The sequence below is a fragment of the Haemaphysalis longicornis genome, unplaced genomic scaffold, assembly GCF_048455015.1.
Source record: "Haemaphysalis longicornis isolate Haplotype H1 unplaced genomic scaffold, Haemaphysalis longicornis Haplotype H1 scaffold_1, whole genome shotgun sequence".
Taxonomy (NCBI): domain Eukaryota; kingdom Metazoa; phylum Arthropoda; class Arachnida; order Ixodida; family Ixodidae; genus Haemaphysalis; species Haemaphysalis longicornis.
Window position 1 is genome coordinate 310,791,700 of NW_027526203.1, and position 60,948 is coordinate 310,852,647.

Sequence of the window (60,948 nt, forward strand, 5' to 3'; positions counted from 1 at the left end):
TAAATAATCACCCTGTCCCTAATGCCCCCACCTTCAAATATCGGGCCTCATAATACCTAGAGACGGATCTGGCTTGCAAGCCATACCACACTTTCAGCGCACACTCAACCAGCTCATGTACATCATCTGCCGCGTCTCCAATCGTCGCGTCGGACTTCGCGAACACGACACCCTACGCATGGTCCAAGCCATTCTCATAAGCAGGATAGCGTACGGCACGCCATACCTGGCCCTCAGACCACAAGAAATACGGAAACTCGACGCCACCATACGCCAGGCCTACAAGTCCGCTACGGGGCTCCCAATCAGCACGGCAACCAAGAAACTTTTGCAGCTAGGGGTCCATAACACCTGGGAAGAAATACAAGAGCCCCACAACGCATCTCAGATACACCGACTACAGATCACGCCCACGGGAACACTTCTCCGTCTACACTACAACGTCCCACCACGACAAGATGAGAAGATTCGAATCCCAGCAGACATTCGACAACACATCCGCGTAGCCCCCCTACCTCGATATAGGCACCCGGTTTTCAACAAACAACGGCACGCGGCACGAGCTCGATTAATTCATAAGGACAATCACCATTAGCCATGCACTCGATACACAGATACATCGCCCTACCCTCATTAGAAAACGCATGCAGCCTGTGCCGTTAACACGCAAGGCACAGAACTGGCAGCAGCCACTTCCATAGAGACTGCTGAGGAGTGAGTGTGCCATCGCCCTTGCTGCAACAATAGGCGAGGAATTTATTACTGTTATAACCGATTCACAGACCGCCTGCAGAAACTTTTTAATTGGCTGCATGTCTCAACCCGCACTGTAACTTCTTCGTCAAGTGAAAAGACTACTTCTTCGAAGGGAACGAGGCCACCAGTTCTTCGAAAGGAACGAGGCGGCACACGCCGCTGCCCGTGCTCATACACAAAGTTACCTCAAAGGGAGAAAACAACGACCGAACTGCCTCAAAGCCAGCACCACTGCACACATACACCGAAATCTTATCCCACTACAAAAACGTCCGCCGTCGCTTCCCGCCACCTCATTCACAATTAACGCGCGACGAAGAAACCACTTTCCAGCGCCTACAAATCAATTCGTATCCCCATAACACCCTACTGAACGCTATGTACCCAACTCAATACCCTGCCATTTGTAACTTCTGCCCTGTTTCTGGCACCCTATACCACGTTCTATGGCAGTGCCAACGGACCCCCATTCTAACCCCAAATCCCAACCCTAGCTATAAGCAGTGGGTGGAGCAGCTCACCAGCTGCGTGCTCTCGGACCAGGGCCGACTGGTAGAACGGGCCCGGATGGCCAGCCAGCTCAAAGGCATCTTGGAATAAGGATGCCTCTCACATGGTGGAGGCCCTAAGAACATCCTCCTGCTCATTACTACAATAAATGTTTCTCTCTCTCTCTCTCTCTCTCTCTCTCTCTCTCTCTCTCTCTCTCTCTCTCTCTCTCTCTCTCTCTCTCTCTCTCTCTCTCTCTCTCTCTCTCTCTCTCACTCTCTCTCTCTCTCTCTCTCTCTCTCTCTCTCTCTCTCTCTCTCTCTCTCTCTCTCTCTGCCCACATTTCTGTTGACAAAACATTCACTCGCAACGGCGCTTAGATCTCTCCTGTGACGAACGTTCACCGTGCCCGTGAATAAGCATATAAGATCAAAGCCCAAAAAGAGAAAAACAAAGAGCGAAGACACGCTTTGTTTGACGAACAAATCGCAAAAACCCTCGGCACGGGAAGGGAAGCAGTAAATATATTCGTAGACACTTTAAGGCAGTTTACGTGGATGAATACCGAAGCATTACAAATTATTGAAAGCCATATCTTCTGTATGTCTGTTGTAATCATATTATTTTCTGTTCCAACAATATCTTCGTAATCAAAGCGGTATATGTCTCGCCTTTAATCTTAGAGTCGTGACGGTTGCGGTGGTATCGGCACTGTGGGGTTTTAGATGAAGCAAGCGCCTGCCTCTTTACTCGCCATGCGGCATTTTTGTGTCCCTATGCATCTTCTTCTGAGGCGCACTTCCGTTGGCTACCACGTTTCATTGTGGCCGCTGAGGTAGACGCTTAAGAATACATCGCAGTAGAGACACCACCGACAGCAAAAACGTGTTCAGGGCTGTGATTGGGTCCTCTGATTGCCATCGTAATGAGAACAAAAGAGGCGGTCTCCTCAAAAAGAAGACTGTTTCTTTGCGGACCACTGCCGCCCTATCTCTGTGGCTTCTAGCATACGTAAACTTTTCGAACACGCTGCATCTAATTTTATTGTTTCGTTTTTAGAAGCCAGAAATATTCTAACACCTTTCCAGCACAGATTCAGAAAACGCTTATCTACGCTTTCCCGGCTCGTAGCCACTATTCACAAACTCAGGCAGGTCTTCACTTTATAAGACTGAACATATCGACGTAATTTTTTCGGATTTTACAAAAACCTTCGACCGTGTACCGCACAGCCAACTGGCCTCAAAGCTTCAGAAAATAGGTGCATCAATAACAATCATAAAATCGATCCAGTCTTATCTGTCTAACCACAAACAGTTCGTTAAAATAAGGAACTTCTTTTCCAGCACTCTCCCTGTAACTTAATCTGTTTCTCAGGGCAGTGTACTTAGACCTGTACTATTTTTAATTTACATTACTGATATTACTGACTGATTCTACCGATGCATCATCGATTGGTTTAAGTTGTTTAATGATGACTGCGTACTCTTCGAACGTATTTCTTCCTCTCGTGACCGCTTATCCGCCAAATTAACCTCGACACCATCGCTGAATGGCCTAAGAAATTGCCCGTTAAATTGAACTGCGACCAATCTAACTGCTCCGAGTAACTAACAAAACACATCCATTGACGTCTTATTACAACCCTAAAAACCACACGCTGAGAAAGGTAGGCGAATACGAATATCTAGGAGTTACTTAACTAGCCGACGGACTTGGTGTTATCACATTAACAAAATATGTGCATCAGCCTTTAGAAAACTCGGAGTTCCTAAACGCCGCACCTTCCCATGTTAAAGGGACAGTGCAACACATCCGATGACGCTTTTACTCTTTTCTTCGCGTCTGGAAGCGCTGTGAAAGCTATAGGTCTCTTCGATTTGGCCTGCACTTTCTGCATGAGTTCAGAATTAGTTCACCCAGTTCAGCCCAGGCGCCGCCACTGCAGAACCGGTATAGCAGTTTTGTAGTCTGCTTCTGTACCTCCTCCCTGGAAAGGGCAGGGAAAGCCATGACCTCATCCTGCACTCTCTGCACCTTCGGTAAATCGAAGAGAAAAGTGCAGGCGCCGCGTTCTGCACTCGAAAATCGAACAGGCGACTGCTGCACTGCCTGAATGAGTGCAGCGAGTGCAGCCAAATCAGACACCTTATATTTCTAGCCAGCACGGAGCGGTGCTGCGTGATTTGCTCGTCGCAGAAGATACGCTTTCTGTTTCCGCTTTGATTTTGTGCCTTTTTTTTCAAGGGATCTATCGAATGCGTTATTTGCTGCAACTTCAGATAAGCTGGCCATTAGCCTTTACACCGCTGTAATGACGTAATAACAGCGGTCGAAGAACGCCAAGACCGCGAAAGAGATAAACGTCTTTTGAAAACGTTTCTAAGTTATCTGATGGGAATACAGCAGTTTTTTGGGTGAGGTACTTTCGACCCCCTAGTCTAAATACTGGATATGCTGGTTGGCTGCGTACTGCAAGCATTTAAGATTAAAAAAAAAAAAAAAACCTGATAAGCGTCCCTTTGAAGTTACTTGCTTATAACTCTATTGTTAGACCTTCAAATAGAGTATGCAAGCGCAGAATGAGACCATTTTTTTCTAAAAAAAGATATTAATAAACTTGAAATGGGGCAAACAACACGTCCGGTTTATTATTAACAGTTATCACAGCCGCGCTTCACGATCGCTTCTTGTGGCTAACAATATAATGACACTAGAAAACGGGAGACAGCTTGCGCGGCTTAAGTTTCTGTTCTGACTTAACTCTCGTTAATTAACCGTTAATTCATGACTTTACATACAGTTCCGCTTATCTCGTTGGACTAGAAGCATCGACAAGCTCAATCTTACCCTGATGTTTGCTCGCACTACAATATTCAAGAATTCCTTCTTTCTCGGCACAATCGAAGATTGGAGCAGGTTGCCCTCAGGTGTGTTTTCCGCTCATGATATGAGTGATTTTGGAAACCGTGTTCTTATTCTCTGTTCATATTTAAATACATGCACAGCACCGCTCCTATTTTTTGCGTACTGCTCTTTTTCTTTCCTTGTGTATTCTTTGTCTGTTGTCTTTTATAATTTTTTCGCGCTTGTTTGCCGTTTTCCAGACATGTTTTAGATTACCTCGTTTGATGATGCCGTGTTAGTGTACTTACGATTTTGTATATGCATATCCCCACCTGCTCCGTCTTCGGACTGTAGTATGTACTAAAGAAAAGAATAAAAATATTTCCATAGCATGGTTTTGTTCTTCCGTCTCTTCTATGAGTGAAAGGTTCGGCCAATCGCCCTCGATAGCTCTCTAGTACATAAGCTATTCGTTACCTTGTCATCCTAAACAGGCGACGAAAAGGTTTCAATTTGCCGCCGCTTCTGGCTTCTTCCCCTCGCGAACCAGCACCGAGTGTTTCGTCCTCCACACCGCAGCTGGCGCCGCCGTTCCAAATTTGCTGTAACGTCCAAAATGGCCGCCGCTCTCCATAGGCGACATTGTTTTTATTTATTTCCTAAATAAACAGGTAAGTGCCGTCGGCGTTCTTAACGTCAAACAAAATAGACTACAAAAGATGACCTTGGTCGAGTGTTTTAGCACGAATGGCGAAGCTGTTTGCTTAAGAAAAGTTTTTAAAAACGCCCATTTCTCGTCGTAACACCCTGTAGTTTGACGAAGTACTTCATTGTACTTTCCGCAAACTGCATGTTTCTGCGCTCTTTAGACTCAAGTCGAGACTCCACCTACATGTCAGTGGGTCCTAATCATCTGTTTATAAGTTTTTTTTTGCAGTTTGACATGCTCTATTTGCATTTCTTGGCGTTTGAGCTTCGTGTTGCGCCTGATTTGAATAGTTGTAGAAAACTAGCGCGAATGGTATATAATCAAATGTTGTGATGCTGCCTAAAAATGTACGCCTGCTTGGGAAATTTAAAAATAATTTTCTACCGCTTAGGACCACAGAAAGGTCTTTGTTTTCAACGGCCAGGTTGCAACGGCAAAATAATAATAAAAAAAAATCACGTCCCAACTGATCCCTTTGCTTGCCATTTTTTTCGAATATTGATGGTGCTGCGATAATTTGCACATGCGATGAACATTCATGCCTTTGTACTGGCAGTTTGACATGGCTTTATTGATGATCTATTGTACACGTTGCTGGAGCTGCATGGAGACTGCCGAGATGAATTCTTGGCGCAGGCTTTGTTCTGAGTGGCTGGGTGAATTTGAACGCCGCCCGCTGCTGTCTGATGCAACGCCATCTAGAATTGAAAAAAGAAAAAGAAATGCTCGCACTAACGCAAAGACTCCCGCAACGCTTTCTAAGAGGGATTTCAAAATAAACAGAACATCAGACTTTAGGCAGCAGAACCTTTGAATTTTGCACGCCAAGTTTGCACTTTTCGGCAGTAAGGCGCAGCGTAGCAGAGGGAATTAGGACGACAGAAGGACCTTTGTATGCGTTAATATCTCGCAATTCTGAAATTTAACATTTTTCGCCACCGTCGGGATTACGACCGACGCGGCCGAGAAGCTAACCGGCGGCCGTGTGCCCAGTAGCACAAAGCCTATACCCTTCGTAACCATACAAGGATGATGTTGCTTCCTCTAAAGTTTTACGTAACATCTGGAAGAATCCTTCAAAATGAATACGTCGTAGGCGATAATAGGAGCGGTTGTTTAGTGAGGATTTTGGCCTCGGCATTAATTGCGGGTCCCTGCATATAAAGAACGGTGTTTGCTTTGTGTATAATAGCTCCAATTTTTTTACGCTCTTGAGCCTGTATTTTACCGAAGCAAAGACATAAGATATTTACCAAATAATTCTTATGAAAAACGTGACCACGGCATTACTTACCGCGAACCCTATTAACCCTTAAGGCCGTAGTGGAGGGCCCCACCGTGACCGAGGCCGCCGTAGCCAAGGCCGCCTCCTCCAAGGGCCAGGCCGCCAAGGCCTACACCACCCCCAAGTCCACTGTGTGCCACGACAGCGCCTCCACCGTGAACCTTGCTCACGTGGTGCACCGTCTTGACCAAGAAGGAGGGTCCGGCCACGGTCTTGGTGAACAGTGGACCGGGTGCCAGGAGAGCGACCGAGCTGCCCACTCCGACGCCGCCGAGGCCGACTCCTCCCAGGCCGAGGCCACCGCCGCCCAGGGCAAGTCCACCTCCGTAGCCGAGGCCTCCGCCTCCGAGGCCCACACCGAGGGCTCCAGCGCTGGCAGCAGCCACAAGGGCGAGAGAAACGAGGGCGAACACCTGCGTGCAACAGTCCCTTGTGCTGAAGAAGCAGCAAGCATGTTATACGCCGGAGACGACCCATCGCGCTGTGTCGTTCATTAGCCGTTTTATCGCTTATAGTTCATGGAGCAGTGAAAAGACCCACCACTCATATCTCTCCCCCGTAATTTTTTTGCACTTCACTCTTTCACTTTCCAATGTCGCCACGACCGAAGAATGTCCATTTTCCCTGGGCCGGGTGGGTAAAAGGCTGTAGGAAACGGTCCCATATCAGATGCAGATGTGCTGACAGCTGAAAGTCCGGGGTATAGAGTTACTGCGATTTCGAGTGAACCCTATCAAGTCACATAACAGCTAGTTGATGAACTTTTCATGGCGAAGGAACAAATGACATTAGCGCACCTTTAAATTTTTTTTTTCAAATTTAGAAAGCTCTATTTTGGAGGTATGTTGCCTAAAGGGGTCCCGCGAAGCGTTCATTGAGGACCGATGCAACGCTTCATGGGTCGTTTCAACTTCAAATTGCTTGATGCTCTAATTTTCCTGGACATCACAGCTGCCTTGTACTCTGTTTTACAAGCAGAAATTCTGACCGCTTTTTAAAACCATGGTGTCACAGGCAAAATATGTGGGCAAGGAAAGCTAATTACGTTAAAGGGCGGCAGCATTTTGTGTGTCCCGGGCAGACCGAATTCTTTGTACGCTATTACGAACGGACGTACAACGAAGGCCCTGGCAAGGACATTGTTTTTCAACTCGACACTTATTTCACTAGAGTGATTCCTGCTGCATGGTGGGAATATCAGTGTATATAAATGATATCTGCATCTGGAATGCTTTATGCTCCCGATGAAAACGCCTCCGCACCTGTAGAAAGCCCTCCACACCATCTCCAGATACCTTTGAGATTGCGGTCCTCAACTTCCTCCTGATAAGAGCGGCGCCATGGCCTCTACACGTAAAAACACTGATCCTTAAGTATTGATACTACTGGCTACGTACTTTTGTCCTGCACGTATTCATGCACGCAACATGCCCAGGTTAATTGTTTAAGTGGCCGAGTTTCTCCGAGAACTCGCGCTACTAAGTATCTTAGTGGCTCACAATGTGGCAGTGACTGCCACTCCATGGTTATGTAGCACAACTGCTATATGGATGGCGTGCTATAGCTCCCCTCTATTACATCTAATACCACAGGCATACAGAAAAAGGCTTGAAGCAGCAAAATAGCTATTTACGCGTCTATCTTGGAGTTCCGAAGAGATATTCCAGCACTGGAACCGTCGCGGAGGCCTGTGCGTTGTGTCTTGACGTAATTCGGCAACATCACACCAGTATAGGCTCGACCTGAGGCATCGCCTTGACTGAAGAAACCGCTATAGAAGTTGGATAACCTACAAGTGGACCAACTCTGGATTTGCCTAAGAAACTAACAGCAGTATACCGTGGTATTTTATATCCTAGATGGCTGTTAAAATCCTGCATGACGGCTGCACCATCGCAGCATCGCCATTAACTCTGCAAATTCTATCTAGGAGCAGTAAGTCCCCCCTAGCCCAACCACCACCGCATTGCAGCCTTTGACGTACGCCTTCTCCGTGTCGCCTACATTGCTCAACAAAGCGCGAAATCTCAGTGGATACCCACGCACATCGGAATCACAGGGTAGCACAAAAGCCACTGAGACGAACCAAAAAGGACAATTTCTGCCAGAATATTGAAATGTATTTTTCACAACAAAAATTCGTCTACTATAACCCAGAACTTCGGGGCAAATGAAGGGGACCGGTACGGTGAAGCATACCCGGAACTAACCGCTGGTTTTTGTGTACAATTGTAACACGGAGTTAAAATAAAGACTACAACACAGCGCCCTTGTAACCAGTGCATTCATTTCCATCGACTACGTCGAAAGGCAGCTGGAATAGTAAACGAACGGCAATACCCGAGTGTGACAAAGGTTTTTCAGTACAGACACTTGAGCACATTTTATATGGCCGTGTGGCCGACATGACTCGGAGATCACGCTTTGTTCAGCGTTTTTAGCTCTTAGAATTAAGGCTAGTTGCTTTAAATGTTGCCCCAGCACCATGGAAGTGTTAATTAAAGCAAGGTAAACGCCCAAAATCCTTCTTCTCTTACCTGGATGAATTGGGCCTAATTTCAAAGTTGTAAATTATTGTACTCTTGCTAAAAATAACTCCTGATCAGTCTCTCATCATACACTCAAAGCACGTAAAATATTTTTTCTTGTTTTCTTTTACCTCAATCTCTTTCTAGTGCTCTTTTTTCTACTTCTCAAACAACTAGAACAGAAGCTTGTCCTGATTGTAAACGGCGGCCAAACTTCCTGTTTTTAGTGAAGACCCCGCGCTCTTACATGCTGCGGGTTTGGCGGGCGCCTAAGCTTTCACGCACCATCTTCCAGTAATACGGGACATGGGAGCTGTAAAGTCGCACAACTGCTTAACATACGACGTCAACTTCCGCCGCCAGTGCTCAAACGTCACTCAAGAATTGTAGGCTTGAAGAAATACCCAAAGAAGTCCTGTAAGCCGTAGGGACGTATAAGTCGTATCAACGGTACTCACGAGAGTCTTCATGACTGAATTGGTCGACTGGAAGCAAGCAACTTGCCGTTTGGGAGATGCCCGGCCCCTTATATACGTGAAGTCTCGCCGTCTCGTGTCACGTAAGCTGCTAGTGCTATCGCGCATTGTGCATGAGCGGCGCGTTCGCGCTGAATAGCGCCGTGTCCTGCAAACATTTCCGGAAGGGATATTCGCCTTCTGATTTGCGATATTTCACGCGGGATCCACAGCTGCAGAGCGGCGAAGAGGTTGCGCAATGAGGGGGTGAGGAAGGAAACACGCCGATGGGCGGAAAGATGCGACCGATCAGACACGTACCGTTACTTTTAGGAACGCGAAGGAGCCACGGGCTAATAAGTCCCGCTCGCCGATAGGTGCCCGCCTTGAAACCGCATTGCTGTTTCAACCTGCGTCCTACGGAAGGAACATAATCACAAACGGGGCCCGGGGCCACTTCCACCTCCCTACTCTAAAGGATAATTAGCATTGGGTAGCAGACGCAGACCTCTGATTTCCATCTGGGTTTCTGCAAAACAGCCTATTCGCCAATTGGGGTTTTATCATGGTGTCTATCGCAGCCTAGCTCAAATAATATCACTTGACACCTCAAGGGGGCCATGAAGACAAAATACCTTCTTTTTTCATTCAAAACACTGCATTGACGCATTTAAAATTATGTCTATTTTAACTGACTCTTCTTGAAAATACGCTAGATACTAAGAAAAATAGGTTAGACAGTGGGGAGTCGCCAACGTTTTTTTGCGCCGGTTCCTTGTGATGTCGCAGGGGCTTCTTTGGGTAATCGGCGGCCGCCGACCCCGTGATTGTATAGTTCCTTTAGTTTTGTTTGATTCTATCACTTGAATACTCACTTGCAATAAAACACGCTGATAACTGAGGTTTTAGTAGCCCTCTTTTACTTCACAGCTGGCGTCGTGTAGCGCGAAAGAAAAAAATCCTATTCAATATGATCTTTTTTAGAAAAAAAGGGGGAGGGAATTCAATTTAGTGAGTTACGAAATGGCTCTCACATTACCCTTAGTTGTAAATTGTGGTAGCGTTCTTCGGTTAAGATGAGGAAGGGGCTCTACTAAAACCAGGGCACAATTTAATTGTTCGTGCATCGTGGGAAAGAAATCTTTCCTGGTTTTCGATATACGAAATTATTATTTTTTTTTTATTTCCCAGGGCTCTCACTTGGTTTTCAAACCATTGAAAGAATATTTTGCTTTATGGTGTTTTTTTTTGTCGCACTCTACGTCAAGAGCATACCTAGAGAGAAAAGCAGTTTCCTTAAAAATACGTCGATGTCCCTCTTGTAAGCAATATTCTTTGCGTGAAGTTTATACATATTAGGGGAAATGGGCAACCGTTGACAATAGGTTTTAGGGCCGCCAGGAGTCGGTCATCAACAGTAAAATATTTGTTTAGGCATTCGGAGATGGTCATCAGCATGATGCTGATATGATTAATTGTTTCCAGCCTATATGAAAGCAGAACTTATATGTACGAGTCATGTACGAGCATGTCATGAAAGACCCATACAGACCCAGTCGTGAAGGAAGACCCAAGCTTTGGCACTCATCTTTTATTATGTCTCTTCTTCGTGTTTGTTATTTGCGGCTGGGGAAAGTGGTTTTCGAAATTATTCAACGTATATTGCGCAGTCCTTCTTGAAAGCACGATTGAAGTATGTTACCAATTTTAGCAGGATGGAAGTAATGACATTAAACCACAGCTGCATTGAAAAGTTATTAACTTTCTTTACATTTAGTTTTCCAGCGAACCGGGAACAATTGATGCATTCATTTCAACATTGCCCCCGCTCAGGTTTACCCAACAGCACGAATCAGACTTGACAACAGAACGGGAAAAGCCGGGTAAGTCAATGATTGGGTGGGCATAGACAGGGCTCAGGCTTCCTGCAGTACGGGCCCTGGGTCGGGCTCATCCTAGGGCTGTTGTTCATACAATTTACACATGATACCCTCACGGGTATCATGTGTAACTTGGAGGCTCACTAAGAGGGTTCAACTTAAATTGAGAACGACTCAGCGGGCAATGGAGCGGAAAATGATAGGTGTAACATTAAGGGACAAGAAGAGAGCGGAGTGGGTCAGAGAGCAAACTGGTGTTAAAGACATATTAGTAGAAATTAAGAAGAAGAAATGGACGTGGGCAGGGCATGTAATGCGAAGGCAAGATAACCGCTGGTCATTAAGGGTAACAGAGTGGATCCCTAGAGAAGGCAAGCGTTGCAGGGGGCGGCAGAAAGTTAGATGGGCAGATGAGATCAAGAAGTTTGCGGGGATAAATTGGTCACAGTTGGCACAGGACCGAGGTAATTGGAGAATAATGGGAGAGGCCTTTGCCCTGCAGTGGGCGTAGATAGGCTGGTGATGATGATGATGACCCTCACGTGCCCGAAAAACTGATTACTCCTTCAACCTCGTGCGTACTTAGTGGCCCACTGCATCTTTGGAATGGTGCAAGGTGGTAGTTATCTATACAACCGCAATTCTCGGCACTCTTCGTTGCGCTACCATTCGCTTTCTACGGATTATTTGGCGCAGTTCTCAGCTGTGAAAAAATTTCCGGTTCCCTCTTGGCGGCAATCCTGATCAACAGCTGCAGCCTATGCGTTGAATTCTGTTTTTAATCACTACAACTGTATACGTGGCCGTTCTCTTAATACTGGGGTAAAACTGCTGAGCACGAGGTCGCGGGTTCGATTAACGGCCGTGGCGGCCGCTTTTCTGATGGAAGCGAAAAGCCAAAACGCCCGTGTGTACGAGATTTCGGCGCACGATAAAGATCCCCAGGTGGTCAAAATTAATACGGAGCCCTCCACTACGGCGCGCCTCATCACCTGCGTTGCGTCGGCGCGTTAAACCCCACAATCAATCAATACTGGGGTAAAAAAAGAACAGCATAAAAAAATTGTGACCATTTGTGGTTGTGATGCTCCGGTTCATATTTCTATTTGTTCCCTATTCTTCGTGTATGTGGCAATTTTGTGCTGATAATTAATTTGTTGCCTCGACCAGCAAGCAGCACGGAACACCTGAGCACTGCCTTTCTAACTACTCCTCTTGTTCAATATGGCGCTTTTAATCGCCGTGTGAGATTGAGTGGCCTGGGTGCTAGCTTGAATTAAGCTGGAAGCTAATGGTCATCGTGTCTAAAATTTTCGCACTACACCTTTCTTCCCCTCCAGGTTTTTTTTTCTTGAGCTCCAAGAAACCTGGGATTTCACACACCAAACAGTCAGCTTTTTTCTACGGGGCAGAATGGGTCAGGCAAACACGCGTTATTTTCACGTAACCAAGAGATTTATTGAGAGGAGAGAACTGTTGAGAGGAGTGGGGAGAAATGCCAATCTCTCACACCTAAGGGCTTCATTTATTTCTTGCCATATCTCAAAGCGGGACGGAACAATGTTGCTGCATCTATCTATATTGGTGTAATGGCTGTGCAGCAGGACAATAATGACAGATCCGCGATGCGACCCACTCACATTCACTTAAGTGTAGCGTTGCTGTATTGTGCCCTGTTCACTGGTTACGTTTTGGTGTCCGTGAGCAGTGGAATATCTTGGCGATGGTGTAGCGCTTTTGCAACAACAAAAACTAAAACTTTTAAAAGGAGCGACAGAGGCCTGTAATATGTCATGGCAGTGACCTGGTTGTATTGGAAAAATGAAATTTTGGGTTAATACCAACTTCGGCAGTAGCCTTCGATTGTTATACAGTGAAATCTCGTTAATATGTTTTTCACGCGAACCGGAAAATAAAACGTATTATGCGAAAATTGTATTATCCAAAGAGGTTAAAAACAGAAGGAAAGTATGCATACTCCGTCAGCAACTCACTTTTATTGAGCAACGTTGAAGTTGCTGGTCAATTTGTGCGGCCCTTCCTTCTTTTCAACTTCCAGCACTACATTCTTCTGCAACGTAAAAAAGAAGCTAGCGGTATTTTTCGCTTTGCCGGGCGCCGTTTTGCACGACAATTTGTGTGGTGCCTTAAATCGGTGAATCCAGTCGCCGTATGCTTGAAGACTTCAGTGTGCAGGAAGATCGCGGATATATCAACTTTTTCGCGTAGAACTGACCCTTCGACGTTGAATCCTGCCGCTCTAACTCCATTGCAGCATGTAAGCAGGACGTCTTTTGGTGCGATTATGATATGTTTCGGAAGATGGTGCAGTGTATCGCCTGACAAATCATCATCATTGGATGGAGCGGCCACGCCTGGAAGCCATGTTTTCGTCCCAAAACCGGCACTGCCGCAGCCTCAGCGGCTCCGCAATGAACAGATCGTGCCTTTTTGGAAAGCGGTTAAGCTAGCATAGTAAAGAGTAAACGTAAGATTTCTAGAAATTTCGGTTAATATCCACTTCCCCGATTATATTGTCCAATTTTTGGCACAAATGTGATCGTATTAAACCCACAAAGATGCATTATTTCTAAAAGACGTTGGCCACGTATAAAAAGAAAAACGCATTAAGCCGAAAAACGTATTATGCCGAACCGTATCAACGAGATTGCACAGTAACATATTGTTGATACGTATGCTCATGATTACACTTTTTACAAGTATTCAGTTGTGAAGCCTCATACACTTTATGTGCGTGTATTTCCGACCCCGAATGAATGCGGGTCTGAGGACGTGTTTTATGCCTCTTTCTGCATATGTTTTATTACTTACTCGTACTATTACCTTTAGGGTATCATTATTGTCGGCTTTGAATAATATTTATGTGCAGGACACTCACATTAATGGGTATCACAGTAATGTTGATAGGTGTAACATTAAGGGACAAGAAGAGATTGGAGTGGGCCAGGGAACAAACGCGTGTTAAGGACATATTAGTAGAAATTAAGAAGAAGAAATGGACGTGGGCAGGACATGTAATGCGAAGGCAAGAAACCGTTGGTCATTAAGGGTAACAGAGTGGATCCCTAGAGAAGGCAAGCGTTGCAGGGGGCGGCAGAAAGTTAGATGGGCAGATGAGATCAAGAAGTTTGCGGGGATAAATTGCTCGCAGTTCGCACAGCACCGGGATAATTGGAGATCAATGGGAGAGGCCTTTGCCGTGCAGTGGGCGTAGATAGGTTCGTGAGGATGATGATGTTGCAGGACACTCATGTAGACACAACTCTAAATACACCCAAAACGGATGAAGAGACAATTGGCGAAGCTTTATTCGCTTATTCTTGTCAAGATAAAATACGTTGGGCTTACGTCAGGGTAAGGGAAAATGTAAGCGAAGGTCGTCTGCTTTTTCTCAGGAGGTAATGTGTCAAGCTCGAAATTTCAAATCAAGTCAGCCCTGAAATGTTTATATTCGCTTGACCACCAGAATGTCCCCTGTATCAGAATAAATGTCCGAAACACGAAATGTCACTGTACTGAAAAAAACACTTATTGAAGGGTTGGCTTGGTAAACTGTGATGACGCGTATTACAGACATCAAAATCGTAACGCGTAATGTTTAAAAAACATCTTGTCAGTTCTAGTTACTAGTTATATTTCAGATATACAGGAGCCTTCATTATTAACTCTAAAAATTATTTGAAACTCTTCGGAACTAACGCAACAATCTCTACTGGAAAATCCCGTACAATAAGCAGTCCCTTACCACACCAGGACGTACCACTTCTTGAAGGTTTACACAGCATTGTAGCTGAAAAAAAAAGAATGCTTCTGGCTGTCAGTTTAGATTCAACACGGCGTACCTAATCTAGACACAGGTAGATCTCTCGCAACAGAACCCACAAATCGATGACCAGTCAATTTATTTTGTTTCAAATACGCAATTTGTCGCCAAAAGATCAAACGAACACTTGTGCTACCAAACTACTAATGTGTGTGTTTTATTTTCATTTCTTCATGGTGATTAGGCGATATACTTTACCAATAGATGACCATGGTAGGCAGAAAAAATTCACCAGCACGGCAGCGGTGACTAAGGAGGAGGGTGAAACGATGGCATTTGTTCATGCGGACACCTATGTCAGTGTGGCCACGTACGTATCGCCCCTCTGCCTCCCATGCTTTTTGCTCCGTGATGTCTTCCTTAGGGCTATGACAATGGAAGTGAAGCGGATAAGTAAAAAAAAGGCAAGCATGACATTCTGCTGTAGCAGGGCAAAAGAAATGTTCTGCTGCTCTACGAATCACAGTACTGTAACTCCTCAAGGAATGATCATGGATCTGTCAGCAAAGGGCAGTAATACCGACGCTGGATGTGCCAGGACTAATTTTTACCTCCTATTGACCACAAAGCGCCCAGAACGAAAGCAGAATACCGGTATTTCTAGCTTCTTTCGGCCTTAAGGCCGGTGGTTGCCTATTACCCTGCACGCTCACCAAACTGATTCCCAATCTGCATGGGAATGGGGAGTTTTTTCAGTAACGGTTTCAGTATTTTTGTAGTAAAAAATCCCCGAAGTGAGATTTCTGGATTATAAAGAGAATAAGATAAAAGTAAAAAAAAGCAATTAAAAGTAAACATTCCCATGTATAGTATAAGGAACCAAGAGTACTGGCACATTCCATTTTGTCGCACTGAATATGGCCGCCAAATGCTTTGTTACGCTGTTCCTCACCTATTGAACAAGTTAATGCGCCAGGATGTAATTTTAGAACAGTATGCTTTCCGTAATCTTCGTCAAATTTTTCTTTCTTAACAATATTTTCATAGCCCAGAATGTGAACTATTAAAAAGTGTTAGGGTTTATTTCGTTTCATAATATTTTTACACATGTACAGTGTACCTAGATTGTGTGTTATATTGCTAATTTTGTTGTTGTTTCTTTAATTAATCAACTGATAGAAATATCGTGTGTATTTTGTGGCGTCACATGTAACTGTTATACGAACATTAAGTAGAATTGTTTCGATTCTATAACCTGTGATGTGAAGAACTGTTTTTATCTGCCCTGATTGCATTGATGCCTTGTACAAGGGGGGCTCGGGCTTATTCAAGTGAAACTCCTTTCACTTTTCGCTCGAGCCAACCCACATCTTCACGATGTAAATAAAAAAACTTGGACTTGATCTTGAATATACGTGCAGGGGTGCAAATTCACGATAGATGAGCCTCGGGAGTTTTCTTCAGTTATTTTCCTGTTGCGCGCTAAGACGTCCCCGTAGGTCGTCTTCACCACAGCGCTCCCGAATGACCAATTGAAGTGACCAAGTGCGCAAAAATGACGAATCTAAACAATTGACTTGGCTTTAAAAAAGTGCATGTGCGCAGGGACAACAGGCGAGGCGTTAATGGCGTTTTGCATTGCACAATGTCCCTGAGCAAATGCCCTTTTCATCTTAATTGAATGCTCGGCCACGTAATTCTTCTAATTTGCCCACTAGGCCACTTCGGATGGTCTATACGCGGCATAGTACTAAAGACGCTGTACGGGGACTTTTTAGGGTGCGGTCGCTAGAGAGGCGCGCTACCATATTGCGAATAATATATCAATCAACTTATACCCAGCTGTCATTATTATTCCATGTGCCCCGTTTCATTGCTTTCCCTAGGGTGTTTTACGTGATCATCTTGCTGATTTCCCTGGCAACAATTTATGCACTGGAATTTTAATCGGAATGCCCTTGTGGCTGTGTGTTGCAAAATACATGCGGTGCGTTGCGATATCGGCCTGATCACCGGATGGACAACGCCTTACTCCCCCAACGGACATTCGCGGCAGGAAGACAAGGACGAGTTGCCTTGGTTGAACGCTCTGAAACCAACTTTTTCGAGCGATAGCTCGGTTTTGTTTGCTTTGGGATAGGATGAGAGCGATGGCTTCCAGAGATTTAACTGCATTGCCTTTCTTGGTTTGCCCAAGGACGACACTATTGGTTTGCAAGGGATGCCTTCTTTGTAGAAGCCACTGCCGGATCTGAAATTGCACCCAGACAGCACACAAACGCTGCTCGGCGCCGTTGGCGATCTCGGCGTGAATTCGCAGTGAACTTGCATGCAGCAATGACATTTCTGGCTGTGGCGGCACCAAATACTGACCCTTAGCCGCTGTCTGTTTTCCCCCCGCAACACCCGGAGGCGCCGGATGCATCCAAACTTAACCTTGGCTGACCTTGATGGTCAGATTTACGGAAAAATGCTATTCTAGGTGTGTAGCTGGAGTAATAGAGCTATCACTATAAGAACATTAGAGAAGGGTGTGGGACGAGAAAGGCAAGGTTCTTTGCCAATCTTTCATGTGGGTATCTGCCCCGCAGGAAGAAGAACAACAAATGATAATGTAGACACGACACACTTCTTCTTGTCCCTTTCTTACACCTTTACAGTTTGGCCTATCCCCTGATTGGGTGTGTTCCAGTCCTAGAGGAACAGCAACAACACGGGGACAGAGCGCTCGGGAGAGGACGGATGTGTCCCTGCTTTGCTTCGGGACTCCTACCCGAGGCCGTTGTTCCTACCACAATTCGGGAGCCATGGAACCTGAACCAGCCCGGCCCAAAGAATACCTCGCGGGGTATGCCCGAGACACGCAAGCCAGGGTCCAGCTGCGCGCCCACCGCCGGACGGCGGCGCGGCCCGGGCGATCAGGACGGCTTCTCTTTGCGATCGGCAATGCTGACTTATCGAGGCGTACGCCTAAGGTTCGGCACCGCAACCTACGGTTCAACCGGCGTCGCCTTCTCCCGTCCACAATATTCTAGTGGCTTCACTGACTTTACGGTCGGGTAGGGTGAAATGCCAACATGAGAGTTAATATCGAGTTTGTGGAGGGATCAGACGACCTTTGCTTCTCTGACTGTATGCTTTCACTGCTCTTACCTGTCGTCTACTTTTTAGCGTGCTTCCCTTTAGTGCGCTTCACATCAAAGACTTTCGTTGAGTTTCTTTCCCTCTTCATAAATAGGTGTTTGTTTAGTACGCACGATGTTCACTTGTCTAGGTCTGGAGAGAGGTACTAGTGGGGTCCCCTGTACCAGTCTGCGCGAATGCAGCGACGTGGAACGAGATATTTCTCACAAAATTTAGGCAAGTCACTGACATAATGCTCATTCCGCTTAAATAGCTTTAAATGTTTTATTTATTTATTTATTTATTTATTTATTTATTTATTTATTTATTTATTTATTTATTTATTTATTTATTTATTTATTTATTTATTTATTTATTTATTTATTTATTTATTTATTTATTTATTTATTTATTTATTTATTTATTTATTCCCTAACGGCCCGTCAGGGCATTACATAGGGAGGATTTGGTTATACAACGCAAGTGCAAGGTACAAGAAGGGAGAAAAAAATATCGGTGAACGAATATATGCAAAAAAAGTCAGAGCACCAAAGCAGCGAACCGGCAAACAATACAGTACGACCCAATTTTGCGGAAGAACCAGCTCAAAATAAGAAGACGTAATACAACATTTTCCGCCTGAAGTATCTGTGTAAAGGGCCTGAAAAACAAATGGATCCCTTACACATACTATACTGTCCGGTGGTTGGTTCCAATCATTTATTCGTTGGACAAAGGGAGATGATTTGAATTTTTTGTACAGGCAAAAAGAAGTGATATATTGTGCACATGATCAGTCCGTAACGAAATGTGATGCGCTGGGAAATTATGTTCTGAGGAAAATTGCGAGTGTTTGTAATATAGTGAATGGAAATAAACAAGACGAAATAATTTTCGATGGAGAATCAGATGTTGTTGATTAAGGGAATTTTTAAGGAAGGATACGAACGCAAAATAACCCTTGCAGCCTTGTTCTGGACTGACTCGAGTAGATTAGTCAAATTGGCTTGGTGGGGGTTCCAGATAATTGACGCAGATTCTAGTGTAGACCTGATTAAGGTAGTGTAAGCATGAAATGCAGTGTGAGCGTTAGCTAAAAAAACTGCGTTTTAGAAAACCTAACTGTTTCAAAGCCTTGTTGGTAATGTTTTCTGTATAGAGGGCTCCATGACACATCCGACGTTAAAAGTACAAACAAATATTTGAATGTTGCTACATTTTCAATAACAGTACCGTTTACTGCGTATGCATTTTTATGTGTTCTGGGAAGCGTAGAAAACGTCCCGTGTTTGGTTTTTTTTTCGGTATTTACCTGAGTCTGCTATACGTCGCACCACATAATGAGCTTGGTTAGGTCGTCCTGAAGATTTGTAAGATCATCAGGTGAAGTAATCTGTCTATACAAAACAAAGTCATTATCAAAAAGCCGCATGGTTGAAGTAATATTAGTCGCTACATCATTTCTATAAACCAAGGAAAGCAAATGGGGCAAGAACGAGCCCTGTGTAACACCCGACTTAACACAACTGCGTTTGGATACACAGGTATTTATGATGGCTGATTACGACTGTCCCGATAAAAAAAGTTTTCTATTTACCTAGTCGCACTCTGATCAAGTCATACTGCATTCAGTTTCATGAGTAGATGGTCACGTGCCACACGGTGAAAATCTTTTGACAGGTAAATGAAAATTGCATCCATGTAGTACTTTGAATGTAGGGTTTCGTGAAGGTTTGTTCCTAATGCGAATAACTGGGTTTGACATGACCCTTTATGCCTAAAACCGGGCTGATTTTCGAAAAGCAGATTTTTAAGATTTAAATGTGACATTATCTGTATGTAAATGACGTGTTCAAGCATTTGCAACGTATAGAGGCTAAAGAAATCGGTCCGTAGTTGGAGGGAGAATTGCTATCACCAGAGTTAAACAGTGGCTTCACATAGCCCAGTTTCTAATAGGCTGGAATGCATCCAGTGTTTAGAGATTGCTGAAAATTTTGCGATAGTAAAAAGGCTGTGCACGGGGAAGTTATCTTTGGTAGCTTTTCGCTCACATAGTCGGGGCCTGGTTATGAGCATTGTGGTAATCTGTCGATTGCGCGAGTAATACCGTGTACAGTAATCGTGATAGGCTGCGCCGGGTAGATGATAGCTGTGCGGGTCACGTTACAGGATTCATCGATAGGAGACCCTGGTGTAAAAACATTGTAGGAGGGGTCGTTAAATACATTGGCATAATCAGCCAAAGGGAGAGCAGTTCCATTATTTAATTGATTGATTGATTGATTGATTATTTATTTGATTGATTGATTGATTGATTGATTGTAGGGTTTAACGCGCTGACGCAACGCAGGCGATGAGGGACGCCGTAGTGGTGGGCTCCGGACTAATTTTGACCTCCTGGGCATCTTTAACGTCCACCGAAATCTCATGAACACGGGCTGTTTTTACTTTTCGCATCCATTAGAAAAGCGGCCGCCGCGGCCGGGAATCGAACCCGCGACCTCGTGCTCAGCAGCACAACGGCTTAGCCACTGAGCCACCGCGGCGGGTACAGTTCCATTACTTTGCCTAACGACATCGTTTGCGTGTCTTTGGGTTAAAAGTTTGCCAGAACGTTTTAGCGTCGGTCTTTAATAAATTAGGGAGAGTGTGGATGAGATATTCTTGATGTGGCTTTAAGGTTCCATCAAAACGAGTCGCGATGTCTCTATAAGGATGCCAAACCGGAGTATTGTTTGTTCTCTTTCCTTCCTATACGCTCCTTTCCTTCGATTTGTGCATCTCTTTGTGCTTGAAGTGAACCAAAGGGTATTAGTTCTTGATTAAATTGTAATTTTTTAGAATGCATGCCCCTTCTATCGCGCTAAGATTATCTCGGAAAATTACCCAGTTTTGGTCGGCAGTGCGGTTTGGGAAATTCACTTCAAAATCTGAAGAAAAGCTGGACTACATCAGCGTCATTTTGTCGTTATCTGGCCATGTGATAATTACGGCTGTACTTTGCGGTTTTTTTTTTTTATGGTAGGGACAGCGAGAGCAAGCAGTGCACAAGCAATGGTCGCTGACTTCTTCCAGTGCACAGGCTTTTGCATTGATGGGTTGATTTTGTGAAAATCCAAAGTACTGTTGCCTCGTGTCCGTTCTTGCACGAGTTGCGTTATATGAAACAGCGGGAATGTATGAAGAAATTTCGAGCATTCATGTCGGTTACACTGTGCGTTTGGTGGGGATGTTTCCCGGTATATATCAGGGTAATTGAAATCGCCGCCTAACATGATATTACACTGTGGAAATCGATCACAAATTTTCTCACGTGAATTGTGCAGATGATCTAAAAAATCACGAAGCTCTGCGGTGGACGACAGCACACACCAGCCGCGTACGTTACTCCAGAGACTTACATTGTCATCAACAGCAGCTGAAGAGGTGTGTCCAGAGAAGAAAATGTTGCAAGGTAATCCCTTTTACTGCTACGATAACCCCTCCCCCTCGAGATGCAGACCGGTCATTTCGAAAGATAGCGACGCTATTTGATAGTGTTAATTCGTTGTTTTTTGGTGCTGTCTCATCGAGGCTTCTGTGCCAAGAATAATTTCAGCCGAACACACACATGCCATTGCCTCGACAACATCCAGTTTGGGAAGTAAGCTGCGGAAATTCGCCAGAAGAACAGAAACATCACGCTTCAGACTATGTTTCACTGAAGGAATAAGTTAGCGCTTTCTTTGAGCTGCCCGTGAATTAAAGGGACCAGCATTATGCGATTCCAACTGAACAACCAGCCCGGTAGCAGCATTGTAACGATACGTTACGCCATGCAGTTGCGGTTTGTTAAAACGAATGTAATAACGCTCATTATGCTCACGATTACACTTGACGAATTCCCGCTGTTTTTTTCGCTCAAACTGAACCTTTTGCGAAAAATTATGTTAAAGACAAACTTTTGGCTCTAAGTCTTTCATCTTGGGCGCATTTCGGAAGTCATAAGATCGCGTCATAAAGTTCAGAAACTTAGCAATGATTGGCCGTGTGGAGTCAGGTCTGAGATGGCCGACATGATGGGCACGCTCGACATCATTAGTCTGTAGCGTCAACTCTATCTTTGAGGCGAAAAACTCCCGCACAATGCGTTCAGTCACAGCGTAGTCCTCCTTTTCTTCATGAGAAAGACTTTTGATTATGAGGTTCTTCCATCTCATTTGATTGTTTAGGTCGTCAACCCCACTAACTAGCTCCTCATCTTTTCGCGAAATAGACATCTTAACCTCCTCTATTGAATCATTGACAGTAGAAACATCCTACTCAATTTCGAGCATGCATGCCTTTTTTTTTCCATTACAGCGACCCGGATCTTAATATCGTTCATGTCATGTTTCATTTAATTTAAAATAGCCGCAGTGTTTGGATGCTGTTCATGTGCTTTAGACATGAAGTCCAGAAGTAGCACCAAACATCCTCAATATTTGTCCCTTGGATTGTTTCATCGTCTCCCGCACACATCAAGAGCGATGCGATACATGTGAAAAGAAGAAGTGTACAAGGTCTAGGGCAAAGCGCAAGAATCTGTCCGGATGCAGGAACAGGATGATCGATATTATTACCATCTAGCTCGCGGCAGGCCAGAAAGGTGCCTATCCTAGCGCGGTACAAGCTTACATCAACACCTATCTAGACGATGCATAAAAACAGGTACAGAGATTTAAACATTCCCTTATGCACATAAAACGGGGGATCAACAGCCACTAAGCATATAAAAACATTCTACTGGACCAGTGAAAAATGTGCATACCTAGAACAGAGCAGAGAACACGTCTTAGCGCCTGCACAGCACGGCCGAAATCCTATTCCACTCTCTACTGCTCCACACTACCCGGGCAGAATCAATCAAAGCACTTGCAGTCTCCTTTCTCCTTTTCGTTATTTTCTGTCCCGGCTTTCAGCTTGAATATTTTGTATTTTGTCTGGCTTCTTGAAGAGACAATACTTATGCAGCTGATGAACAAAGTTAGTTTTTGAAAAAAAAAAAAAGCCCGGCTTAACTACCTTCTTTGAAGAGCGCCCTCCCTTTTATACTTACGGTAAAGATCCTAAAGAACCGCCGCCCTAAGTACAAAGATATAAAGTGGAAAATACGGGATGGGTGAATTTCCGGGTCAGGTGCGAAAAACTGCAAAAAAGTGGCCGTAGCGGCGAACAAAACTGCGGATATAACCAGAAAAGAAAAACCTAGATGGGCGAACCTTTGGGTCAAGTGCGGAAAGGTAAATAAGTGACCGCGTCAACATAACAATATACATGTTTCGCGTTTATGTTGTTTCACTCATCAGGGCTAAAGCCATCGACTTTAGGGGCTGGGCCATGTTTCGGGAGAGGGCGTTCTCTCATAACTTTAGTTTACACGCATATATATATATATATATACAGTCGAACACGGATATATCGAACACGGGTATATCGAATTATTGTCTATATCGAACTCGTAAATTATCCCCTTGAAAATTCTGTGTAAAAGTATAGGAATTCGTATGTTTATATCGAACCGCATTTTTCCCGACATTGGGTATATCGAACGCCGCGCGAGCTGGAAGGTGCTCTTCGGCGGTCACTGCACCTTTGATTGAGGTTGAGGAGGATGTGGAGGAATGCGCGGGCATGGCGAAGACTGGCTCGCGGAACTAATCCCGCTTACCGAACGAATTTGCGCTTGCCCAGTCGGGCCCCGCTACCGGCTGCCGTAGCCTTAGCGGACGGAGCCCGGTAAGCTAAATCTCTCTAGGCACACAAGCCCGAACGCTCGGAAAATGTGACAGTGGGAAGTAGGGATGCCCCGACTGCGCACGTGCTTTTTTTTTTTCGGCTGCGTACGTTCCCTGGCTTGCCGAAAAAGAGTTTTTTTTCTCTCTCTCTGGGTCTGTGTTCCCCCGATGTCGTCTGGGGAAAGGGAAGAGGGAACGAAGGCGCTGACGGCCTCCTCCTTCTTTTGCATTTTGCTGTTGTTGCTGCTGTTTGGCGAGTTGTCCCGCACCTTTCGGAGATCACTGTTTCTCTCGGAGATGACCATCGCGAGCGCTTTGTTGGAGTCCGTTCAGAGAGCCTTGGAATTGTTACCTTCAAAGTTCTTGTGGTACGTGCGCGATGTTCTTCTTTTCCGTGCGTGTTGTGCATGGTGTGCGAAGGCGCAGCGTACTGCTGGAATTTTCTAGTTGTGCAGCCTCGAGAAGATGGAGACCAGCGTCTTTAATTTCATTTCCAGGACGAAGAAGCAGGCCAAGATCAGCGATTTTTTTCACGGTATTAAAGCGTCCTGTTGCGTCGTGAGTGCGAATTAGTTATTGTCACGAGGCCAAGGACGATGCAGTTGTCTTGAAGGAGAAACAAGTTTATTGGAGCGAACTTGTGCTCCCCTAACAACTCAAAAGAATACAGAGGCGGCGAAGCAGCGGTCAACAAAGTGACTTGCGCAGGCGAGTGTCGTCGAATCGAATGCCGCGGCGTCTGCCCTGCAGGCTTTTATCTTTCGGTGCGAGTGTTTCTGGAACCGTCGATTCACATCCAGAACATTGTAGATCACAGAAGATTATTCTGGGCTAGCGACGTTAGGGCGAAACAGACTGCTTATCTGAATGTGATAGCCCGTGCGGCATAAAAATAAAGAATGGAAGACGCGCTTTGCTTGGAACGCAGATAACACAGCCGGGCGTGGCCCGGCGGTAAAAACAAACAATAAATAAACAAACCCATGCATGGTTCGCGGCAATATTAATTTGAGAAGGCAAAGGCTAGCTCATGATAATTCATTACCTATGTGAGGTTGGTACTAGCAGGCGAGATCCGGCTTACACTTTCTCCTATCAACTCACTTGGCTCACAGGGATAGAACCTCCGCCATTGGACGTGCGTGGGAGCTGCCTTGCGCAGCGGACGCTGTCCTCGCAGCGTGTGCTGTCAGCACAGTTATTGAGTCACCATTTCTAGCCCCAAAAACCCTCTCCAGGTCGTTTTTGCAAGAAATCTGCACTTGGCTGAGCCATCTGATTGTCTCTCAAAGATTTTGTCATTACTCGACCACAAGTTGTGCTGATACTTTTATTTGCACTCATGGCTAGAAGTCTCTTCAGTGTGAGGCACAAAGGTGCTCGTTTACAAAAACCGCCGTCGGGCTGTCTAAACCAAGTTTGTTATTACAGAGGCGCGTGCTTTTTGCTCGACGTTATCGCGCTTCGCTCGCGAGTGGAACTGGACAACGATGTTAGTGTTTTCAGCGTTCTTTGTTGGAACGCGATGGCAGGCCTCAATGTCACCCTCAACAATCGGCTCGCTGATTGCGGCGCCAATCGTTGCAACGATATCGGCAACAGATTGGTGTTCTGTCTCAACGACTCCTTGTATTTCTAAGTTGCTTCTTCGGGACTATTGTTCGAACTGCACTTATCTGCTTTCCAGGTTCTGCATTTTTCTTTCCATCGCCAAGCACTTTGCACGAAGAGCCTAGTTACTTTTCTCAAGTTTCCTGTTTGTTTCAGCAGTTTGATGCAGAGCCTTTTTCAGGTCGGAAATTTTCTCATGGGAGTTCTCAACATTTTGGATTATTTCCTTTTGTTCAGATTTCAGTTCACGACTATCGTTTCGCAGTTCTCTTTCCATGGTTTAACGAAAGCACTTGAGATCGTGCTTCATTTCATCTTTCAGTTTGTTTACTTCCCCTCTTATTTCGTCTTTCAGTTTTGCTGCGTCTTTAGCCATCGAAAAGGCGTTCGACAGAACTCACAAGCACAATGGGACAATACGCTCTACTATACCAATGCCATACTTCTACACTTGGCAGCAGCGACCAATAGAGAGGAAACAGTGCTTGCAGTATAGGTTATTGTTACTGACCTGTAGAGGGAAGCACCAAGTGTTTAGCACGGTTTAAGACCGTTCACGGTGTAAGTTAAGACCGCTGCGATGAGATATGTACGTCGGCGGGTTGATGTAGGGTATGGAGTTGAGTGAAGAAGAAAGAAATCTGTGAGAAAGATTACGGGTGGTGATGCAACGGCGAAAATTAAGAGGATCCAGTCTCGATTGATTGATTGTAGGGTTTAACGCGCCAACGCAACGCAGGCGATGAGGCGCGCCGTAGTGGAGGGCTCCGGATTAATTTTGACCACCTGGGAATCTTTAACGTGCGCCGAAATCTCGTACACACGGGCGTTTTTGCTTTTCGCCTCCATCAGAAAAGCGGCCGCCGCGGCCGGGAATCGAACCCGCAGGATCCAGTCTCGAATTTGCTTTTAAAGGTGAAATGTCGATACCATAGGAGCGTGCACAATGGATGAATCTGGTGGCACGGTTTTGAAAAGGTTGAAGTGCGTTGATGAGATGTATTTTGTTTGGGTTCCAGATGTCGCATGCGTATCCAGGTGCTTTATATGTGGTCAAACATGGCAGATATGAATATAACCAAGCGTTTAATTGGCTAAGGCGATATATATATATATATATATATATATATATATATATATATATATATATATATATATAGTAAAAAATGGGTATAGCTTCTAACAAAACTGTTTATTGGTCGACGTTTCGATCGGATGCCGATCTTTCTCAAGCCGATCTTTCTCTTGAGAAAGATCGGCATCCGATCGAAACGTCGACCAATAAACAGTTTTGTTAGAAGCTATACCCATTTTTTACTATTTGCTACGGCAACCAAAGACAGCCCTTCTCGCAATCTCTATATATATATATATATATATATATATATATATATATATATATATATATATATATATATATATATATATATATAAAAGAAGGTCCCCTTCTCCCCGTGTAGTCTGAGTGGCGCTGGCTAACACCCTCAAGCGTCAGATACAGTTGTAATAAATATAAATACCCCAGAAAGTGAAGGAGAACACAGTCGCCCAGATAGCCGAATTGGTAAGGCATTCGAGATCTAATCGAAACGCGTGGGTTCGGTCCCCACTCTGGGCGCGTGTTTTTCTCTCTTTCTTTCTCACGTAATTAATAAAAAAATAATAATAATGTAACGTCACTAACGGTAAAACATAGTCTAACCATTCCCCTATGCCTTCTTTGGCGTTGTAGACTGCCGGCATTTCTTTCTATATATGTATATATACCTGAAGAAGGAGTTTCTAATTCCGAAACTGTTGGCAACAAAAACGGGAAACATGTCAGTCGACTTCTTTCACTATTTTTATACTGGCCCATCGAACCTCATGATCTCTCTCTCTCTCTCTCTCTCTCTATATATATATATATATATATATATATATATATATATATATATATCGATACATGGAAGTTTTTAACCGCTGGTCTGTTCACGCTCAAAGTTATCGCGAAGGTCGCATTGTCGCATTTTGTGGTCTATTATGTTTGAAACTGGAAGCAATGATGGTTTTTAGTTGTTTATTCAGAAAATAAATAGAAACGATCTTCGCCTACGGACAAATGACGGCCAATTTGGTCGGGCAAGCTCTTGGAACAATGGCGCCACCTGGGATATGCATATCATTCGCTGCAGACGAAAAGGCCACCTGTTCAACTGCAGTAAATAATCTCATGACGCCATGTCACAAGTACAGGCAAGCACGCACAGAATAATAAAAGTAAAACGAGAACAAAGCAAGAAATATGAACAAAAATCACGGGAATTATTTAGGAAAGCGAGGTAGCCTGGTGCAAAAGACAACTGACGATCTGAAACGAGGTGACTGGTGAGAGAGAAAAAATTCTTTAATGAGATGGAAGAGGTCACCCGTGCAAAATGCTGGGCTTGTTACTTCAGATGCTTGGTGAACATGTGATGAGGGTTAAATGATAAAATGAGTAGTACCAATAAAAGAAAGAAAAACGAAAGGGAATCCGCCAGACGGACACACGCGCACACATACAAGAAATAGCGACAGAGACAGTCACAAGCTGTAGTCGAGTCCAGATTCTCTATGAAAACGTACAAGAGCTTTAAAACCCCGCATCGCATTGTCTTCGCTGCTCCAGGGGGCCTAAAAAATCCTTGAGAGTCCTCGCCCGTAGTAAACTTCGCGCTGGCATTCGCGCTGAGTTTAAACGTGGACAAGCACAGAACAGGTGTTCAGTGTCCTCTCGTACATCGAAAAGGAGACACAGCGGTGATGCCACCAGACCGATTTTGAGGCTACTTTGAGGCGCAGGCGATGTATAGAACACTCTGTTTGCTGGATAAACCATGAGGTATACGAAACGTACACTGGGGGTCGGAAGCGTAAAGGGGGGCGTACTGCAGGTCTGGGTTCCGCCAGTGCTGCAATTGCATGCGCCATACGAGAATTGTGACTATTCCGTTGATGTCCTCCTTCGATAAAGGTAGTTGTGCTGTTGAGCTCGTCGAATGGCCCTCGCGCGCGAGCCGATCAGATATTACATCGTCTGTGATGCCACAGTGTCCTGGCAACCATTGCAACATATTCGTGTGTCCGTTGCGCAGTGCCTCTGGTTCTATGACGTTGATTTCATGAATCAGTTGGTCTTGATAACTTCTTCTTTTGAGAAGTGCTTGTAGTGTCCAGGGAAACTTTTCCATTTAGGTACCAAGCCTGTCTGCTGGCGTTATTCCCCAAGGGCACAGAAAGGGCTGCTCCCTTTTGACTCTGCGCACTCCAAGACGGTGAAAAGAGCAATCGCTCACTCGTGCCTGGAATCGGCTCTCTCCAAGTCGTGTCCCCACTGTATGCAGGCTAGCTTTGATAAACAAATTGAAAGACTGCTTTCAGATGGCTTCCCGTGCACGGTTTTGAACACAGTCACTGAGGCACTCCCCAAGAATGTTAAAGGAGGCACCTCTAGAAGAACGCCTGAGCCAGCGCAAAGTACGGCAAAACCCGAAGTGGTGCCGTAAATCCCCAAAGTCGCCCATCACCTCAAGAAGATGGCCAACAGGCATGGGATTCCGATCCTGTTCTCGGCGCCGCGTAAGCTGGCCCGACTTTGCGCGCGCACTTCTTCCAATGGGCGCAAAAAGCAAGGATGCGACAAGAAGCATGCTAGGTCCTTTGTGGACTGCGCTATAGGCGTTGTAAATCAGATTACACTTAAATCTGGGAAAGTCTATGTTGGCCAGACCGGCCGATTTATCAACGACCGAGCAGGGGAACATGAATTGTCGGTAAAGAATAAAGAAAATCCGCATTTGCCCGCGCATTGTTATGCCTGCAAGTGTGAGCCACTTCTGGGTGAGAATAAGATTCTGGGTAGAAGAAGAGATGTGACAGCACGGGAACTCTTGGAAGCTTTTCATATCAAGCAAAAAGGCGATAATTGTATCTGTGATACGTCGGTGGTCCTGTTTAATTCGGATAAATCTTTTTTTCGAGCGTTTCGGTAATTGACACATACGCGTACTTGTGATACCCTTACTGTGGCGCATGCTCCGCATGCTCCAGTTGTTTCTATATTTACCGATTCCGCCGGTGATTAAAACGCAGTTGAAAGTTAGCGCTGGTCCCGTCTCCTTGCTTGCGTACCGTCTTTGGTTTTTTGCGCTAAACATATTTAAGAGCAAGTGGACTATTTCCAGCAAATAAATGAACTTTGAATCAACATGGTTTATTCGACCAGAGCTTGCAGTCCTCCAAGTGCGCAAGGGTCGAGTTAAGTGAAGCTATTCAAGAATATGTATTTTCTGTAAAAGTAACAGACACTTAAGTACAACTTGGCATGCAATATTCAGTGTTTCTGTTGTTTATTCAGGCATGCACTGCACCGGCATGGACTGTTTATGGGCAACTGGCTGTATTCTCTCATATAGGCCGTAACGAGACATTAGCAACCAGTGAGGGAAATCTGGTGAAGGAATTAACATTCGAACCATCTAGGGTGTACACGCATTTCTTTAGAAGTACTCCTGATTTAACTTGAACAGCCTTGTCAATTTTCACGTGCGCTTGAGACGCCAGTTCTGCATGGGCAGTAGCAATGCCTTGCTCTTAAGGAGTGAAAGTGGGCTCCCGTTCGCACCCTGCAAAAACAAAGAAAGAAAAGAATAACAAAGGAAAAAGGAAGCTGTGGTGCCTGCTGAGGAATACTGTGTTTTTTAAAGTAAACTAGCACAAAGAAGCTTTGCACTTCACTGCGACCATAAAGATGACGTACAGCTTTCTTTAATCGAAAGGTTGAGAAGTCCACATCTTGCTGCAATTTTGGTCAATAAGCACATTGAAATCATCACAAAGGAGTAATTGCTTCATGGAGTGGATTTCAAATGATCCGCGTACTGAACCTTATTATGATGTGGCAAGGGCTCAGGGACATATTTGAGGGAGCAACCAAATATTAGCAGTCAGAATCGCCCCCCCCCCCCCCCCCCAAGTGCAGGAAACAAAATACCTTAACATAAATACCCGGGAAAGTGGAGGGGAAACAGCCCCGCCGGTAGCGTATTGGTCTTCACACCAGACGCGTATTCTGGAGGTCGTGGGTTAGGATCCCACCCGGCGGGCATTTTTTCTCCTTTTTCTTCGTGTCTTTCAAAATTCTTCGTCTGTTTTAATGACCTACCGCATTCTCATCTTTGCTTTCCTTTGGATTCTTCACTGCCAACCCTTATCTCTGTCTTAATTCAACGAGCCCCTCATTTCCCATTATGATTCGCTACATGCATAGCGAGGGCCTCTGTCCTGGCAGTCTTGGGGCCATAGGTAGCTTAAGAGGGTTGAACGCTTGTCGACCACTCTCGACATGTCGCAGACACTCGAGTCATGGCGCGGGGGTTAAAAAGAAGGTCCCCTTCATCCTGAGTAGGCCGAGTGGCGCTGGCTACCACACCCAAGCGCAGGAAATCAAATACGTTAACATAAATACTCGAGAAAGTGGAGAAGAAATAGCCCCGCCGGTAGCGTAGTGGTCATCGCACCAGACACGTATTCTGGAGGTCATGGGTTCGGATCTCACCCAGCGGGCGTTTTTTCTCCACTTTCTCTCTGTCTTTCAAAATTCATCTGTGTCAATGACCTACCGCATTGTCCCCTTTGCTTTCCGAGGCATTCTTGACTGCCAAACCTTATTTCTGTCGTAATACAACGAGCCCCACATTTTCCATTCTGATTCGCTATTATGTGTATATGTGTATATATGTATATATGTATATGCATATATACATATATATGTATAATGTAACTTTTTTCTTTACACAACTCACGAAATTTGTGAATGGCTTGGAAGAAAGACCGAGAATCAACGCACCAATATGAGTTGGTGCCAAAAGAGATTGGAATGGTATATTTTCTTCGCTGGCTCTGCGAATGAAAAACATGACCCGTTTCAGCAGCGTCTATTTTTATATTCACAATTGATAACTAATTATGTTAGCTGTAATAAATATATGATAGCTATGATGCAACTGTATTACATCCCGTACGCAGACCAGTCAATGTGCCGCGTATACACTCGTTGATCTCTCGATTTGTCGTTGCTATTCATCTCTTACAAGGCTCCTTTTATTGCTATTGTTTAATCTGCTCTCATAGGTTTTGTTGGCGTTTAAAATTCGGGATACGCCTTTTTGTTTTCAAGAATTTTGAGAAGACCAGCAGGAATGGCTTAATGGCATTTTTCTCCTACAAAGTCAAATAATTGCGTCCATCTAATTAAACGTCTTTTGAAACTTCCAATATGACTTCGTGCTGTCTGTTGAGTCGTCCTTGTTTACAACATCCAGGTTGCAACAGCAAAACGAAAAATACGTCTCGGTTAGGAACTGTCTTTTTGTCAGTTTTTTTTTTTTTCGTGTGGTGAGGATGGGACCATAATTGTTGCAGCATATAGACTTTCACTTCTTTTTGACTGGCAGAATGACATGGCTTTATTGATGATGCATTGTACACGTTGCTGGACTTGCATGAAGACGGCCGAGATGAATTCTGGGCGCAGTCTTCGTTCTTTGTGCGTTGGGTGTTTTAACGGCATCCATTGCTGTCAGATGCCACCCACCTGGAATTTAAAAACAAACATTTTGTTGCTAATTCATGCAAAGCCTCCTAAATGGCATTGAGCAGAAAAATACCTTCAGTAGCGAACATTGGAATTTTACGAGGAACCAACTGTGGCTCTTCAACGTTCGCTGAAATCTTCACATTGGTGCGTTTTAGTTTTTCTCCTCTGCTCGAAAAACAACCGGCCCAATTGGGAATCGAACACGTGACCATGTGCTCAGTAACAACACACCGAATCTTGGTGGCAATAGTGGGGTGATCTTGCCGCCATTTCTTTGTTCCTTAAACATGGAAGAAGGGCTATGATGAAGTTGTGTTTTTATTTCGAGACACTTTCAGTCCTACTGGCTGCACACGGTAATAAAGCACCAAAAATATTCAAGAGATATCATTCAAATTATAACGAACATTAAAACGACTATTTTTAAAGTGTGTTCACTGATATTCAAGTACATAAAATCGCTGTAGAAAGGTTAGAAGTGACGCTTTGGTTTGTCCCTAAGCAAAATATCTGCGTGTAAGGCTATACAAAAAAGGTTATAAAGCCCTAAAGTATCGTATGCTTGCTGCTTCCAGACACGGGCAACTTATATATTGAGAGGTTCTCTCCAGTGCTAACACACGGGTTCTTTCTTCGTCGTCTGTCAGCGCGTTGTAAACTATACGCAGCCGGCAAATTATAACCTAAAAAACAATTGCGGTATCTACAGATTTTACATTCCGATATGTTCGGCTTGACCAAATGACGTTTATTTCTCGATTATTTGGAAGAACGGTTCAAAGAGACCTTATGACATAATGCACAGGAGTAATTTGGCTAGAATTTTGTTGGCGGCGTTAACATCGTGGACACAGGTGTAAAAAGAACAGTTTTTGCGCCATGTTTTAAAAGCTCCAAGTTCATAAAAACACTTCTTGCCTGTAATTTACCGCAGCCAAGACTCATAAAAAGCTCGAGTAAAACTTGGTATCGGAGTAGTTGGTCTGGTTGTCCCCGCAATTTGTTTTTGTTTTGGTGTATGTTTTGGTGTACAGTTAGACCGCACCGCAACCCCTCAACAACATCAGAAGCGTTTACCGAACAAGGGTTTTTCACAGCGTAACTCACCCCGAACCCTATTAACCCTTGAGGGCGTAGTCAAGAGCACCGCCGGAGCCGAGGCCCCCATAGCCGAGGCCTCCTCCTCCAAGGGCCAGGCCTCCAAGGCCTACGCCACCCCCGAGTCCACTGTGGGCGACGACCGCGCCTCCACCGTGCACCTTGCTCACGTGGTGCACCGTCTTGACCAGGAAGGAGGGTCCGGCCACAGTCTTGGTGAACAGCGGACCGGGTGCCAGGAGAGCGACCGAGCTGCCCACTCCGACGCCGCCGAGGCCGACTCCTCCTAGGCCAAGTCCACCGCCGCCCAGGGCAAGTCCACCTCCGTAGCCGAGGCCTCCACCTCCGAGGCCTACACCGAGGGCTCCAGCGCTGGCGGCTGCCACAAGGGCGAGGGCAACGAGGGCGAACACCTGCGTGCACCATTCCCTTGTGCTGAAGAAGCGGCCAGCATTTTATGCGCACGAGAAACTTGCAAGGCAAAGGACACCTGTAGCTCTGTCGTTCATTCATCCTTTTACTGCTTATAGTGCACGGCGAATTGAAACGACCCAGTATTCATGTCCCCTCCACCCACTATTCCTAGCATCGCAGTGTTCTTCCTAATGTCGGAAAGACCAAAGAATTCTCAGTGTTATTCGGTTGTGTAGCAGAAATGCTACATGACACCGCCACTTACCACATTCAATTGTCAGATACGCTGAATGTTTGAAATCAAGCTGTACATAGCTGCTTTCGATTCGTGTTAACTTCATTAATTACTTAGAGCAGGTTCTGTCCAAGATTATTGTTCAAAGCTGTGAATAAATGGCAGATTTATATTGAAACTTTCTGTAGAAACCTAGAAAAGTATATTTTCGAAGAATGTTGCCGACAAGGGTTCCCAGAAGCGTTGATCGAGGACTGAAGCAACGTTTCATGGCCCTTTTCAGCATCAAAGTACTTCGGTATTTACTCTCAACGAGGTTTATATGAGCGTCATTTATGATGAAATCTGAAATCTTTAAAAGTTTTAAAGAATCGCAACTGCGTTGAGGCCATCGTTGGCCCAAAGCTATAGCTCTTTCGACTAATCGTTTTTGCCTGATAGTCCAATAAATAATACTGGGCAAGTCTGGCGAGAAATCACATAACTACTAATATACGGCGGCGACAACTTTCTTCAACAGTCTTTGAACGTAACTTAAGTTTAGCGGGTCTGAATTAGTAGCCAACAATATCACTTAGGCCTCATGGACGTATAAGTCGTCTAAACGGTACTCACGAAAGCCTTCATGACTGAATCGGTCGACTGGAAGCGAGCAACTTGCCGTTTGGATGGTGTCCGGCCTCTTATATACGTGAAGTCTCAGTCTCATGTCACGTACCTTGCTAGCGCTATCGCACATTGTGAATGAACGGCGCGTCCGTTCCGAATCTCGCTGGGTCCGGCAAACAGTTCCGGAAGGGATATTCGGCTTCTGATGTGCGATATTTCGCACGGAATCTACAGCCGCAGAGCGGCGAAATGGTTGCGCAATGAGGGGGTGAGGAAGGAAACGCTCCGATGAGCGGAAAGATGCGACGGCCAGACACGTTCCCTTACTTTTACGAACGAGCGCGTTCGAGCCAGGGGCTAATAATTCCCGCCCGCCGATAGCTGTCCGCCGTGAAACCAAACTTGTACATTGCTGTTTCAGCCTGCGTCCTACGGAAGAAACATAATCACAAACGGGGCCCGGGAGCACTCACAGTCTGCCACAACTGAAGGATAATTAGAATTGGGTAGCAGACGCAGACCTTATTTCCATGTCAGTTGCTGCAAAACACTTTATTCGTCAAGTGAGGGTTCACCCGTGTGGGTATCGCATCCGAACTTTTCTAACATCAGCTGACTCCTTTAATCCGCATGAAAAAAAAAATACTGCTCATGATGTGACTCTACCCCTAGGCCATCAGGCCCGAACTTGGCTCCTCATATTAGCACCCGAGCTGGTGTAATCCAATGGCGATGGTAGGACGTTTCGGTTATCGCACATTCTATTCCCCGCTAGCCGTATTTCACGTTGTATACAGTGTAAATTCTAGTTTTTTGCTCCCTTCCCATGACAATATAGCGCGCACATGTAAATTCCTTCGCGTAACACTTCCAATCAATGGGCAGGAGTTTCCTTGTGGGATGCTATCAAGGAGAAGGAGGAAGGATAAACTTTATTTGCACCAAATTTATGGACACATGCTTGGGCGGTCGCTGCCTGCCGGGGCCTTTCGACCAGCCGCAGTTGATCGCTGGTGTACGGGCTGGCTAGCATGCCATGCCACTGCTCATGGTTGGGGTAGAGGATGGCAGGTGTGGGGGGGGGGGGGGGGAGTGTTAGGTAGACGGAGTGAGGGAGGACATCCGGATCATGTGGTTGAATGTTCAGGGTTGGGGGCAGAACTTGGAGGCGACGGATCAGGAGGTGGTGTGGATTGGGGGAGGTGGGTACCGTGCGGGTATGTGTTGGTTTGAAGGCAGCGGTAAGTGGTGGCTTCTTGATTGATTGATATTGTAGGGTTTAATGCGCCGATACAACGCAAAGGATGAGTCGCGCCGTAGTGGAGGGCTCCGGATTAATTTTGACCACCTAGGGATCTTTATCGTGGTCTTAAATCTCGTACACACGGGCGTTTTTACTTTTCGCCTCCATTAGAAAAGCGGCCACCGCGGCCGGGAATGGTGGCTTCTTCCTTAGTCAATCTGTCGTGGAGCAGTTAAAGTGCGGCTTTCGAGGCGGTAGTGTTGGAGGATATCTTTGTATTCTTGAGGCACAGAATGATACTTTTCCGTTGGACGCCGGAGTGTTGGAGGGGAACCCTCGGCTGATGTGAGCACGGGCAGCAGTATGAGCTGCCTCATTCCCCTTCAGAGACTCATGTCCCGGAATCCAGAGAATGTAGAGCTCAGGGAAGTTCAGGATGGATTTTAGGATGCGGAGGGCTAAGAGAGAAATGCGACCAGCGGCGTAATGGCGGCAGGCAGTTTGGGAATCTGTAAAAATAGTGATAAAGTCTTGAGCTGTAGTGACTTCGAGGGCTATTGGAATTTCTTCACCAATTGTGGAGTCTGCCGATTACTGTTGCGTAATTCAACTCATTTCCTTGGTGGTGTACGGTGGAAACCGCGAAAGGTAGTTTAGTGTCATGTTTGGCTTCGTAAACGTAGCGGATATCTCGGGGTATTAACTCCCAGTATCTTGCGAAGCATTCGGATGCGGGCTTCTTGAGGACCCTGGTTATGAACGGGTTGCATATTTTTGGGGATTGGGACGACGGAGGTATAAGGGCGTAGTTCCAGGGGGAAACTACAACACCAGGGAATTGTAGGTGTCCGGAAGTTGGTAGCCGAGGCGACGGTGGAGGTGACAGCCAGTGTGTGTGTTGTTGGGAATCAGCCATCCCAGCACTGTCACCACTGTTGGGACTGGGCCATCTCACCCCAGCCAACGCTGCGGCGACTGGCCATCCGAACGCAGTCACCGGCGTAGCGACGTTGCCTTGCTCCGTCCGCTATCGACGAGGCGCAGAGCAAAGCGATGAAGTTCTCGAGCCGACGAAAAGTTGAAGCAACATTTATATACAGTATGTACAAGGGTAACTACAGGATAACATGGCTCGCACAAACGCGACAGCACGTCTCAACTCGGTGCCAACAAAAAGTGCCGCGCTCTCTGTGCTTACGGCCGGGTTTTATACCCCCGGGAGTCCATTGCAGCCAACGTTACTAGCCGCGAGTGGTTTGAATCGCTCCAATCAGGGCTCTCGCTGCCGAAGTTTGAATCCGACGAATGGAGGCGAAGCGATTGCGTCAGCCAAAGCTGCCGCCTCCAGGTGTGTAGCGGCGTGTCTGCCGCGGGCCGTTACTCCGAGGCATGATTCGGCCCAGCCGTTGAGAAGGCAAAATGAAAGGCGACTCGGCGTTGCGTGCAAGTTGGGGCATGTCTGGTGCAGGCGGTTTGGTCGAGGCGCGAATCATCCCCGCAGTCGGAGTGTTGTCCCGTGCAGCGAATTTGGGCTGGGCGCTCTGTCACAACAGCGTGTGAGCTTGAGCCGTACAATTGGATTAACATAATGGGCCTCGCGAAGTTCGTAGCAGGTGTTATAAATTACCATCTGAAGAAATTAGGCAGTTGAAGTGGTCGCGCGGGGGGAGCCCTAGTGCTAATTTATACGCTTGGCGGGTGATTATGTCGAATGTTTGGATTTCGCTATTTTTGATGGGATAATTAGTAGGGCTTGGATAAAACGTAGAAGGTCGTTTTCTTTCCGTCCTTGTCGACATTTAGCAATGTGTCTTGAGATTCTATGAAGATGTTTTTTAGTGTCAGGAGTAGAAACAATCCCCTCAGAGGGGGTACGTGAAAATGACCCTTAATGAAGACGAATACCGGGAATCTGAATCTAGCACATAAAAACGGACCAATTGTGTAACGCCCGTCTGTAAACGTGGGCGCAACTTCGAATAGGTAGACAGCCCAAACCTCAAGTGCCGCAACGACACGCGGGGCAAACTTAATCCAAGAGTGAGCGCTGGAGGGAAGGTCGAGAAGAGCGAGGAAGGAGCTCCAGGAGCAGACGGCAAGGTTTGCGAAGAGTAAGCCAGGGGTGACGTTGCCGGGATATCCACGTTGCGACTCAAGCCTGGGCAGTATATAGTGTACCGACGGCGCAGTGATCCATCATGCTTGTGGAACTCCCAACCCAGGCTTTGGCGGCCTCAGCAGTGACTAGTGAGTGCCTTCGAGGTAGGTAGCGCCGTCGCACCTCCGACCTACGTTTCGACGGCCCCAACGACGACGCTCCAGAAACCAGGCGCTGCCTACCACGGTTAACGGCTACAACGGGATTAGCCATGCAGGTTCGACTATCCGAACTACAGCCCCGGTTCGCCGTCGGCACTTCTACACCGCAAGCATGGCTATGCTACAGCCCGTCAGACGGTCACGAGATTAACGACGTGTCAACATCACCGCCCGAGGAGTGACTTGGTAGGCCTGCTTAGACCTTTACAGTGGTAGTTGGTATAAACATTAGTAAAGGACAGTGAGTTTGTTTAGGGGTTCATTGTTACCTTTCTTTTGCTAGAAGTTTGTCTTGGTTCGCGTAGTTTTGTGGGTTCTGTTGTTTTGGCTGGGTGGGGATTCAAGTCGGTAGGGATTCAAGTCCGTAGGGTCTCAAGTCCGTAGGGATTCAAGTCCGTAGGGATTCAAGTCCGTAGGGATTCAAGTTTTGAGTGTGATTATGTTTACTTCGGGATGTTCTAGACAGTGGTAAATTTGTCCATTGCACCAACGCATCTATGTCCACCCTTTTCTGCCGCCGTGACGGTACGTGACATGAGTTTCAGATCAGATTATGGGATTTAACGCGCCGGAACTACACCTGGGCTATGAGGCGCACCGTAGTGGAGGGCTGCTGATTAATTTTGACCACCTGTGCCAAAATCTCGTACACACGGGCGTTGTTGCTTTTCGCCAGAGAAGTACTGTCCTAATCATCAAAGTGTCAATGAGGCACTTGTAGGTACTCACAAGAGGCATCTAACTAGGATATTTTCAGCGACAACTAATTGCGTACACATTTTATCGGACTCATAAAGAAACCCCACGAAATATGAAAAATACCACGTGACCGCGCTCCTGCGCGCATCATAAACCGACGCCCACAAATAGGTTAGTTGAAAGCAGGTGCTTTGCCTGTTGAACGCCCGAAGAGACAGCGCATCAGGTTGATAATCGCCCGCATAGAAGAAGCAGCAACAGCACGTTTCTCGGGGCGCGCGTGGCAGATAACATAGAGTTAATCAACCAGATTTAGGGGAAATCCTCAAGGTGGAGTACGTTTCTGCGAAGAAAAGTTTGACATCCACCTCAATCCAGCCATACGGCTACAAATGAAAGCTATACAGCTTTCTCAGAAACTTCGCAGTTCCAGAAAAATTCGTCCTGGTCCAGGATTCGAACCAGGGACCACCACTTAACCGGAGCAGTCACTCTACCAACTGAACTAACCAGGAGGCGAGTCATTTGTAGTGCGAGAGCGCACTGATCAACAACTAGAAGTAAAGGACAGGTGTAATGCGACCACATTAGGCGAAATCCCCAAGGTGGAGTAAGTTTCTGCGAAGAAAAGTTTGTATAGCTTTCATTTGTAGCCGTACGGCTGCATTCAGGTGGATGTCAAACTTTTCTTCGCAGATAACATAGAGTTTAAACTGTGAAACAGCGCTTTAAACGAGGACAGCGAGAGCAGAAGACACAGACACGAGCGCTAACCTAATTTAACCTAACAGCGCTCATGTCTTGTCTGTCTTCTGCTCTTGCTCTCCTCGTTTAAAGCGCTGTTTCACAGTTTAATTATGAACCAACTAGCCCAAACCCAAACTTTAGTTAAACATAGAATTTCTTAGTAAGTATACTAAGTATGGTGGCGTTTCTCCAGGCTATGGACATTCTTTAAAGCCTTATAAAGATTCGCTTTAAAAGGCCTCTCAAAACCGAATATATATTGTGGCGAAAGGGTTATATCTCTCATTCTAAGATTACCTTGAATGACCACGGCGGCGGTCGACACGAACGGTATAAAAACCTAACGAAGGCCAGAAGCAAACCAGAGCATGCTAGCCGTGTTTAAGAGACCATTAATGATTCAATAGTTATTGAGAGTAGTGACTAATAAGGTGTAATAAAGTGAATTAAGATAAATTAACATTCATTAAGATGGACTGAGATCAATTAAGACGGTACAATATCGTGGCTGCTGTGTCGACGGGTGGACGTGTTTATAAAAGGCAGCCTTCAGCATAGTTCGCCAGGCGTGTGTTATCAAAGCACGTACGAATGCTTAAGTGCCCCGAGAAAATTGTGTTGAACTCCCTGTTGCTCACCATTAGTGTTCTAACCATTGAAGCAATACTTCTTCCTGTGGTACTTTTTCGCGTGTGCTTATTGTATTCTTAGCACAACCTCAGCGAAAGACTGTTTGTTTAGTAGGCCGTCCAAGCTCTGGTTTCGTTAACACATAATTCGCGTGAAGATTTCGTGTGAAGGTTTCAAGACTGGCCGGCTGCCGCTCATATAAAATAAGATATTTGTTAGGCTTTCGAAGATGCTCACCAGCACGATGCTCGTGTGATTTAACATGGCTAGACTGTTTTTAAGCTGAGCTCAATACATGTGCAAGCATGTCAAAAACGTGTTACACATGTTTTATCCTTTCTCTTTCTCCTGCTTCTCATTCAGAAGGACGGCGTTTAGAAAGAAATCAACGTATAATGCGCTATCAGTCGCTGAAGCACAATTTACTGCATACCAAGATTAGCAGGATAAAAGCTATGACATTAGGCTGCAATTGCATGGAAAAATTATGAACTTACTTTGATCTTACTTTTTCATTAAACAAACAGAAATTGACGCGCACATTAGAGCACCGCACTAGCTCGGGCTTGCCTAATTCCGACCTGCGGGACGGGCAAGGCCTGGGTATACCCCTGCTACACTGTCGTATCGAATGTCTTCGAACCGAATGTCATTCGACTCAAATACGAATGTTATGCTGCTACCAAGGTTTTTCAACGTTATTCAGTTAGAATGTACTTCGACCTCGTTCGAGCCGAAGTCCCGCCGTGAACGACATTCGATGCCCTCAAATGCATTCTAGGTGCAGATGTTTGTACCCTTGTCCCAGTTCCTTCACGAAAATTTAGAAACATTTTGTATAGAAAACAGAATCATGAGTTAACATGAACAATTGTCTAACTGGACCATCGCATCATTGATTTTGAAACTTATATTACTGTTGCAAACTTTACTGATATTGTACTCACTATCCCGGCAAGCGAATAGCAAACGCTTTGAAAGTGGTTCGCCAATTGTGAAAACACAAACATTCAGTGCCCTTCCCCTTTGTGAAGAAGGATGACCAGTGAAGCTGTGGTCACCCTTCGATATTATAATTGGATATTAGAATTCGATATTAGAATTATCGTTGAGTTCCAGTAAAAGACCAGTTACAGCCGTTTTCTGTAACCATACACCCTTCGTAGATTGACATGTATTGACAGCAGACAGTAATTCTGTAACATTTATAACTTCACTGTGAGCTAACTAACTATGGCGAGTAAATATAACCCGGCGTAATGGTAGATTCATCTTAGCGGCTAATTGTCATAGAATTTGTTTGGAGCTGCTTTCGATAACACAAGGGTTTGAGCCGTTTTCTGTAATCATACTCCCGCCACAGATGGCAATGCTTCACTGTGCAACCCACAATGTGTAAAAGCCAGCTTACAACGAACAGAACCCCAACAGTCGGCTTCTCCTCTAAACATAGATGCACTGCTATGAAAATATTACTTCAGGATCAATATAAGCCGTCTTATATCAACATTAGCGGTAGTACCCGGCGATGCCACAGTGGGTTACTATACTAATGACATTAAAGGGACACAAGTGATTTGTAAACATTGTGGGATTACTTGCGCAAATTGAAGTCTGACGTCCCTAGGCCATGTTACGACCACTCCGGGTGACTTTACGCGACTTCATTTAATAGAAAAATGAATTCGAAAGTACTATCCTCCTCTCTACGCCCCCTGCCGCTTTCCTATTACGTTTAGTGTGACGCTTACTCTAGGAGACTTGGCTTGATGGCGTGGCTCGCCGACCCTCCGACAAAGTCAGTCGGCCGGCCACCGGCGGGTCGTTGCAGTTCTTTCGATTAGTTAAAACTAATCCGCGAAAAGATTTGTGCCCGGAAAAATGTCACTTTAGTTGGTTAGTTTGTATACTGTATGAAGATTAGTAAAGTCTATGAAGTCGAAGTAGCTCCGCACAAGCGCACATGTGACGCTTCGCTGTTTTTGCTTCCCCGGAGCTGTAAGCTGCATATGCCTGTCTGTGCGACTCGTACGCTAGTAGAGATTCTAGGGCCAATTAAAGGCGCGAAAAGAGACAGAGAAGTAAATATAGGTAATAAGGAAATAAATGATCTGAAACGTTTATTTTAAATCATAAGCCAAGTGGCGGGAAGCACATTTCACACAGGGTGAACCAGCGTAGCAGTCAGCAGCACGACCACAACTTTGCGGTCGCTTTTCCTGCCTAAGAGATGCGCTCGCTAGTCATAAAATATTCGTGGGGATTTGGGGGACGCTCACTGCACAAGCGTTCTTCAACAAATGCGCATCTAAGCTGTTGAGAATGCTGAAAAAAAATGGATGCCGTTTGCATTGCGAAAATGGATGTCCAGAAAAGCTGTTGCAAACAACTACACATGCTGATGGGGGAGGGTATGAAATGTTCCTCGTTGTCTCGGCGGGCTTGTCGCTTGCACTCGGCTTCTCTGGCGGCAAATGCTGGGTCCTGACACATGCGCTCGGCCTCTCGGGCGAGAACTGCTGGGTGACTGGGTCTTGCCTAGCCTGACGCGTGCGCTAGCTAGCTCTCGAATTACGTCAACACCCCTCCTCTTTCGAGAGCAGCTGCAAACTTAATCTTTACCAGAACGCATGGCGGGCGGCGGTCCCATTGATTCCGGGCGCCTTGCCATCCATCATGCCGTTTCGATGCTCGCTTTGTGTTTTTTTTTTACACGAATACTGAGCTCTATGCTGCACGCCTAATTAGCCTGACGCATGCGTTCGGCGTCTCGGGCGATAACTGCTCGTTCCTGCCTGGGTTTTTTGTTTATGGCATGAAATATTCTGACCAACGAGAGGCTGACAGCTTCGCTGTAAGAATATAAACGGCCTATACGATATATACTTATTAGATGCGACGCTGAGAGGAGCATCTCTTGCCGGCGGCCCTGTCCTACCTGCGTCGTTGTCGTCCGCGTCCGCACAGCTGCGTCTCTCCTCCGCTCGCCTCCTCTGCTCTCTCCGATAGCGCCGATAGCGAACACTCTCTCCCAACAACTGCGCGCGGCGCAAGCGCGCTGTGCGCATGTGCAGCGCCCTGTCTCTCCGCGGTCTCCTCTCCTTCGGGCGCGCTGCACTCCGGCAGCTGCTCTGCACGCTGCGCTGCCGGAGTGCCGTGCTCCGGCCGGTCTCTCAGTCGACGGTCATCCGCGCTACGCTTGCTCTCTCTCTCTCTCTCTCTCTCTCTCTCTCTCTCTCTCTCTCTCTCTCTCTCTCTCTCTCTCTCTCTCTCTCTCTCTCTCTCTCTCTCTCTCTCTCTCTCTCGCATTACCCGACGATTGCTCACGCAATTCTAGTAATCGACCCAACGGAAACGCACAATGGAACCCCCTTCAGCGTCGCATCACACCAGGGTTGCCGCGAGGGGAGGTGGGCGTAATTTTTTCCTCCACGTGACGCCCCTGGGGTTATGGCTAAGTCGTCTTAAGCACTGGACGTAGTGCGTCGCAATGAGCAGGTTCGAATTCGCGCGTACAAATGTTGTTTAGCTGATTCCTTTTTATTTAGGTAATGTTTTTTATACTGCATTCATCATATTTGTACTGCAACGTTTATTGCTCCACGAGCGAATGACTGACACTGATACGCTGGCGAGTTCTCGTTGGCGTGGTGTTGACATAAGCACGGACAAGCTAGCAGGCACAGTGCTGAATCAGCCGACTGTAGGCCTGGTGCGAACGCGCCTCTTACGATACAGGGACGAGCCAGGTAAGCTCCAAAAGTAAAGACGAATTGCCTCGCAGTGGAGCGTATCCGATGGCGGAGAGGGCGCTCAGGCACGGCTTATGCCTCAGCTTGTGAACGTTACGATTCTAAGCGCTGCTGGCTGGCTTGTCGATCTTATTCTAAATTCGACAACGTGGCAGAAGCGCAGTATGCCGATTCCTGAGATATCGAGAATGCCCAACCAACGATAACGTAGGATGCCGAGCATGTTGTTGCATGGAACCGAAACCTTTCAACTCCAATCTTGAACATCGTCCAATTACATCGCAAGAAGAATACACGTTACTGCTGTTAGTTATTGCGGCCACCGCAAATTTCGCATGGTATTTTTTTCTTCTTCAGGCTTTATAAATTAAATGCTACTTTATCGACCAGATAAACGACGAAAATAGTGTTTGTTTTCACTAGTCCACGCGATGTAGACAAAAACATAAGTTTAACAAATTACCTTCGGTGTCCCTTTAATAGGTATACCACGCGTTTAGTTATTTCTTCCTTGCCATAATTACCTCCGGCCATAATTACCTCACCGCGGAGTTGTACACCGTTAGGAACTCCCGCCTGCTATCAGTACTTGGGCTCCTGCCGCAGGCATGTGGTTATGAGAAAAGGCGAAACTCGTGTTTTATTGCAACTATCTTGAAATAAATTGCACCAAGATAGTGTACTCAAACGACTTCTCGTGGGCGCGTGCCTCGTGGTAACCGCCGAATCCCCGGTTCTCGCAGTTGCTTTAGCAAAAAAAAAGAAGAGAGAGAAAGACTCCAGGGCTGATGCTGAAGCTGAAACGACAGCCTGCTTGGGAGAGATCACCACGGCCGCCGAATTCTCTAGAAGTCATTATGGATATTTGGAGACATGGCCACGAGTGTGCCAATCCTTCCCGAGACGGCTTGCAGATCCCGCCGCTGCTGCCTCTAGTCGATTACGAAGAGCTGGTGAAAGTCTACAATGCTGAGGATGACTTTGCATCCACCACTCGACGCGAAGAAGACGAAGACCTCTTCGATGCATATGACGACGGTTAGTAACACCGCGACAAAAAAAATAAACAATGATAATGAAACTTACATATGTGTGCGGCAATGCTCACCTGCAAGAGATTCGCCACTGAAGTCTTGCGCGTGACTGCAAGCTTCCCTGAGTTTTTATATATTAGACAGAAAGGCCGAAGTACTTTTATTATTTTTATTACGTTTTAAAGTACGCTGAAGGTATGGCTCGCACATTTAGGATCCCGACGATACCAGTGGGCACCGCAAGGTGGTGCTATGCTGGTGTGCGGTTATTGTCTCCATCGCTTGGTTGCCGGAGATAATCTGCTGGATCCTAGCCATAGACAGCTTCGTTGTAAAAAAACTGTCAAGGGTATTCGTAACTAATAGTAAACACGGATAACGATGATTTTACTGCCACATAATTACCTATTATTGTATGTATAGCTGTACTAAATCAAACCGAAAGTATAGCTGTACTAAATGAAAACAAAAAAAGTAAAACCTGATGCCAGCAGTGTAAATGCCAAGTAGCGAGTAAATTTCAAATACTTCAATTGCTATCTAGACTGTAGTGGAGCACGACGGATTTCAAAAGGCATTCGAAGCCCCTTATTCGATTCGAATAACTTTCGATTCGAATGCGTTTGATACGCCAATGAAGCACGGGTATTATAGTAGCTTGGCGGACATTGGTCGGGCTTCGGTTTTCTTGTATCCGTCCGGGCTGGGCTACGGCCTTGAGATATTGTTCATACCATATTCAACCCGCTACACTCACGTGCCAATAGAACGGGTTACTGCTCCATCCACGGACGGACTTTGTGGAACGTCCCTTTGGAAGTGTACAAGCTTTACTAAAGCTAGCTCTACACACCCTCCTCGGCCACCTTCGTTTCTCCGCCATTTGCGTCGTGCAGATTTTAAGCAATCATAAAATGTCGGCGAACAAGAAGTCCCGTGTCTTTGAACCACGAGGGGTACTGCAGCGTGAGGCATTTGACAGCGAATGACGCAGTGTATGGGCTTTTAGTACGCGGTCGCCATCAAAGTCGAGTGCCATTGGGAACATTGATTTGGAGCTCAAGCTTATACGCCTCGTCACTCGGAAATGCATTTTGAGCAGAATAGTTATCTATAGCTTCCATTTTAGAGGTAAGTTGAGTCTCAGGTAGATAATAATGTATTCTCAAAGTTTTGCCGCTGCACGACTTACGTCGGCCGTGTCCACGTTCGCACTGCCTTGCGGGCGTTACAAGTTCTTGCGTACATTGGTCCCTCCTTCCCCACGTGGCAGTGGTACCGTCGTCAAGACAAATTGCCATTCTCCATTTTGAATTTCGCGCCTCTTCTGAAGTCGTAATGCGGATGCTGCGTAGAGTTCGCACTCAAGCTTCGCTGGTCGCCCTCGCTCCGCAGAGTGAAATGGCTCGTGATTTTTGCTTCAGTTTTCACTCGCGAAATATCCGGTTCGCTTTTGAGAGAGATACAAAGCCCTAAAGAATATTGAAAACGTTGTCCCCACTGATTGCGGGGCTTGCTACTTCAGAGTGGGGCGACAAAAAACGAAATAGGATAACGGAGGTAAAAAGGAAAAAAAACGCGGGAAGCTATATTTAAATAAAAATAAGGAGTCATTTCACTCACCCAACATGAACGACCTGATAACCTTCAGTCCGGACTATGCACGGCACATGTACGGCATCACACCGTGACGCTTGGTATGGCAGCGCACCAGTATTGCGAAGGCCCTGGGTTCGGGTACGTCCCACGCAGGGATCATGATTTTTCTGCACTTTCTTTCTCCCTTTCAAACACTTTATAAGTCTATATCTGTTTCAAGAAGATTAAACGACGAATGACTTCCTCTTTGCCTTCCACGGCGTTCTTGACTGCTTGCCTTCATTTCGGTTGTTTATTGAACGAGGCCCTCATTTCCAATTATGATTCACAATATATATATATATATATATATATATATATGAATATATATATATATATATATATATATATGTATATATGTATATATGTATATATGTATATGTATATATATGTATATATATATATATATATATATATTGAGAGAGTCGAGGACTCGTGAAGGAGAGCGGTTTATTCCAAGAGCCGAATCAGCCGATAACCGAGGAAGACCCCGTCAGGAAGCGGTGATGATGATGCCAGAAGCCGAGATGATGAAGATGAAGCGATGACGATAGGGCATCCTATCGGAGCACGGCGATTGTCCCAGCACAACAGATTGTCCCAAGACTGTAGATTCTCCTTGTGCTCACACTTATCTCCCCCCCTCTTCGAAAGCGGTCACCTGGCCGCTGTCGAGGTTGTGTCGGGCCGCTGGACATCAGGCTTGAGCCGCGAAACGTGGACGATTTCTGTTCCACGGCAGCGACGATCGGTAACGGCACTGTTTGGAGCCACGCGATAATTTACAGGAGACGTTTTCTCGAGCACTGTATAGGGTCCAATATACCGAGAAAGCCACTTTTCTGAAAGGCCAGGGTGACGCACAGGAGTCCATAACAAGACCGCGTCCCCAGGGTGAAACGTGACGTCGCGATGAGATTCATCGTACCGAGACTTGCGGGCGTTTTGGCTGGCTTCTGTGTTCATGCGGGCGAGACGGAGGCAGTAAGCGACACGGGAAGCGAATTGTTCAGGAACACTGGCCGTGCAGTCAACAGGTGCCGACAAGAAAGTTGAATCCAGAACGGAGGGAGGTGGGCGGCCATAGACAAGAAAATAGGGCGAAAAACCTGTGGTGCGCTGAACTGCGGAATTATATGCGTATGTTACGAACGGAAGTATTGTGTCCCAATTGCTGTGATCCGGTCGGATGTACAGAGAGAGCATGTCGGATAGGGTTCGATGAAAACGTTCAGTCAAACCATTCGTTTGAGGATGATAACTGGACGTAGTTTTGTGAACGGTGTCGGCGGCACGAAGAACTTCCGCAAGAGTAGCCGACAGAAATGTTTTTCCGCGGTCGCTCAGGAGAACTCGGGGAGGTCCGTGGCGCAAAAATATGGAGCGCAAAAAGAACTCGGCGACTTCCAAAGCGCAGCCAGTCCGAAGAGGGGCGGTTTCGGCATATCGGGTTAGATGATCAACGGCGGTCACAACCCAACGATGGCCAGCTGTGGAAATGGGCAAAGGACCATACAGGTCTATGCCGACGACTTCGAACGGTGCTGACGGACAAGGTAGCGGTTGCAGCATTCCAACCGGAGGTGACGTTGGCCGTTTACGGTGCTGGCAGGGCGCGCAGGAGGCGACGTATTTGGCGACACTGGTGGAAAGGCCAGGCCAAAAGAAACGGCTTTTGACGCGGTGGTAGGTCTTGTGGAAACCTAAATGTCCGGCAGTAGCGTCGTCATGAAAAACCCTCAGAATATGCTGCTGTAGAGATCGCGGGACGACGGCAACCCACTTGTCACCGGTAGGGTCGTAATTGTAATGGTATAGAACATCGTCGAAAAGTCGAAATTTTTGCAGCTGGCGGCGCAAGCGGTTGGTAAGTGGCTTCGTCGAACCGGTAAGTTGATCAATTAGGTTTCTGCAGTACCGGTCTGCACGTTGAAGGGACGGTAGATCTTCGATGCTGTCGGAATTGATTTCGTCCAAGGCTGCCATTGGGAAGAGGACTTGGGCCGCATTCGATGGCGAATCATCTTCTGGAGACACAGGGCAGCGGGAAAGGGCGTCCGCATCCATGTGCTTCTTGCCAGACTTGTATGTCACAGTAAAGTCGTATTCCTGTAACTTTAAAATCCAGCGACCAAGCCGTCCGTTTAGGTTTTTGAGCGATGAAAGCCAACAGAGAGCATGATGGTCAGTGACCACAGTGAAATGCCGTCCGTACAAGTACGGACGAAATTTCTGTACGGCCCAGACAACTGCAAGACATTCCTGCTCAGTGATTGAGTAGTTGCGTTCGGCAGGTGTCAATGTGCGACTTGCGTACGCCACAACGTTCTCCACAGAGGAGGCGTTGCGTTGTAACAACACCGCACCAAGACCATGTCCACTGGCGTCTGTGTGCAGTACAGTGGCTGCCGTTTCGTCAAAGTGATGCAGCACTGGCGCAGATGTTAGAGCATGCTTGAGCTTTTGAAAGGCGGCTTCGCAATCTTCAGACCACACAAATGGGGCAGCGGATGCAAGAATTTTATGGAGGGGTGAAGCAAGGGCAGCAAAGTTACGAATGAAACGCCGGAAATAGGAAGCTAAACCAAGGAAGCTGCGGAGGTCTTTTTGGCGGGTAGGGCGGGGAAAATTGTCTACAGCATTAATTTTGTCCGGGTCAGGGCGAATTCCGTCTTTGCTCACAACATGCCCGAGCACCTTGATGGACTTGCTCGCGAATCGGCATTTTTTGGTGTTTAGTTGAAGTCCGGCGTTGGCAAGACAGGTTAGGACTTCATCCAAGCGCTTGAGATGGTCGTCAAAAGTCGAGGAAAAAACGACGATATCGTCGAGGTAACACAGGCAGGTTCTCCATTTAAGGCCACGAAGGACAGTATCAATCATTCTCTCGAATGTGGCTGGAGCATTGCACAGCCCGAATGGCATCACGTTAAATTCGTAAAGACCATCGGGTGTGGCGAAAGCTGTTTTTTCTTTGTCTGCCTCGTGCATGGGAACCTGCCAGTACCCAGAGCGGAGGTCCAGGCTCGAGAAGTATTCAGCACCTTGTAAAGTGTCCAGGGCATCATCAATGCGAGGCATTGGATAGACGTCCTTGCGTGTTATTTTGTTCAGTGCCCTGTAGTCTACGCAAAATCGTACAGAACCGTCCTTTTTCTCTACCAAAACAACAGGAGAAGACCAGGGACTTGATGAAGGGCGAACAATATTTCTCTTGAGCATGTCATCGACGTTCTCCTGTATTATTTTCCGCTCAGACATAGACACACGGTATGGACGGCGACGAACGATACAGGATCCGTCTGTGTCGATACGATGTACCGCTGCTGATGTCTTCCCTAGGACAGAAGAGTACGCGTCAAAAGAACTCTGGTGTTTGGTCAGCAGAAGCAGCAATGCTTGCCTGTCCTCTGGCGGAAGGTCCGAACTTATGGCGGTGTTAAAAGCCGAAACTGGAGCGGGCGATGGGGAAACGTGGTCATCTGTCGAAATGGTTGACAGCGGAAGAACACAGGCTTCTTCATCGCCGAAAACCGAAGCGATGGTGGCACCTTGCGGCACTAAAATTGCTTCAGCAGATGTATTCACCGCGGCAACAAAAGCCGACCCACATGAAAAACGGACGAGACAGGTAGGTATGACCACTCCTTTGAGAATGAAATTGCCAGCTGGTGCAATCAACACGTCGCCATCGATGACTCTGTCGGACGACACGGAAAAAACGGTTTCTTTGCCTGGAAAGAGCACACAATCAGTTGTTGCGACCAGGCGGTCCGTTCCACTTTCCGACAAACTGGCAAGGCAAGGGTCAGTGATGTGAATGGTGGGTTGATTACAGGTGATGATTGCCGATGCTGATGACAGGAAATCCCAGCCCAAGATGACTTGATGTGCACATGGGGACAATACCGCGAACTGTATGTGGTGGCGAATGCCATCAATAAAAACACGCGCAGTGCATAGTCCAGATGGTCGAATCCTACCACCGTTGGCACTACGCAGAGCAGGACCATCATACGGCGTTGTCACCTTGCGTATCCGAGAGCACAAATCTGCGTGAATAACCGAAATGCTAGCCCCAGTGTCCACTAAAGCTTCAACCCAAACGCCTTCAATGAAAACCGTTAATGTGTTCGATGGTGACTCAGGGGGACTTTGAGATTTTTCCTGTGATGCAGTTTCCCCCCAGAAAACTGCTGCTTTCAGTTTTCCGGGTGTCTGTCAAAAACTTGTGATGCGGGTCGGAGAGGGGACGAAGACCGGCGGAAAGGCGAAGGCGAACGGTGTCTGGGAGAACGTGGACTCCGGGGCCGGTCATCTGAATCAACTGGGGGCGTAGCGCGAGGCGGAGGAGGCGAGTACACACGCTGGCGAGGGGCGTAGTTGAAGCGGTTATCTCGCTCGTATGGGGCGTAGCCGCGCCGCTCGTCCATCTGTCGTCGACGGCAAAAGCGAGAAATGTGCCCTCTGATGCCACAGTAGTAGCAGATGGGCCGGTCGCTAATAGGGCGCGGTGCTCGCCAAGTTGGATGGAAAGGCGGTGCGGCCGGAGGTGCAGAAAGGGCGGTCAAGTGGCCGTGCGAGGGTGGGGACACGATATGCTCCATGGGAACAGGTGATCGGGATACGGCCTCGGAGTAAGTTGGCATGTGAAGAGGAGCACTATGACATGGCTGCGGAAGAGTTGTCATGGACACCAGCTCCTCTCTGATTATGTCACGCAGCCCAGGCGCGCGACCGTGGGTGTTCTGAGCGCAGGGTGTGTCACGATGATGCAACTCTTCACGAATGATGTCGCGAATCAGAGTACGGAGTTCGGCATAGCCAGAGGGGCAGGCAGGCAAAGTGTCGTGTTGAATGCGGATGGACTGAAGATGGTCGAGCCGCTGGCAGATCGTTCGCACGTCAGCAATGGTAGTGGGGTTCTGAATCGCCATAGCATTAAAGGCAAAATGGGCGATCCCTTTCAGGATGTGCCGTACCTTCTCCGTTTCAGGCATGTCCTTGTTGAACCGGCGGCATAGCGCGAGGACATCTTCAATGTATGAAGCGTAAGTCTCCTCCGGGCCTTGCACACGGGCATCAAGTTTCTTTTTGGCTGCATCCGAGCAAGCAGAGGTCGTTCCGAAGATCTTACGTATTTCGTCCTTGAAGTTCGACCAATTAGAGAAACTGTCCTGGTTAAGGAACCATGTCTTCGCCACTTCATTCAGGGACCAGCCAACATTCTTCAGTTTGAATGTGTCGTCCCATCGGTTGAACGCGCTCACTCGCTCAAACTGGTCCAGCCATTCCTCAACGTCTTCGCCCCGAAGGCCAGCGAAAAAGGGCGGTTTGCGTTGGGGGGTGGTGATAGCAAAGGTGGGCTGGACGGGAACTGCAGCGTTGCTGCCCCCATTGCTGCTCTCGCGATCCATGGGGCTAGTTGGTAAGCGCCGACCTGATCGAAGCTCCAGCTGTGCGATTGGGAGAGGTAGACGGCAGGATCGAAGGCACCCTCCACCACTTGAGAGAGTCGAGGACTCGTGAAGGAGAGCGGTTTATTCCAAGAGCCGAATCAGCCGATAACCGAGGAAGACCCCGTCAGGAAGCGGTGATGATGATGCCAGAAGCCGAGATGATGAAGATGAAGCGATGACGATAGGGCATCCTATCGGAGCACGGCGATTGTCCCAGCACAACAGATTGTCCCAAGACTGTAGATTCTCCTTGTGCTCACAATATATATATATATATATATATATATATATATATATATATATATATATTGATTGTAGTGAGGAAGAGATACAAGTATTTCCTACCCTTTCAAGGAGATTGGCCATGATAATACAGCTTCAAGGAAGATGAAGAACCAGTGAACCGGACAGGGATCATCATCAGCCTGGACCGCGGGAAGAGCGCGTGAGAGCCAGCCGTCTCCCCGCTTGCTTCGGACTGCCTTCGCTGAGCGTCCTGCTGCCTTGCCTTCGCAAATAAACCCATCTTACAGTTTGGTGGTGGTGCGGGGTACGACTGCGGAGCTCCAGTCTCGAGGGTAGACGGGATGAGCTGAGGCGGAGAACCCGCACACTCCACCAAACTCCACCAAGGGTAGGAGATACTGGTATCTCTTCCTCACTACAATATATATATATATATATATATATATATATATATATATATATATATATATATATAGACAGAATAAGGGTTGGTAGTCGAGAAAAGCTCGGAAAGCAAAGGGGCGAATGCAGTAGGTCATAGAAACAGATGAAGAATTTTTTGATCAGAAAGAAAGTGGTGAAAAAATGCCCGCCGGGAGGGATCCGAACCCACGACCTCCAGAATACCGGTCTGATGCGATGACCACTACGCTACCGGCGGGGCTGTTTCCCCACCACTTTCTCGGGTATTTCTGTTAAGGTATTTTTTGTTTCCTGCACTTTTGGGGTGGTAGCCAGCGCCACTCGGATTACTCGGGGTGAAGGGGACCTTCTTTTTAACCTCCGGGCCGTGACTCGAGTGTCTACGACATGTCGAGAGTGGTCGACATGTCGACACGACCTTCAGAATACGCGTCTGCTGCAATAACCACTACGCTACCGGCGGGTCGGTGCTCCCTTCAACTTTCTTGGGTATTTATGTTACGTTAATTGTTATCTGCGCTTGACGGGGGCAGCCAGCGCTACTCCGACTACTCGGGCCGGAGGCTACCTTTTTTTTAGGCACCAAGCCGTGACTCGAGCGTGTAGGACATCTCGAGAGTGGTCGACCTACGTTGAACCCTCTTAAGCTACCTATGACACCAAGACTCCCAGAAAAGAGACCCTCGCTATGCATGTAGCGAATCAAATTGGGAAATCAGGAGCTCGTTGAATGAAGACATAAACAAGGGTAAGCAGTCGAGAACGCCAAGGAAGGCAAAGGAAAGTATGGTAGGTCATTTACTCTTCTTGAAACAGTTATGGTAGATTTTTTTAATGTTTGAAAAATAGAAACAAAGTGGGGAAAAACATGCTCGCTGGGTGGGATCCGAACTCACAACGTCCAGAATACCGGTCGTGGGTTCGGATCCGTCCCGGCGGCATGATTTTTCTCCACGTTCTTTCTATCTTTCAAACATTAAAAAAACTATATCTGTTCAAACAAAACTACATCTGAGGGACGGCGCTATGCGCGACACTTCAGGCCACACCGCAGGTGCGTTACCGAGAATGCGCGTCAGCCACTTCACCGTCTTTGGCTGCGGCATGGGTAGGCCGCCCTTCATCCGCTTCTCCGCGCGTTCTGGTAAAGCTCCGCGAAAGGAAAGGGTTTCGTTGTGGTCGGAAAATGGTTTTGCTTTTTGATTGCAATAGTTTTGAGTTTTGAATATTCGTAGAAGGGATTCGTTTTCGTTTTCACAGAGGTCAAGCTTCGCGTGCACGTCTGTTTTCAGAGGGGAGAAGTTGGTTGTACTTTTTATTTCATTTATTTGCGTTTGATCTTTGGCTTGCGCCTTTTTCTTTCAAGAGATAAAAAAACTCGCAGTAAGGACCCGAATTCAACTTTTCTTCCCAGCCTAACTGTTGGGGGGCCGTGTCAAGCTGTAATATACTTTGGGAAGTGGGAAAAAGACTCGCGCTACATGCTGAACGATATTTGCTTACAAGCTTACAACGGCCTACGTTTCACTATGAACGAACATGGGGCTGTCACCATGCAAACTAGACATCCATCTGCCCCTCGACATGACGGAGTTACCTGGAAATGCATTCAAAATTTACCTAATGAATCGTTTCTGGATCTTTTTGCACATATTAACACCATCTGAGAAGAAGTCACCTTTTCAACTCAGCTTAACTTCAGCATGACCACCCAGTTTTCAAAGCCTTGTTAACCTGTAACCTGTGCTAACGACTTTGCAAACCAGCGTTCTTTTTTTTTTCTGACTCCTGTTTTGTGCAAAATCATTGAACGGCTGACGACTAATTGGCGCACAGACTGCCTGGAATAGCCACGGTTTCACCCGTCCCAAACGGCATCCCACTCCATTATTAGCACCAAGATAGTCTCTGGTTACTTAGCCGCGCGATCAACGGACCCCCTTATATACGAGGCACAGCGGTCTTCATACAGGCCATGGTGGACGTGAGAAAACGGTTTTGTCGAGACAGCCAGACCTACATATCTGAGGAGCTGGCCCTGGCCGGCCTCAGCTGCCGCACCAAAATCAATATCCGCACTTTTTGCAAAGACGCCAGAATCAACTTCACGGATCCTGCCCCGGTTGGGTTGGATGCCTACATCTTAGCTTCCACCTTTACCTTGGAATTTCGCAGGGCTTCATCCTGGGCCCACTTCTCTTTATATGGCAATGGCTCGAGCCTCTTGCAATCTTGAACAATGCACCGCAGCCGTGTTCGTAATATTCGCAGACGACATTAATGTGTGGACATAGACATGTAATTACAACACTGGATGATATGCTAACAGAGCTTAAACAGCCATCCATAGCATTGCGATTTCACTCGAGTCTTTAGCCTTCAATGGTTACCCGGAAAAAGTCAACCACTTAAGTTAAACGGCTGTAAGCTCTCAAAAAGGACTACCCGTGTAACTGCCTCCTAGCTCCTTCAAAGTAACCTTCACCGCTCAAACCAATCAGACTCCTGGATGTCTCAACTGGAACCGAAAATTCTGTTGCCTAATGGCTGAAGCTGCTAAAAAAGCGTAAACCTACTCTACACACCGTACAGTGACCATAGAAGAGATTCGGTGGACCCACTCACAAAGCTACCCTCACTACGGTTCTATAGTGGTCATGGTCACGCTCTCTTACGGCGCCAATGCGTATGACCTCAGCAAAACCAATCTTTGAGCACTGATAAAATACTCTGTCGGGTCACTGTCCCTCTCATAGGTGGCCTTTCGAAGCTCCTTAACGTCTCTCGAATAGAATGGGCCGTTCCTCTTGCGCTTATCACTCCCATCTTCAGAGTAGCCAAAGACCATGCCACCCTCAAGCAACGCCTTAATCACCAAGGCTTAGCTCTGATCACTTGCGGCGCCAAACGTGCGCTCCAGTCTCACAGTCTTCTCCACTACACTCGCACCATTGCGTCGACCCACACAGTAGATTTAACTCTACAAAAACCCATCAGCTAACAACGCGCTACGTAAGCGCCGCATTCAACCATACGAGGCCAGTCGCCTTGAATCTGTGCTGTACGCAAGCCTAACCACTACCCCCCCCCCCCCGGCCTCGCGTGGACGTGCCGCTTACTCCGCCCCTCCCCCTCTCTGGCAACCAGGCCTTACATAATCCCCCGCTTACACTATTTTTCATTTCGTTACATTTTATTCAGACGAACGATAAGTCAGGTGGACAGGCAAAAAGCAGATTATTTCTGCCAGACGGCGGCCTTCTCCCCCGTACTTGAGACATTGCACAGCAACGATGTGAAAAAAAAAAGAGATGTAATACAAGTCCGTGAAGGAAAGACGAAAATGTATGTTTTTCAATAGAAAAATAGCCACAATCACAGTAGTGTTGACAATCCATAAAAGAAAAAATACACAGATTGACGCTTTACGATTCCACACAGAAAATAATTTTTTAATTTTTCTCTTTAGCGTGAGCCATGACGTACTTTGTTGCAGTAATTGTACAATAGGTGGGTGCTAGTTAAGAAAGGTGGCAATTAAGTTCTCTAATTTCTGTGTACCATAGTTCTTTCGGATAATTAGCGTCCAAAGACAACACGGCCGAATATAGTAATGCACATTCACTTGTATATATATATAGGTTTCGGAGAAATAATGGGTTAAAACTGAACTAAAATTGAACTCCAAGCGATCCTCCATGCCCCCAACTTCTTGAACTTCGACTACGACGACCTTCTGCCGACTTACGTTCGCATCTTCTCCAAGTCATTCGAAGTCACCAAAGCGATACCGGCACATACTTACGAACGCATTGACTCATGAAATAGAAATTCTTCTCAATATCGACATCCTCAAATGAAACGAAACTCATATTCGCGTTGACTGGGTTCCAGGTCACGAAAACTCTTCCACGGAGAATCATGGGATTCACGCGACCGCACAGACGGCCAAATTATGCCGTCCGCTGGCTCCTGTGATTCGGATATACTGTACATGCACGTCACCCCTGATGGTGCAACTTACAAGGTACGAAGTAACGGAAAATCACCTGAAGGCAGTTACCCCAAAAGGACGTCTCGCGGTCCTACCTCCACGTCCCGATTCGGTAAAGTATTCATCAATTTATTTATTTATTTATTTATTTATTTATTTATTTATTTATTTATTTATTTATTTATTTATTTATTTATTTATTTATTTATTTATTTATAGGAACCTTACAGGCCCCATTGGAGGGCACAGAGTAAAGGGGGCATTTGAAAACGTAAAATAATATAAAGCTTAAATTTAAGACAGGAACATCGTAACAACAAACTATAAACGCATTATACATATTTCAAAGTCCAAAGTGATTACTTTTTGCCCGCACATGGACACTTGTGGCCGTTAACAGAGCGAAAAAGCATACAATTTGTGAGGAAAAAAACACAACATAGACGCAAATCGTGGTAACAGGCGTTACACAAAAATTTAAAACAGCATTAAATAGTGTAAAGCGCGAGTAGCTAACGGTGAAATGTTTCGGGGTTAGATATGGTGGTAATGTTATTAGGCAGCTCATTCCAAAGGCGAATGACCCGAGGCAGTGCGGATGAATTAAATGCATTGGTTGTACCGTATATGCGCAAGAAACTGGACTGATTACGCAATCTGCGTGAACAAAAAGAGGTATTTGAAGTGGTAGCCGGGTTCGTTTATGAGTGAAAATATATTTGAGGAAAAGGCACAAAACGGCAATATTACGGCGGCTATCTAATGGCTGCAGTTGCAGGTCTAGTTTTATTTGGGTTATGCTAGAGTTGACATTGTAGTTACGTGATCTGAACCAGGCTGCTCTTTTTTGTATCATTTCTATCATATTTATTACGTAGTTCTGGTGAGGAGACCAAATTGACGAGTCGAATTGTAATTGTGGCAAGATGAATGTTAGTAGGTGAATTTTGCAAGTTGCGACGTAGGTAACCCAGCGAACGTGGTGCCTTGGCGCATAAAGACGTTATATGTGGGACCCATGAAAGATCGGCTGTAAGAAGAACACCAGGGTACTTGTACGAAGAAGTATGGCAAAGCACGGTGTTATCTAAGTGATAAGAGAACGCTGTTACACGTGCCGGGAATGGAACGCACAGCGCGCGAGAGGTCGCATGACGCTATCACGTGGCATTCAGCGAGAGGGCAGGGGGTAAACTCGCAGATCTGCTCGGTGAGTTCCCCACCTGTCTCTACGTCTCCGCGTGGGCTCGTAGCTCAATCGGTAAGTCAACGGGCTCTCGCTCCGTTTCTTTCGTCGTGGGAGTTGACACCAACGGCCGTGACAGAACTCTTGGGCGGGGTGTATGTGTGTGTGTGTGGGGGGGGGGGCACAGGTACAAAGCTTCGCTTTAAATAGTGCCTTTCGGGAGGTTCCGGGAATCGAACTCGGGACCTTTACGCCGTGAAAGAGGCAACTTAACCACTTGGCCGCCTCAAAGACATGAGGGGTACAGGGATAGCAGCGGCTGGAAACAATAGCATGTGTAACCAATTGGAAAGAAAATAAAAACGCTTCCCGTGGTCCGAACAGAACCTGTGTCACTCGCGTTATGAAACAGGCGCTATCCGATTGAGCTATCAGGGCATTGCGTGCGCGCAGCAATTCATTTGCGTTCGTAGGGCGAGCATTGACATTGAACTTAGCCGCGGGTTCTGGCGTGTGCTAACGGGGTCCACTTTGGGAGAGATGGGAAAGCTTGTGGACGAAATGATCCGGGCCTGCCAGTCATGGAGAATTTTCAGCGGCAATTTCTGAAATAAATGTCAGGTGATTACATAAGACACGGAAACTTGGTGGCTTACTAAACTTAGAAGCATACTTAGGTCGGCTCCGCGGGCCATGGAACGAATAATGATCGACGTAACACTTAGAAACAGGGAACGAGCTTCCTGGTCAGAGAACATGCTAGAGTGGAAGATATAGTTCAACTAAAGGCAAGGAAATGTACTTGGGCTGGCCACGTAATTACGCTAAATCCCCATCGATGAACTACCAGGGTAACTGAGAGGACACAGAGAGACGGGCCTAGAAAAGAGGAAGGCCAATTGTTCGATGCTGGAATGAAATAACGAAATTCGTAGGCAAAGAATGCGCTCGACCAACGCGGGTCCGGAGCCTTGGAAGTCGATGGGACAGGCCTTCGTCCTGCAGTGTACCTAGTAGGCTGCTGCTGCTGATGATGATGCCACAGCGGGGCCCCGACGAAGGGAGAGGGGCCATCAGCTGTGTTGTTTCTCCAGCCTTGCACCACTAGTGCCAGCTGCGCTATTTGTTTTTTGAGGATGCGACCATAAGGACAGAGATTTTCACTTGTTTTTAGACTGGCAGTCCGCCATGGCTTTATTGATGATGCATTGTACACGTTTCTGAAGCTGCATGGAGACCGCCGAGATGAATTCTTGGCGCAGGCTTTGTTCTGTGTGCCTTGGTGAATTTGAACGCCGCCCGTTGCTGACACCATCTAGAAATAATTTAAAAAAATGTTGTTAGTGCATTCACTAACGCAACGGTTTCAAACGGGGTTTGAGGACAATGATAATATTAAATTTTACAGAGAAAACCATAGTAAAAATGGAATTTTAGGTGCCTCAGTGGCCTCTGGGGGACCAGGCCAGCCGTATAGCCGAGGAAATTTGAACAACCTGGAACCAAATCTTGGCACTCAAGAGTTGCACGCTTTGCCTCCTCCCAGAAAACTGGCAGCCACGAAATTTGTAGGCAATATCTAGAAGAATTCTTCAATGAAACTGTTGAGGCAGATGAGGCCCAGGGCTTCTTTGGTTAGAGCTTTCGCCGCGGCGTGAACGGTAGGGAACTACATTAGGTGAAAAACGTTGGCACGGTATTTTTAATGGCTCCATGCTCTTGACAACTTTTTGTGGCTGTATTTCATCGCACGAAAGACACGTAAAGACATTTACCGAACAAAGTTTCTTAAAAGCACGCTCACAGCGTAACTCACCCCGAACCCTATTAACCCTTGAGGGCGTAGTCAAGAGCACCGCCGGAGCCGAGGCCCCCATAGCCGAGGCCTCCTCCTCCAAGGGCCAGGCCTCCAAGGCCTACACCACCCCCGAGTCCGCTGTGGGCGACGACCGCGCCTCCACCGTGCACCTTGCTCACGTGGTGCACCGTCTTGACCAGGAAGGAGGGTCCGGCCACAGTCTTGGTGAACAGCGGACCGGGTGCCAGGAGAGCGACCGAGCTGCCCACTCCGACGCCGCCGAGGCCGACTCCTCCTAGGCCAAGTCCACCGCCGCCCAGGGCAAGTCCACCTCCGTAGCCGAGGCCTCCGCCTCCGAGGCCCACTCCCAGACCTCCAGCGCAAGCGGTCGCCACGAGGGCAAGGGCGACGAGGGCGAACACCTGGGTGAAACAGTCCCTTGTGCTCAAAAAGATGCCAGCATGTTTTACTTATGAGAAACATGCAAGACAGTCGAGACGTAGAGCTCTATCGTTCATTCATCATTTTGCGGGTTGCAGTTCACGGAAAAGTTGAAACACTTACGCTTCGTGCTTATCCTCCATAATTTGTAGCATATCACTCATCCGCTTCCCAGTGTCGCTACGACCGAAGTAATCTCAACATTATTGGGCGTATTTAGTTGTCAGACACGCGTTCAAAGTGAGTAGAGCTGCTTCATTTGAGTAATAACCTTACAAAATGCAATTCAGAGTTGCTTATTTTTTAAAAATATTTTTCAGAGTTGTGAAAGAAACGACTAATATACTCTTTAGGCATTTCGGCACATACCTCGAGAGCTACGTATTCGGAGAATGTTGCGGAAAATAGCCTCCGGAAGCGTTGATCCAGGACTGAAACAACGCTTCTGTGGCCTTTTCAGCTTCAAGTACTTAAGTCTTTATTCTGACAAAGGTAACGCACACCTACTTGGGGGTCTCCGTTCGCCGTATCCTGTAGCTCTTCCAACTAATCTTTAATGCATGATCTTCTTATAAACCATACACAAGTGTGGTATGAAACCCCGAAAATGCTTACGGTAACGCCACAACTTTCGTCAACAGTGCTTGAACGTCAATCAAAAATGGTAGAAGGGAGCCAACAAAATCACGTAGGCGGCATGGGCATTGGAGGCAAGTAAACGGTACTCACGAAAGTCTTCATGACTGGATTGGTCGGCTGGAAGCGAGCAACTTGCCGTTTGGAAGATGTCCGAGCTCTTAAATAGCTGAAGCCTCACCGTCTCTTGTCACGTAGCCTGCCAGCCCTATCGCACATTCTGCATGAGCGGCGCGTTCGCACTGAATCGCGTCGCGGCCCGCAAAGAGTTCCGGAAGTGATATTCTGTTTCTGATGTGCGATATTTCGCGTGGTGTCCCCAGAGTCAGAGCGGTGAAAACGTTGCGCAATGAGAGGGCGAGGAAGGAAACGCACCGATGGGCGGAAAGATGCGGCGGACAGACGTTCCCTTATTTTTACGAACGCGAAGTAGCCACGGGCTAATAAGTCCCGCGCACCGATACCTGTCCGCCCTGAAACCAAACCAGTACATTGCTGTGTC

General features: G+C 46.6%; 3 protein-coding genes across 3 annotated transcripts; all 3 read right to left on the bottom strand.

Moving 5' to 3' along the window:
• Window positions 1–6,106: 6,106 nt before the first annotated feature.
• Window positions 6,107–9,084, bottom strand: LOC144159400 (uncharacterized). Its single transcript, XM_077690866.1, has 2 exons — window positions 9,073–9,084; window positions 6,107–6,499 (listed from the first exon to the last, which is right to left on the bottom strand). Exons 1-2 carry the CDS (start codon window positions 9,082–9,084, stop codon window positions 6,107–6,109), a joined length of 405 nt encoding a protein of 134 aa, XP_077546992.1.
• Window positions 9,085–32,963: 23,879 nt separating this feature from the next.
• Window positions 32,964–40,103, bottom strand: LOC144159407 (uncharacterized). The gene is made up of 2 exons (XM_077690879.1): window positions 40,077–40,103; window positions 32,964–33,356 (listed from the first exon to the last, which is right to left on the bottom strand). Exons 1-2 carry the CDS (start codon window positions 40,101–40,103, stop codon window positions 32,964–32,966), a joined length of 420 nt encoding a protein of 139 aa, XP_077547005.1.
• Window positions 40,104–59,398: 19,295 nt separating this feature from the next.
• LOC144159414 (uncharacterized) lies at window positions 59,399–60,551 on the bottom strand. Its single transcript, XM_077690891.1, has 2 exons — window positions 60,540–60,551; window positions 59,399–59,791 (listed from the first exon to the last, which is right to left on the bottom strand). The coding sequence occupies exons 1-2, from the start codon at window positions 60,549–60,551 to the stop codon at window positions 59,399–59,401; spliced, it is 405 nt and encodes a 134-aa protein (XP_077547017.1).
• Between the last annotated feature and the right edge of the window lie 397 nt (window positions 60,552–60,948).

Excerpts from the sequence above, each read along its gene's own strand:
- LOC144159407 (XM_077690879.1), bottom strand. The coding sequence starts at position 40,103 with ATGTTAAATCACACGAGCATCGTGCTG. Across the intron at positions 33,357-40,076 it reads ATCACACGAGCATCGTGCTG|GTGTTCGCCCTCGTTGCCCT; the intron begins GTGAGCATCTTC and ends TGGTGCACGCAG.